We start from the raw sequence: 64,695 nt of genomic DNA on the forward strand, positions 1-64,695 counted from the left end.
TTCCCTCTGCAGCTAGCCTCATTAACAAGGCCCCGGTCCTCCACTGACACTTCCCCCTTGCAAATAATACGAATATCTCAGCACATGTCAATACTATTTTATTCAATTTTATATTGTTATTGTATTCTCATGACATTCCTATACAACTTGTTTTTGCTTTTTAACTATATATTTCCAGATGTATTTATGTCAACTGTATGTGTGTCTATGTCTAGCACCTTACCACCAAAGCAAATTCCTTGTACGTGTGAAACACTACTCCTTTTTTTTTCTGTTTCTGATCCTGAAATGTTGCTTGAGGTTGTCATTTTTCAATAAAAGACATTTAATTGCTTTCCATCTTACACTGACTATTAGTTTTGGTGTGACCTGATGAGCTTAGTAGTCTCTCCTCTCAGAAAAAAGGCTGACAGCGGCAGAAGTCCTCATCCACCTGGCCGAGGGAATGCTCCTTCTTTTCACTGGGCGATCTTCACGCTTCCAATTTTCCTGCCCGGCCTGTTTTTCGATAACAGTGATGATCACTTGACCATACATGTTGAAACACTTTTTGATCAATGTAAAAAAAATATGATTCATGTATGTGGCTGGTTGGCAGGACAGAAGTGATGTGTAAGCAGGTTCTCTCTCCAAAATAGGTTTGGTACTCCTGAGGTCTGTGCTGGATTATGGATGTGTTGCTCATATGTCAAATGCTGACTCTTAATTTTGCAAAAACCTAGATGCCTTGCAATCTTAGGCCCTGAAAACATGTGGTGGAACATTCAGAACATGGTCAGTATCGGCAAGGCAGGTGGAAATGGGTGATGTGCCACTAAGAAGATCTGAAATGGTGCTGACAGATTCGGCCAGTCTCCAGTGGCATGTGGCAATACCTCTTGTAGCCTCCATCTTAAATGACTGCTGGCAGCTTAGGAGTAGATCATTCACAATATAGCCCTCGAGCCCCACGTTCTTCCATCGCTCCCTGGGTTTTTCCACTATTTACATGTAGAATTTAATATCCAGAATGAACTAAAGGGCAAGTAGACACATGGTGTTGCCTTGTTCACAATTACTTTGATAAATACTACCCATATTCAGTGTTAGTGTTGACTGGATGGTTCTAAGGATCCACATAGCGGGGTTGAATGTTCCATCTACAGAAGTAGAGTATATCATTTAAAATACACTGGTTGTTTATGAATTAATTCTGTTGAACTGCTAGCAATTAATTTGCTTTACAGCTGATAGAAGAGAAGGGGTTGAGTAGGCCATTCAAATTCCATGAAATAAGTCAGAAATCAAGTCACTCGTTAGGCGTTTATGAACACAGGATGACAAGAACCCTGGGATGTCAGTGATACTGGAACATATCTAGATAACTGTCAGAGTTAGACACACTGATAAATTCAGAGAAGGTATGCAATGAAGACACAAGCGAGTCAAAGTTATCTTTGGCTGGCCAGGGAGAGACAGTCTGCTGCTAATCAGTGACTTCCTTCTCTCAAAGGAGCTGCTGTCTGAACACACCTTTTTATTAGTTCATAAAACACTCAAGATAAATGTGAAATGTATTCAAACCACTTCCATCAAAGTTGACCAAACTAAATAAATGAAAATGTATTTTAATGATAATTCATAAGGATAAAGAAACTTCTTAACCAAGCAGTGATAATTTGTGTACAAATCTTCCAACAATAACATTCAAAGAAGGGCTGCTAATAGGGGGGGCGGCAGTGAACAGGACACGAAGGTTCAGTAATCCCTTGTTTAAGAACTGAACCTACTGCTCTCAGCGACTCCTTAAATATGATAAATAGGTATGTAACAAGAAAATGTAATCAATCGATTTGAAACAGTAAAGCATGTTTTCCTTTTTTACTGAGAATGAAATGTTTTTGAAAAGACTTTATTTGTCTGAAGAAAGTTCTGTCCTGCAGTCCAAGCTCACTTGATGGCAGTATTGCACCCTTAAACTAGTCTGCCTGCCGCCGATGGACAGAAGAAGAAGAAGAAGAAGAAGAAGACTAAGAACAACAACGATGGTGGCTACTTGAAGGCCCCTTTACTGCAGCTGTCTGTGGGCTGCAGCTCCCGCTTAAAAAGGAGACGAAGACATGCAGCAGCTTTGGCTTCCGGTCCGAGAAAACATGGTGAGTTGCGGGCTGACTGGTCAGCCTTGGCTGGGTTGAGTGGTTGTAGGGGCTGAGAAAAGTGTTGGTTTGCAATGAAAGAAAAAACGTAAATGACATAAAAAGAGGTATTTAGTGTTTTTCCAAAGCCTAAAACACAGAAGTAGAATGAAAGAGTGAAGAAGTGGAGCCACTCTAGCTGTAGCAAGAAGAAGGACATTGCGCATGCGTGGGCGGAACGTTCCGTGACCGTTTTACATGTCAAATATATGTTTTGGCCTTTCATATGTCGGCTGGAATTGGTGGCGTACTGGGTAGAGCCGCTGGGCCGGCAAGCGTGTGCTCCCTGGTTCGATTCCCGTCATTTCCAGTTTTTGTTTTTGTTTTTACTTTGCCGCCATTTTGCTCCCCCCCACTTCAAATCGTCATGTCTAAGCATAGGTCGTCGCTATCACATTCTCAAACTTTCATAACCTTCAGGAAAAATAGCACATTGTCACAGGGTTTAAACAAGAACTGACACTTGTAATACTTTATCTACATCATTTATTATTTCAATTCCCATACATTGCAGCTACATGTAGATGTGTAGCAGTTCCATGTGGCTTTAAAACACGGTTGCCTTTATAAGACTCAAAGCTTGGACTCCTTTAGCTTACACACCGTGTGTCATTTTTTTTCCTGAGAAGGAAAAATGGAGAAATCGCCGGTGCACTTTCTCTGTCATCTCCTTCAAAGGACTGCTGTCCAATCTTTCAGATTGTGTGTTTTTCAGCAAGAAAATAATAGGTAACATGCCAGGACTGTAGTTGACATACCTCTTGAGATCAAACTGGGACACTCGTGGGATGCATCTAGGTGAAATAAACCATAACAATGTCTGCTCTCAAAGCATGCATCACGCTGCCAGTATACAGCCAGTCTTAATGGTCATTTTTATTCTCTGTTTTTATCCCAGGTGCTTGGTAGGAAACCCCAGAGAGAGGAGCTCTGTTGCGTAGCTGCTGAAGCATCCGTACCTCCGGCTGAAGCCACGTTATCTCCTGATCCAGGTACAGATGAGGAAAGTAAAAGGATTGATGTTGTTTGGTGCCAACAACACGCATTGTCTACAGTCCGAACGGCAACCGTAAGAGGATCCTAACAGACCTGCCAACCTCTCAGCCTACGAGCAGCAGAATCCTCTGAGCAGCTGATGTGAGACTTATATTGTGTAGCATCTTCTACCCCCCTACCCACCCCTATTCAACGCTAACTTTACTGTTTTCTTCTTCCTATTATTTATTTATTCTTTACAGAATTTGGCCAGAACTGTACAGCAGCAGCAGCAGCAGAAGAGGCTGGATGTCACAGAGTGTACATAGACCAATCGCATCCTGTTTCTGCTCACATGCTCGCCCTCAGCTGCACTTCACTCCACCCACTACCTTCTCCGTGTCAGAGAAGGAAGTCAATAGACTGTTTCAGTGGCAGGAACCCTGTAAAGCAGCTGAGCCGGACTATGTCTCCCCATCCGCCCTGAAGCGCTGTGCTGATCGGCTGTCTCCGGTGTTCGCAGACATTTTTAACACCTCACTGGAGACATGCAATGTACCTGCCGGCCTGCCTGCTTTAAAGCATCCACCATCATCCCTGTCTCCAAGAAACCAAGGACCACAGGACTAAATGACTTCAGACCCGTCACCCTGCCCTCTGGGGTAATGAAGTCCATCAAGACTAAAACCTCTCGCGACAGAAATACCTTCTTTCCCTCTGCAGCTAGCCTCATTAACAAGGCCCCGGTCCTCCACTGACACTTCCCCCTTGCAAATAATACGAATATCTCAGCACATGTCAATACTATTTTATTCAATTTTATATTGTTATTGTATTCTCATGACATTCCTATACAACTTGTTTTTGCTTTTTAACTATATATTTCCAGATGTATTTATGTCAACTGTATGTGTGTCTTTGTCTAGCACCTTACCACCAAAGCAAATTCCTTGTACGTGTGAAACACTACTCCTTTTTTTTTCTGTTTGTGATCCTGAAATGTTGCTTGAGGTTGTCATTTTTCAATAAAAGACATTTAATTGCTTTCCATCTTACACTGACTATTAGTTTTGGTGTGACCTGATGAGCTGAGTAGTCTCTCCTCTCAGAAAAAAGGCTGACAGCGGCAGAAGTCCCCATCCACCTGGCCGAGGGAATGCTCCTTCTTTTCACTGGGCGATCTTCACGCTTCCAATTTTCCTGCCCGGCCTGTTTTTCGATAACAGTGATGATCACTTGACCATACATGTTGAAACACTTTTTGATCAATGTAAAAAAAATATGATTCATATATGTGGCTGGTTGGCAGGACAGAAGTGATGTGTAAGCAGGTTCTCTCTCCAAAATAGGTTTGGTACTCCTGAGGTCTGTGCTGGATTATGGATGTGTTGCTCATATGTCAAATGCTGACTCTTAATTTTGCAAAAACCTAGATGCCTTGCAATCTTAGGCCCTGAAAACATGTGGTGGAACATTCAGAACATGGTCAGTATCGGCAAGGCAGGTGGAAATGGGTGATGTGCCACTAAGAAGATCTGAAATGGTGCTGACAGATTCGGCCAGTCTCCAGTGGCATGAGGCAATACCTCTTGTAGCCTCCATCTTAAATGACTGCTGGCAGCTTAGGAGTAGATCATTCACAATATAGCCCTCGAGCCCCACGTTCTTCCATCGCTCCCTGGGTTTTTCCACTACTTACATGTAGAATTTAATATCCAGAATGAACTAAAGGGCAAGTAGACACATGGTGTTGCCTTGTTCACAATTACTTTGATAAATACTACCCATATTCAGTGTTAGTGTTGACTGGATGGTTCTAAGGATCCACATAGCGGGGTTGAATGTTCCATCTACAGAAGTAGAGTATATCATTTAAAATACACTGGTTGTTTATGAATTCATTCTGTTGAACTGCTAGCAATTCATTTGCTTTACAGCTGATAGAAGAGAAGGAGTTGAGTAGGCCATTCAAATTCCATGAAATAAGTCAGAAATCAAGTCACTCGTTAGGCGTTTATGAACACAGGATGACAAGAACCCTGGGATGTCAGTGATACTGGAACATATCTAGATAACTGTCAGAGTTAGACACACTGATAAATTCAGAGAAGGTATGCAATGAAGACACAAGCGAGTCAAAGTTATCTTTGGCTGGCCAGGGAGAGACAGTCTGCTGCTAATCAGTGACTTCCTTCTCTCAAAGGAGCTGCTCTCTGAACACACCTTTTTATTAGTTCATAAAACACTCAAGATAAATGTGAAATGTATTCAAACCACTTCCATCAAAGTTGACCAAACTAAATAAATGAAAATGTATTTTAATGATAATTCACAAGGATAAAGAAACTTCTTAACCAAGCAGTGATAATTTGTGTTCAAATCTTCCAACAATAACATTCAAAGAAGGGCTGCTAATAGGGGGGGCGGCAGTGAACAGGACACGAAGGTTCAGTAATCCCTTGTTTAAGAACTGAACCTACTGCTCTCATTGACTCCTTAAATATGATAAATAGGTATGTAACAAGAAAATGTAATCAATCGATTTGAAACAGTAAAGCATGTTTTCCTTTTTTACTGAGAATGAAATGTTTTTAAAAGACTTTATTTGTCTGAAGAAAGTTCTGTCCTGCAGTCCAAGCTCACTTGATGGCAGTATTGCACCCTTAAACTAGTCTACCTGCCGCCGATGGACAGAAGAAGAAGAAGAAGAGGAAGAACAACAATGATGGTGGCTACTTGAAGGCCCCTTTACTGCAGCTGTCTGTGGGCTGCAGTTCCCGCTTAAAAAGGAGACGAAGACATGCAGCAGCTTTGGCTTCCGGTCCGAGAAAACATGGTGAGTTGCGGGCTGACTGGTCAGCCTTGGCTGGGTTGAGTGGTTGTAGGGGCTGAGAAAAGTGTTGGTTTGCAATGAAAGAAAAAAAGTAAATGAAATAAAAAGAGGTATTTAGTGTTTTTCCAAAGCCTAAAACACAGAAGTAGAATGAAAGAGTGAAGAAGTGGAGCCACTCTAGCTGTAGCAAGAAGAAGGACATTGCGCATGTGTGGGTGGAACGTTCCGTGACCGTTTTACATGTCAAATATATGTTTTGGCCTTTCATATGTCGGCTGGAATTGGTGGCGTACTGGGTAGAGCCGCTGGGCCGGCAAGCGTGTGCTCCCTGGTTCGATTCCCGTCATTTCCAGTTTTTGTTTTTGTTTTTACTTTGCCGCCATTTTGCTCCCCCTCACTTCAAATCGTCATGTCTAAGCATAGGTCGTCGCTATCACATTCTCAAACTTTCATAACCTTCAGGAAAAATAGCACATTGTCACAGGGTTTAAACAAGAACTGACACTTGTAATACTTTATCTACATCATTTATTATTTCAATTCCCATACATTGCAGCTACATGTAGATGTGTAGCAGTTCCACATGGCTTTAAAACACGGTTGCCTTCATAAGACTCAAAGCTTGGACTCCTTTAGCTTACACACCGTGTGTCATTTTTTTTCCTGAGAAGGAAAAATGGAGAAATCGCCGGTGCACTTTCTCTGTCATCTCCTTCAAAGGACTGCTGTCCAATCTTTCAGATTGTGTGTTTTTCAGCAAGAAAATAATAGGTAACATGCCAGGACTGTAGTTGACATACCTCTTGAGATCAAACTGGGACACTCGTGGGATGCATCTAGGTGAAATAAACCATAACAATGTCTGCTCTCAAAGCATGCATCACGCTGCCAGTATACAGCCAGTCTTAATGGTCATTTTTATTCTCTGTTTTTATCCCAGGTGCTTGGTAGGAAACCCCAGAGAGAGGAGCTCTGTTGCGTAGCTGCTGAAGCATCCGTACCTCCGGCTGAAGCCACGTTATCTCCTGATCCAGGTACAGATGAGGAAAGTAAAAGGATTGATGTTGTTTGGTGCCAACAACACGCATTGTCTACAGTCCGAACGGCAACCGTAAGAGGATCCTAACAGACCTGCCAACCTCTCAGCCTACGAGCAGCAGAATCCTCTGAGCAGCTGATGTGAGACTTATATTGTGTAGCATCTTCTACCCCCCTACCCACCCCTATTCAACGCTAACTTTACTGTTTTCTTCTTCCTATTATTTATTTATTCTTTACAGAATTTGGCCAGAACTGTACAGCAGCAGCAGCAGCAGAAGAGGCTGGATGTCACAGAGTGTACATAGACCAATCGCATCCTGTTTCTGCTCACATGCTCGCCCTCAGCTGCACTTCACTCCACCCACTACCTTCTCCGTGTCAGAGAAGGAAGTCAATAGACTGTTTCAGTGGCAGGAACCCTGTAAAGCAGCTGAGCCGGACTATGTCTCCCCATCCGCCCTGAAGCGCTGTGCTGATCGGCTGTCTCCGGTGTTCGCAGACATTTTTAACACCTCACTGGAGACATGCAATGTACCTGCCTGCTTTAAAGCATCCACCATCATCCCTGTCTCCAAGAAACCAAGGACCACAGGACTAAATGACTTCAGACCCATCACCCTGCCCTCTGTGGTAATGAAGTCCATCAAGACTAAAACCTCTCGCGACAGAAATACCTTCTTTCCCTCTGCAGCTAGCCTCATTAACAAGGCCCCGGTCCTCCACTGACACTTCCCCCTTGCAAATAATACGAATATCTCAGCACATGTCAATACTATTTTATTCAATTTTATATTGTTATTGTATTCTCATGACATTCCTATACAACTTGTTTTTGCTTTTTAACTATATATTTCCAGATGTATTTATGTCAACTGTATGTGTGTCTATGTCTAGCACCTTACCACCAAAGCAAATTCCTTGTACGTGTGAAACACTACTCCTTTTTTTTTCTGTTTCTGATCCTGAAATGTTGCTTGAGGTTGTCATTTTTCAATAAAAGACATTTAATTGCTTTCCATCTTACACTGACTATTAGTTTTGGTGTGACCTGATGAGCTGAGTAGTTTCTCCTCTCAGAAAAAAGGCTGACAGCGGCAGAAGTCCTCGTCCACCTGGCCGAGGGAATGCTCCTTCTTTTCACTGGGCGATCTTCACGCTTCCAATTTTCCTGCCCGGCCTGTTTTTCGATAACAGTGATGATCACTTGACCATACATGTTGAAACACTTTTTGATCAATGTAAAAAAAATATGATTCATGTACTTGGCTGGTTGGCAGGACAGAAGTGATGTGTAAGCAGGTTCTCTCTCCAAAATAGGTTTGGTACTCCTGAGGTCCGTGCTGGATTATGGATGTGTTGCTCATATGTCAGCTGCTGACTCTTAATTTTGCAAAAACCTAGATGCCTTGCAATCTTAGGCCCTGAAAACATGTGGTGGAACATTCAGAACATGGTCAGTATCGGCAAGGCAGGTGGAAATGGGTGATGTGCCACTAAGAAGATCTGAAATGGTGCTGACAGATTCGGCCAGTCTCCAGTGGCATGTGGCAATACCTCTTGTAGCCTCCATCTTAAATGACTGCTGGCAGCTTAGGAGTAGATCATTCACAATATAGCCCTCGAGCCCCACGTTCTTCCATCGCTCCCTGGGTTTTTCCATTACTTACATGTAGAATTTAATATCCAGAATGAACTAAAGGGCAAGTAGACACATGGTGTTGCCTTGTTCACAATTACTTTGATAAATACTACCCATATTCAGTGTTAGTGTTGACTGGATGGTTCTAAGGATCCACATAGCGGGGTTGAATGTTCCATCTACAGAAGTAGAGTATATCATTTAAAATACACTGGTTGTTTATGAATTCATTCTGTTGAACTGCTAGCAATTCATTTGCTTTACAGCTGATAGAAGAGAAGGGGTTGAGTAGGCCATTCAAATTCCATGAAATAAGTCAGAAATCAAGTCACTCGTTAGGCGTTTATGAACACAGGATGACAAGAACCCTGGGATGTCAGTGATACTGGAACATATCTAGATAACTGTCAGAGTTAGACACACTGATAAATTCAGAGAAGGTATGCAATGAAGACACAAGCGAGTCAAAGTTATCTTTGGCTGGCCAGGGAGAGACAGTCTGCTGCTAATCAGTGACTTCCTTCTCTCAAAGGAGCTGCTCTCTGAACACACCTTTTTATTAGTTCATAAAACACTCAAGATAAATGTGAAATGTATTCAAACCACTTCCATCAAAGTTGACCAAACTAAATAAATGAAAATGTATTTTAATGATAATTCACAAGGATAAAGAAACTTCTTAACCAAGCAGTGATAATTTGTGTTCAAATCTTCCAACAATAACATTCAAAGAAGGGCTGCTAATAGGGGGGGCGGCAGTGAACAGGACACGAAGGTTCAGTAATCCCTTGTTTAAGAACTGAACCTACTGCTCTCAGCGACTCCTTAAATATGATAAATAGGTATGTAACAAGAAAATGTAATCAATCGATTTGAAACAGTAAAGCATGTTTTCCTTTTTTACTGAGAATGAAATGTTTTTAAAAGACTTTATTTGTCTGAAGAAAGTTCTGTCCTGCAGTCCAAGCTCACTTGATGGCAGTATTGCACCCTTAAACTAGTCTGCCTGCCGCCGATGGACAGAAGAAGAAGAAGAAGACGAAGAACAACAACGATGGTGGCTACTTGAAGGCCCCTTTACTGCAGCTGTCTGTGGGCTGCAGTTCCCGCTTAAAAAGGAGACGAAGACATGCAGCAGCTTTGGCTTCCGGTCCGAGAAAACATGGTGAGTTGCGGGCTGACTGGTCAGCCTTGGCTGGGTTGAGTGGTTGTAGGGGCTGAGAAAAGTGTTGGTTTGCAATGAAAGAAAAAAAGTAAATGAAATAAAAAGAGGTATTTAGTGTTTTTCCAAAGCCTAAAACACAGAAGTAGAATGAAAGAGTGAAGAAGTGGAGCCACTCTAGCTGTAGCAAGAAGAAGGACATTGCGCATGCGTGGGTGGAACGTTCCGTGACCGTTTTACATGTCAAATATATGTTTTGGCCTTTCATATGTCGGCTGGAATTGGTGGCGTACTGGGTAGAGCCGCTGGGCCGGCAAGCGTGTGCTCCCTGGTTCGATTCCCGTCATTTCCAGTTTTTGTTTTGTTTACTTTGCCGCCATTTTGCTCCCCCCCACTTCAAATCGTCATGTCTAAGCATAGGTCGTCGCTATCACATTCTCAAACTTTCATAACCTTCAGGAAAAATAGCACATTGTCACAGGGTTTAAACAAGAACTGACACTTGTAATACTTTATCTACATCATTTATTATTTCAATTCCCATACATTGCAGCTACATGTAGATGTGTAGCAGTTCCACGTGGCTTTAAAACACGGTTGCCTTTATAAGACTCAAAGCTTGGACTCCTTTAGCTTACACACCGTGTGTCATTTTTTTTCCTGAGAAGGAAAAATGGAGAAATCGCCGGTGCACTTTCTCTGTCATCTCCTTCAAAGGACTGCTGTCCAATCTTTCAGATTGTGTGTTTTTCAGCAAGAAAATAATAGGTAACATGCCAGGACTGTAGTTGACATGCCTCTTGAGATCAAACTGGGACACTCGTGGGATGCATCTAGGTGAAATAAACCATAACAATGTCTGCTCTCAAAGCATGCATCACGCTGCCAGTATACAGCCAGTCTTAATGGTCATTTTTATTCTCTGTTTTTATCCCAGGTGCTTGGTAGGAAACCCCAGAGAGAGGAGCTCTGTTGCGTAGCTGCTGAAGCATCCGTACCTCCGGCTGAAGCCACGTTATCTCCTGATCCAGGTACAGATGAGGAAAGTAAAAGGATTGATGTTGTTTGGTGCCAACAACACGCATTGTCTACAGTCCGAACGGCAACCGTAAGAGGATCCTAACAGACCTGCCAACCTCTCAGCCTACGAGCAGCAGAATCCTCTGAGCAGCTGATGTGAGACTTATATTGTGTAGCATCTTCTACCCCCCTACCCACCCCTATTCAACGCTAACTTTACTATTTTCTTCTTCCTATTATTTATTTATTCTTTACAGAATTTGGCCAGAACTGTACAGCAGCAGCAGCAGCAGAAGAGGCTGGATGTCACAGAGTGTACATAGACCAATCGCATCCTGTTTCTGCTCACATGCTCGCCCTCAGCTGCACTTCACTCCACCCACTACCTTCTCCGTGTCAGAGAAGGAAGTCAATAGACTGTTTCAGTGGCAGGAACCCTGTAAAGCAGCTGAGCCGGACTATGTCTCCCCATCCGCCCTGAAGCGCTGTGCTGATCGGCTGTCTCCGGTGTTCGCAGACATTTTTAACTCCTCACTGGAGACATGCAATGTACCTGCCTGCTTTAAAGCATCCACCATCATCCCTGTCTCCAAGAAACCAAGGACCACAGGACTAAATGACTTCAGACCCATCACCCTGCCCTCTGTGGTAATGAAGTCCATCAAGACTAAAACCTCTCGCGACAGAAACACCTTCTTTCCCTCTGCAGCTAGCCTCATTAACAAGGCCCCGGTCCTCCACTGACACTTCCCCCTTGCAAATAATACGAATATCTCAGCACATGTCAATACTATTTTATTCAATTTTATATTGTTATTGTATTCTCATGACATTCCTATACAACTTGTTTTTGCTTTTTAACTATATATTTCCAGATGTATTTATGTCAACTGTATGTGTGTCTATGTCTAGCACCTTACCACCAAAGCAAATTCCTTGTACGTGTGAAACACTACTCCTTTTTTTTTTGTTTCTGATCCTGAAATGTTGCTTGAGGTTGTCATTTTTCAATAAAAGACATTTAATTGCTTTCCATCTTACACTGACTATTAGTTTTGGTGTGACCTGATGAGCTGAGTAGTTTCTCCTCTCAGAAAAAAGGCTGACAGCGGCAGAAGTCCTCATCCACCTGGCCGAGGGAATGCTCCTTCTTTTCACTGGGCGATCTTCAAGCTTCCAATTTTCCTGCCCGGCCTGTTTTTCGATAACAGTGATGATCACTTGACCATACATGTTGAAACACTTTTTGATCAATGTAAAAACAAAATATGATTCATGTACTTGGCAGGACAGAAGTGATGTGTAAGCAGGTTCTCTCTCCAAAATAGGTTTGGTACTCCTGAGATCCGTGCTGGATTATGGATGTGTTGCTCATATGTCAGCTGCTGACTCTTAATTTTGCAAAAACCTAGATGCCTTGCAATCTTAGGCCCTGAAAACATGTTGTGGAACATTCAGAACATGGTCAGTATCGGCAAGGCAGGTGGAAATGGGTGATGTGCCACTAAGAAGATCTGAAATGGTGTTGACAGATTCGGCCAGTCTCCAGTGGCATGTGGCAATACCTCTTGTAGCCTCCATCTTAAATGACTGCTGGCAGCTTAGGAGTAGATCATTCACAATATAGCCCTCGAGCCCCACGTTCTTCCATCGCTCCCTGGGTTTTTCCATTACTTACATGTAGAATTTAATATCCAGAATGAACTAAAGGGCAAGTAGACGCATGGTGTTGCCTTGTTCACAATTACTTTGATAAATACTACCCATATTCAGTGTTAGTGTTGACTGGATGGTTCTAAGGATCCACATAGCGGGGTTGAATGTTCCATCTACAGAAGTAGAGTATATCATTTAAAATACATTGGTTGTTTATGAATTCATTCTGTTGAACTGCTAGCAATTCATTTGCTTTACAGCTGATAGAAGAGAAGGGGTTGAGTAGGCCATTCAAATTCCATGAAATAAGTCAGAAATCAAGTCACTCGTTAGGCGTTTATGAACACAGGATGACAAGAACCCTGGGATGTCAGTGATACTGGAACATATCTAGATAACTGTCAGAGTTAGACACACTGATAAATTCAGAGAAGGTATGCAATGAAGACACAAGCGAGTCAAAGTTATCTTTGGCTGGCCAGGGAGAGACAGTCTGCTGCTAATCAGTGACTTCCTTCTCTCAAAGGAGCTGCTCTCTGAACACACCTTTTTATTAGTTCATAAAACACTCAAGATAAATGTGAAATGTATTCAAACCACTTCCATCAAAGTTGACCAAACTAAATAAGTGAAAATGTCTTTTAATGATAATTCATAAGGATAAAGAAACTTCTTAACCAAGCAGTGATAATTTGTGTACAAATCTTCCAACAATAACATTCAAAGAAGGGCTGCTAATAGGGGGGTCGGCAGTGAACAGGACACGAAGGTTCAGTAATCCCTTGTTTAAGAACTGAACCTACTGCTCTCAGCGACTCCTTAAATATGATAAATAGGTATGTAACAAGAAAATGTAATCAATCAATTTGAAACAGTAAAGCATGTTTTCCTTTTTTACTGAGAATGAAATGTTTTTTAAAAGACTTTATTTGTCTGAAGAAAGTTCTGTCCTGCAGTCCAAGCTCACTTGATGGCAGTATTGCACCCTTAAACTGTGTGAAAGCCACAGACAGTGCAGGGAAAACATTAACTTTCTCATGAGAATCTCTTCTAAGATTCTACATACTCTGCTCAAAAAAATAAAGGAAACACTCAAATAAAACATCCTAGATCTGAATGAATGAAATATTCTCATTGAATACTTTGTTCTGTACAACATTGAATATGCTGACAACAAAATCAGACAAAAATCATCAATGGAAATCAAATTTATTAACCAATGAAGGCCTGGATTTGGAGTTACACACAAAATTAAAGTGGAAAAACACACTAGAGGCTGATCCAACTTTGATGTAATGTCCTTAAAACAAATCAAAATGAGGCTCAGTATTGTGTGTGACCTCCATGTGCCTGTATGACCTCCCTACAACGCCTGGGCATGCTCCTGATGAGACGGCGGATGGTCTCCTGAGGGATCTCCTCCCAGACCTGGACTAAAGCATCCGCCAACTCCTGGACAGTCTGCGGTGCAACGTGACGTTGGTGGATGTTAACGAGACATGATGTCCCAGATGTGCTCAATCGGATTCAGGTCTGGGGAACGGGTGGGCCAGTCCATAGCTTCAATGTCTTCATCTTGCAGGAACTGCTGACACACTCCAGCCAGATGAGGTCTAGCATTGTCCCACATTAGGAGGAACCCAGGGCCAACAACACCAGCATATGGTCTCACAAGGGGTCTGAGGATCTCATCTCAGTACCTAATGGCAGTCAGGCCTTGCAGCCCTCCAAAGAAATGCCACCCCACACCATTACTGACCCACTGCCAAACCGGTCATGCTGAAGGATGTTGCAGGCAGCAGATTGCTCTCCACGGTGTCTCCAGACTCTGTCACGTCTGTCACATGTGCTCAGTGTGAACCTGTTTTCATCTGTGAAGAGCACAGGGCACCAATGGCGAATTTGCCAATCCTGGTGTTCTCTAGAAATGCCAAGCGTCCTGCACGTTGTTGGGCTGTGAGCACAACCCCCATTTGTGGACGTCGGGCCTTCATACCATCCTCATGGAGTCAGTTTCTAACCATTTGTGCAGACACATGCACATTTGTGGCCTGCTGGAGGTCATTTTGCAGGGCTCTGGCAGTGCTCCTCCTGTTCCTCCTTGCACAAAGGCGGAGGTAGAGGTCCTGCTGCTGGGTTGTTGCCCTCCTACGACCTCCTCCACGTCTCCTGGTGTACTGGCCTGTCTCCTGGTAGCGCCTCCAGGCTCTGGACACTACGCTGACAGACACAGCAAACCTCCTTGCCACAGCTCGCATTGACGACTGTGGCTCAGTAGGAAGAGTAGTCATCTTGCAATCAGAAGGTAGTGTGTTTGATTCCAGCTTCCTCCTGCCATATGTCGATGTGCCCCTGGGCAAAGCACTTAACCTCAAGTTGCCTACTGATCTGTGTATCGGTGTATGAATGTGTTAGTGAGTGCGATTGGGTGAATGTGGCTCTAGTGTAAAGTGCTTTGAGTGGTCTGTGTGACTGGAAAGGCCCTATATAAGTTCAGTTAATTTACTATTTTACCATTGATGAGCTGCACTACCTGAGCCACTTGTGTGGGTTGTAGAGTCCGTCTCATGCTACCACGAGTGTGAAAGCACCACCAACATTCAAAAGTGACCAAAACATCAGCCAGAAAGCATAGGTACTGAGAAGTGGTCTGTGGTCCCCACCTGCAGAACCACTCCTTTATTGAGTGTGTCTTGCTAATCGCCAAAGATTTCCCCCTGTTGTCTTTTCCATTTGCACAACAGCATGAGAAATCGATTGTCAATCAGTGTTTCTTCCTAAGTGGACAGTTTGATTTCACAGAAGTTTGATTTACTTGGAGTTATATTGTGTTGTTTAAGTGTTCCCTTTATGTTTTTGAGCAGTGTATGTTTGTATGTAGGCGATTTGCATCTACAAAGAAAATACAAACTCTGTGAGCAAGGGTCATGTAAAAGGCATCGTTGTGTGACCTTTCATTTGTGAGGTTTGTCTTAACTGTTGGATATTATCAGAAGTATTGTCATAGTTGATGCATAAAGTCTAATTTCATTCACAACCCTTACTCTACAGATCGAGCCTCAAGGTTGTGTTTTTGACAACTTTCTAAAGTATCTAAAGCATTCCTTCTTGCCCACATACAGTCATATGTAAAAGGGGCTGCCTCCCTTGGTGTAGTGCTGTTTGTGTGGGTGCTCTGGCCACGTCCTGCATTGGTGGTCCTTCTAAGTCCCAGCTGCCGTGGTTGTCTGGAGCCTATGTGGGGTTTTGGTGGCTCTGGGGGATCTCCCTGCTTGGTGCAGGCAGGGTATTGCTGCCAGGGTTTGGTGCTGGCCCTGTTCTGCCTGGGGGACTGGGTCTCAGAGCTTGGCCTGCGCGTCTGAAGATGGCAATGTGACTGGATAGGGGGAGCTACATATCACCCTGTGCATCTGTGGCCCGGGGGCCACTGCTACTGTGCTTCACTGACAACCTTCCTCTGTGTGGGAGGTATGGCTGCCCTGGGGCCTTCCAGAACTAAATCCACCTGTCCTTTGCTGCTCTTAGGTGCTGTGTGTTGCAGGCCTTCTACTGTTTTCCCCACTCAAACTGCTGTGCATCTCCAGGTGACAAACCTGCTCACATACACCTACTCAAAATACAAACACTATTATTTCTACACGTACGTTCACACACCCACACACACACTCACAGACACACACAGACGCATCGAAACACAATCCAGATGTCTAAAGATCATACAAACACAGGTTACTATTACATCAATGTGGCCTTCCTACTTTGATGCTGGATCCAGTCATTATTTAATACAGTCAATCACGCACTTAGGATTCTGCCTTCAGATATCTTTCTTGTAGAGCAAAAGTGCCCTGGCACATGTAGGTACCCAACTTCTCTATTGTATGTCTGAAATGCCAAGACAGGGCACATGATAAAAGAAAAAAAGAAACCATGTTGAATACAAATACATCTGATCCAGACAGATAAATCTGGTCTCTCTCACCTGCAAGGTTCTCTTTCTGAGCTTCCAGACTTTGCTCTCCTCTCAGCAGTGTGTACTTCTGTGGGAGGAGACATCATGTGCGTCTTGAATGGCAGAGATTGACATGCACAACTGCACGTCAACATGTAGCATTATTATCAGATCATAAATAGCTTTTTTACTAACAAAATCAGCCCACCGAGCTGTTTTACTGTTAAAGTTCCTCTTACTAAATAGACTGAACTTGAGTGGTTCTGCTTTTAAAGAAGTTTTAGCTCCATCTTGAGGACTGGTCTGTGTACTGCAGCTGTGCAAAGCTTTGATTAGATAAATTACAAACTCCAGAGGTTAGTTGGTAACAAACTCACTGTACATCCATGTTTTCTTTGATACTTTCATTTCTTTTCAGTTATTTATTGTTCTGGTTCTGTACCTGACCATGACAAAATCTTGCAGTGTTTGACTGAAAGAAGTGAGAATAGGGGACAGGTGCAGGATAAAAGAGAGTGTGTCCTCGTCCATTACATCTACTGCAGCTTAGAATCTAAAAGTCAAAGAAATTCCAGCAAAGACCTGACTCATCCTTCAGTCAAACATCTACTGCATGCCAGGTTTGACATGGAAATGGGAACAAGTGGTAACAAAGTGTCTAAGAATGCAATTTACCTACCTACAGTACAGACCAAAAGTTTGGACACACCTTCTCATTCAAAGAGTTTTCTTTATTTTCATCACTATGAATATTGTAGCTTCACACTGAAGGCATCAAAACTATGAATTAACACATGTGGAATTATATACTGAACAAAAAAGTGTGAAACAACTGAAAATATGTCTTATATACGGGGTTCTTCAAAGTAGCCACCTTTTGCTTTGATTACTGCTCCACACACTCTTGGCCTTCTGTTCATGAGCTTCAAGAGGTAGTCACCTGAAATGGTTTTCCAACAATCTTGAAGGAGTTCCCAGAGATGCTTAGAACTTGTTGGCCCTTTTTCCTTCGCTCTGCGGTCCAGCTCACCCCAAACCATCTCAATTGGGTTCAGGTCCAGTGACTGTGGAGGCCAGGTCATCTGGCGCAGCACCCCATCACTCTCCTTCTTGGTCAAATAGCCCTTACACAGCCTGGAGGTGTGTTTGGGGTCATTGTCCTGTTGAAAAATAAATGATGGTCCAACTAAATGCATACCGGATGGAATAGCATGCCGCTGCAAGATGCTGTGGTAGCCATGCCTTCAATTTTGAATAAATCCCCAACAGTGTCACCAGCAAAGCACACCCACACCATCACACCTCCTCCATGCTTCACGGTGGGAACCAGTGGCATTGACCTGTTCTCTAATCTGAGCTGATGTTAACCTGCGATTTCTGAGGCTGGTGACTCGGATGAACTTATCGTCCGCAGCAGAGGTGACTCTTGGTCTTCCTTTCCTGGGGCAGTTCTCATGTGAGCCAGTTTCTTTGTTGCGCTTGATGGTTTTTGCGACTGCACTTGGGGACACTTTCAAAGTTTTTCCAAATGTTTGGACTGACTGACCTTCATTTCTTAAAGTAATGATGGCCACTTGTTTTTCTTTACTTAGCTGTTTATTTCTTGCCATAATACAAATTCTAACAGTCTATTCAGTAAGACTATCAGCTGTATACTGTATCCACCTCCTGCACAACACAACTGATGGTCCCAACTCCATTTATAAGGCTTGAAATCCCATTTATTAAACCTGACAGGGCACACCTGTGAAGTGAAAACCATTTCAGGTGACTACCTCTTGAAGCTCATCAACAGAATGCCAAGAGTGTGCGGAGCAGTAATCAGAGCAAAAGGTGGCTACTTTGAAGAACCTAGAATATAAGACATATTTTCAGTTGTTTCACACTTTTTTGTTCAGTATATAATTCCACATGTGTTAATTCATAGTTTTGATGCCTTCAGTGTGAAGCTACAATATTCATACTCATGAAAATAAAGAAAACTCTTTGAATTAGAAACTTTTTTACACACCTTCAGAAAGTATAAAAATTTCTGAAACAATAAAAGTTGGCTCCTTGAAAGAAATTTAAAAAAAAATCTGAAATGGCTTAGGACATTTGCACAGTATTGTGATCAAAAGCATCACTTAATTGAAATGTAAAATAATTTCCAAAAGGATACGTTCTAACATTAATCACCATCAACCTTCCTACTGATTTTGAGGCTACGTCACTTTAAAAATCTTTTTCTGACACAGTCTTTAGAGACAGGCCTTTATGAAACTGAATTTATTTTGGCATTTATGGAGTATCTTAAGGTCTTGCTGTTGTATTGGTTTCCAATTGGTACGCTAGTACGGCAATGAAATAATAGCTTTAGTTTCCATATGTAATTTCATCACTGCTCTGCAACATTTGGCTCAATGCCAGGGTTTTCAGAGATGGAAATTAATATATTGATATCTAGGTTAGAAGCTTTATGGTGTGTATATGCTAATTTTATTTAACATGTTGAGAGAATAGCTGTATGGATTAATATTCAGCACAATAGGCTTCCACTAACGTTATGTTCTCTAGGAACCAGGATAGTTATCTGTTTCCAGTGCACTTTTACTGCAGTTACCAGGATAAAAACAGATTACAAGAACAGAGGTTTATCCCAAAAATAGGCCTACGTAAGAAGGCCATACTTTTTCCTTTTCTGAGGGACTTTCGGATGGGGTTTGGTGGAGGGAGAATGCTGAGCATTTTGTAATTGGTTGAAATTTATCTTTACAATTCATCCATATCAATTTGAAAAAGTCGAAAGATCACCTGCCAACTGTTTAAAACAAGTTTAAATCACTAAATCATCATCTGTTTACAGCCATCTGTGGCAAAAGATGGTGTAAATTCTCATGTTACAGTCATGTTACAATATGTTATGTTATGTTATGTTATGTTATGTTATGTTATGTTATGTTATGTTATGTTATGTTATGTTATGTTATGTTATGTTATGTTATGTTATGTTATGTTATGTTATGGGGCACAAATAAAACATGCACAAACCCAATGGATCCTTACGAGACAAAGCTAGGTTGATCATCTCAGGTTTCATTTATTAAGTACCTCTGAATGATAGAGCTCCTCTGTCTTTAAGGGTGATTTTAATTCAGTTTAGTAGGTGGAACATCACAAGACGTTTTCTTCCCTTTTGGAGCTATCTCTCCATTTGCTCTAAAAGCCAGAGTAATAACCCAGGTGGGACTTAAACCCACAATGCCTAGCTCTGAAAGTTGATGCCTTGTCCATTAGGCCACTGGGCCTCCTGACTGCATTTCCCAAATGAACAAAATGCACCCAGAATATATCTGACTGAACAACAGATTGTAAGACTCTTGGTTTTTTGTAGGAGGTGTTGTGCCCTATTTGGCCTCTGACAGAAATTGGGTTTAATTTGCAATTGTCTGGCTAAAGGAATCTCGCTCCTTCATATTTCTGGAAATTATACTGAAGAATGAACAAGACTTGTGGAGGTCCACAGTTCTCCTCCTGATATCTCGATGGATCTCTGTCTCCACATCCACAGATGTGCCTCCATTTAGCCCAAATGTTGTGAATTAACCTGTCAGAAGCTTACAAAGCTGTGACATCATCATCTTTTTCATATTGTTTAAAAGGACTTAAACTTATTTTCAAGAACGCAAGAAAGAAATGTATAAACAAAACAGAGCACTATTCTGACATTTAGCAAATAGAAATAATTTTGGTAATCCTAACTGACTTAAAACAGGAAATATTTAGTCTGATTTAATGTCAGACAGTGAGAAAAAATACTTTTTTTCTAAGTATTTGTATTGTAAACATTTGGTTTCAGCTGTAGTTGGTGAATGCAAAATGGGAATGTGGGTTTTCGGTCCTTACATTAGTCTGAAGAAATGACTCTCCCTGGTGAAGTTTACTTTGTAAAAGCAATCCTGTCATCAGCACCTTTATAATGATCAGATTTGAAGGAATTAAACTATGAGCATGTTTGTGATGGCTTGTGCAGTAAAAGTTTAGTTTACTCTGCTTTCATTTTAAAGACGTTATTTAAGGTTTGAGGGTAGGTCTCTAAAGGTCAACCAGGCTCCTCCACACTACCTTGTCACACAAACGGTAAAATGATTTGTAACGTGTTTGTGCAGCAACAAATTAGTTTGTGCCACCATATGTTTCAATATTTTAAACGTTATTCTATACAAAAAATCCAAAATTGTGAGGTGCCTTTTGTTTATGACCACCAGGAAAAGCTACAACCTTTGGATGACCTCTATGCTATAATGTCTAAAAAAATTATGATTCTGCAAACTTTTGTAGCACAAACAGAGCATAGATCATTGATGCCATTTTTGTTAGAGTTGGGTAATGTTAATTAACCTTGTTGACCTTTTAAAACCTTCTTTTGAAATGTTTAAAATATAGCTACACTAACCTAAATTGTCACAGCACCAACCAACACTGTTGTATTATTTGAAGAATGTTTGTGTGTGTGTGTGTGTGTGTGTGTGTGTGTGTGTGTGTTTGTGTGTGTGTGTGTGTGTGTGTGTGTGTGTGTCCATGCAAACAGAACCCAGTCAGGATTCACACCCAGGACCCTTGTGCTGTGAAGTTAACAACTATGCCACTGTGCAGCCATGAACCATATGAGTAAAGTGAAAATAGGTCGAAACTGGGGTTTTTCAGTAGGATAGTGATTTAAAACATTTACTGAAATCACCACAGAAATGCTTTAACAGACACAAACTCAACCTTCTCCAATGGTCATCTCAGTCCCAGGACCTACAGTAAATCCTGTAGAAACCCCGTGTGCTGAACTGTAGAGGAAAGAGCATCAGAGAGGACCGAGGAGTCCGGATGATGTCAAGAAAATGTGATATATACAGAGATTCAATCTCTGTCTGCTCCAACACTGAAATGTGTTGAGAGAAGACTTAAAGTTTCTGTGACAACGAATTTTCATGATAAATCCATTTACATTTATGGAAAGGAAACATTGATACAATATTTCAAAAAGTAAATTCATGCCACTGAAATGAACAGTTGTTGAGATACATGGTCATAAATTTCAGTAAAAAAGCATTTCCAGACTACTACTTTGCAATTTTGTTGCGCTCTTTTATGACGTCGGAGCCCTTGCACCTAAACTGACTGCTGCTAATATGGCAACAACACAGACAGCAGCGAAGAATCTGATATTTCTATAGCTGTATCTCACTCTCACAGAGAGACGCAGCAGAGTCAAAAGAACTCACTATATTAGTAAACAAACACATATTTATATATACACGTGTAAATATTAACAGTTGTTAACATTAGTAACATTAGATATCTTAGATCAGTTACTGGTTAACTAAGGTATTATAAACCAAGCAATTAAACGTTAAAGGCACCAAACTAAGCAACAAACAGCTTCACTGCACTCAATAAACTCACCCATTGTGGAACAAAACACATGAAAATATCTGGATGTATAAAACGAAAAATGAAGCAGTTTAACTGGTTTAACCTCCACAGAATAAGTTGTTTTGGACTTGGTACCGCATTTATCACTGGATTTTATTGCGCAATCTGCGTATGGTTCTTGGAGCTCCTCCGGGCTTCGCAGCGGACAAGACCGGACTGGACCGGACCGGAGCAGATACAGCGCTCACAGTACACTGCAGCTGCAGTAAATACGGCACTGAGTGAAACAACTGGAGGCGAAGTGAGCAGCATGGAGCAGCAGCAGCAAACACAAGGGATGATTCAAGATCTGGAGATACTACCTGGTGTCTCATTTTGTTTACTTTATATCAGAATCTTTAGAGAAACATTTATTTAAATATGTCGTATTCACGTGTAATTTATCCTAATTAAATGATAATAATAATAAATCCGGATTATTAATAATAATTAATAATTGGATTAATAATAATAAGAAGAAGAAGAATGTACTTTTGCAACAATGAAGTGTTCTTAGCTGCCGAGCCTTGATCCGTTTAGCAACAACAACCTTTTCTTTGGCAATCTTTTCCCATCAGATGCTCTAAACAGAATGGCTATAGCATCTGCTTTAACATTCTTCTTCTTTTGTCAGATATTCCGACCTCCGACATCATTTCTCTTGTGAATTCAGAGGTTTCTTGTTCGAAGCAGTTTGCCTCACAACTGGCTGTGCTTGGTGGGACCAGCCAATCTGTCCGTCGTCAGTTTTCCAGCTCTGATCCAGCCAGCTCTGATCCTCTTTGCTTCAGGAAAGTAGTGCAGACTAACTATCGTTGTAATACTGCCACCACTAGCGATGCACCGTTTCACCATATTAACGCTGTTTTTAATTCAACTTGGCTTCTACCTGAACCATTTATCATTGATGTTCACACAATGAATGACTGGAGACTTCCCCTTAGAGATCATTTCCAGCGACTTTGGACTTGCAAATTTTAATATCGAAATATGCTTATTTTGTGTCCCAATTGTCTTTATCATGTCTTTAATACTAATATCACGTCAATAACAGCCCAATTCCTTCAATATTAAGATGTTTTCTTTCTATTCCTGCATTTGCGGGAAAGGTATTTCACAGGCACTTAATGCTGTCCTATTTTCAAAAGTGGGTTGTACAACCTGTTACAACAGGGTGACCAAAACTTTTACCGGTCAGTGATTTTGTTAAAGACAACTATTTCCACCTTTAATCAATCTGCTCAAATTAAATGCTGGATTTTTTTTTTTTTTAAATGCGAAATTAGGCCACAGTAAAAAAAAAAGATCATCATATTTGAAGACTCTTTACACATCTTTACCTGGAGGAAAAAATAAGGGTTGCTGTCACTATTTACTTCTACTTATAGAGCTTGTACTCAATCATCTCATAAAAGTTGCATAAAGTTGCTATGCAGTGTAATCTTGTGCAAAATATTAAAACAAATCATGTCAAACCTTTAGACAGATTCTTGAGGGCGTAAAGAGCCAGACCGAGGACGGGTAGCCCGATGCAGAATGTCAACCAGCTGATCACACTGGCCACATGCACAGCGCTAGATGTGGTGCTGTTGCCTGTGAAGTTGCCGGTGATGTTGAGGATTTCAGGAGTTGCGCCCACTGCGTTGCTGTTAGCCATAAGAGGCAGCACAGTCTCTGTTTATGTTTTCTGTTGTTCAAGCTTGCACAGAGGTCCTGTGAAGATGTTTCTCAGCTGATATCATGAACAGCAGGAGGTCAGGAAGATCCTCTGAAATGAGGATGTGAAACTTTTTCAAAGAAGGTTTAGTTTAGGGGTATGGCTTTAATGAAGACAATTACAATGTAATTTAAAAGTATTCAGACCCCTTGGACATTTTACCTCATTTTAGATTCCCAATTGGGGGCTGCACGGTGGCGTAGTTGGTAGCACTGTTGCCTTGCAGCAAGAAGGTCCTGGGTTTGATTCCTGGCCGGGGGTCTTTCTGCATGGAGTTTGCATGTTCTCCCTGTGCATGCGTGGGTTCTCACCGGGTACTCCGGCTTCCTCCCACAGTCCAAAGACATGCCTGTTAGGTTAACCGGTCACTATAAATTGCCCTTAGGGGTATGAATGAGTGTGTGTATGGTTGTATGTGTGTTGCCCTGCGATGGACTGGCGACCTGTCCAGGGTGTACCCTGCCTCTCGCCCATAGACTGCTGGAGATAGGCACCAGCTCCCCCGTGACCCACTATGGAATAAGCGGTAGAAAATGACTGACAGATTCCCAATTGAATTTAGGTCTCAACTTTGACTGGGCCACTCTAAAACATAAAAATGCTTCACTAAACCACTCATTTTCAAATATTTAAAAATTACTACCTCATTACACACACAATTTTCAAAGTGCCATACAAATTTCCAGCTGATTTACAATTGTTTATTATGTGATGGGGATATAACAAAGAGCAGAACAAAAACATTTGTATCCTTTTGGTTCTGTATAATTGCTTAATTGATGCAACTAATTAAACGTTCCTTTTACTCAGAAGCTTAGATTTCCAAGTTCCAGGAAAGTTAACAAAGAGATTTCCTTAATCAGGATTTGAAGTGGGAAAGTTAGAAGTTTCTTGTCAGTTACAATCTCAAAATCCAATATGGCTTCCTTGCATAGGCAAGTAAGTGACTGCCATAGTAAAAGAAATATTGACACTTTTGAAGAACGTTCAAGAGAGACGATATTACTTCAGTGTTTGAAACTAAAAATACAAATTTATCCGTATTTATAAACTACTAATAATAGTCACTGAACATACTTGTTCATGAATCGTACTGGTTGTCCAACTTCTAAGAGGAAAACTATTTAGTTGGGAGAGAGAGAAAACTATTTAGTAAGTTCAGAGATGAGATATTAGCTTTGCCAGGCAGGGAAGTTTATTTGTGAATCTGTTGATACTGACTTTTGGGTTATTCATTTGAACTCACTTATTTTTAGGTTTAGCATCATGTTTTATTTTGAACATAAACAACTAATCAAACAGTTTTATTCTGCTCTCAAACTATAGCCTGATTTTATTCATTATCGCATGACAAAAATTGATTTGTTTGACGTGAACATTTTGAGAAAATAGTCTAAATACAAAATTTTTGCCTAACTGAATAAACTTTAACTCTATGCTCTACTGCTACCTTGTGCAATAGACAGGTAGTGAAAGGAAGCTTTACCAGATGTACTTGCTGCAAATTTCCTGCTTAGAATGAGCAATACAATCCAGCTTCTGTAAAACATCAAATTAAATTGGATGAAGACAGGCTGAAACATGTAGGCACATTTAATTAAATTATGCATGTTTTATTATCATTGGAAAATGAAAACATTTACAATATATTAATCACTTAATAAGCCTCTTAATTTAAACAGCTAAAATTTGATGATTTAGTTTTAGGGTGCCATTAAAGAAATCTAATTCCAACTTGTACTAAAAAAGTTCTTCCTCCTCTTACCTGTGAAGAATTAGTCAACTTCCATCTACTTAAAACAACTTGCTGTGACTCCAGACTGTTTGTAGCTGAAGAAAGAAAACCTCATTGGGTGTCAATATTTTGTTAAAATATCTCAGGGTCCTCTTAGGGAGCCAGAGAAGTTTCCAGGTTGGTTACTGACTGCATAAAGTGTCTGCGTGACAGTTTGTATGATTCCTAGGAAGCCAGTTTCTGGTGCAGCTTCCTTATCTCCAGAATTCAGCTAGCTGCTTTGAATGAGGCCTGGTTGTGCTCAACATCCTCTGCTCGTTTATACAGATCATTCTGAGTTGACCATTAGGGAGGAAGTGGTGATTTGCATCCAATATGTTAAAGCAACAGTTATCTTTAACTTTATTCCTGAGTGTTTGTTACCTTCATTTTAAAGGCACAGTACACACATTTTACACTCAACGGTGTAATTATTTCCTCTAATGCAAACAACCTATCCTTTAAAAGGCATGTTTGAGCCTGTCTTAGGCCCTGCAGGAACATTGGCCACATTAGAAACTACAGAAGACTCAGGTGGAGGCCTCCTGTAGACTACCTGACAAACAGACCACAGTTTGTGACAATGAAGGAGTATGTGTCTAACCAGGTAGTCAGCAGCACAGGAGCACCACAGGGAACTGTACTCTCATCATTCATTTTCACTCTATATATAAGGATGAGAGGATGAAACTAAATCAAAAGATAAGTCAGGCAGGAAGGAACTGGAACCTTGAAGGACTGTTGGGAACAGCAGGAGAGGGGGTAAATGAAACACATAACGCTGTTATACCATATCTGAAAAATATAGGGATATATTATAGGACTTTTTTTTTTTTTTTTTTGTGAAATAAAGCAATTCCATTGAACATAGTTCATGCTACATACTCTGATATAGGAGGTGGCAGTATGCACCTTAAAATTGTCGTTGCCCTGAAACCATCAGAAGAAGAACAAATGCAATCAATCGGTTTGAAACAGTAAAGCATGTTTTCCTTTTTATCTGAGAATGAAATGTTTTTTAAAAGACTTTATTTGGCTGAATAAACTTCTGTCCTGCAGTCCAAGCTCACTTGATGGCAGTATTGCACCCTTAAACTAGTCTGCCAGCCGCCGATGGACAGAAGAAGAAAACGAAGAACAACAACGATGGTGGCTACTTGAAGGCCCCTTTACTGCAGCTGTCTGTGGGCTGCAGTTCCCGCTTAAAAAGGAGACGAAGACATGCAGCAGATTTGGCTTCCGGTCCGAGAAAACATGGTGAGTTGCGGGCTGACTGGTCAGCCTTGGCTGGGTTGAGTGGTTGTAGGGGCTGAAAAAAGTGTTGGTTTGCAATGAAAGAAAAAAAGTAAATGAAATAAAAAGAGGTATTTAGTGTTTTTCCAAAGCCTAAAACACAGAAGTAGAATGAAAGAGTGAAGAAGTGGAGCCACTCTAGCTGTAGCAAGAAGAAGGACATTGCGCATGTGTGGGTGGAACGTTCCGTGACCGTTTTACATGTCAAATATATGTTTTGGCCTTTCATATGTCGGCTGGAATTGGTGGCGTACTGGGTAGAGCCGCTGGGCCGGCAAGTGTGTGCTCCCTGGTTTGATTCCCGTCATTTCCAGTTTTTGTTTTTGTTTTTACTTTGCCGCCATTTTGCTCCCCCCCACTTCAAATCGTCATGTCTAAGCATAGGTCGTCGCTATCACATTCTCAAACTTTCATAACCTTCAGGAAAAATAGCACATTGTCACAGGGTTTAAACAAGAACTGACACTTGTAATACTTTATCTACATCATTTATTATTTCAATTCCCATACATTGCAGCTACATGTAGATGTGTAGCAGTTCCACGTGGCTTTAAAACACGGTTGCCTTCATAAGACTCAAAGCTTGGACTCCTTTAGCTTACACACCGTGTGTCATTTTTTTTCCTGAGAAGGAAAAATGGAGAAATCGCCGGTGCACTTTCTCTGTCATCTCCTTCAAAGGACTGCTGTCCAATCTTTCAGATTGTGTGTTTTTCAGCAAGAAAATAATAGGTAACATGCCAGGACTGTAGTTGACATACCTCTTGAGATCAAACTGGGACACTCGTGGGATGCATCTAGGTGAAATAAACCATAACATTGTCTGCTCTCAAAGCATGCATCACGCTGCCAGTATACAGCCAGTCTTAATGGTCATTTTTATTCTCTGTTTTTATCCCAGGTGCTTGGTAGGAAACCCCAGAGAGAGGAGCTCTGTTGCGTAGCTGCTGAAGCATCCGTACCTCCGGCTGAAGCCACGTTATCTCCTGATCCAGGTACAGATGAGGAAAGTAAAAGGATTGATGTTGTTTGGTGCCAACAACACGCATTGTCTACAGTCCAAACGGCAACCGTAAGAGGATCCTAACAGACCTGCCAACCTCTCAGCCTACGAGCAGCAGAATCCTCTGAGCAGCTGATGTGAGACTTATATTGTGTAGCATCTTCTACACCCCTACCCACCCCTATTCAACGCTAACTTTACTGTTTTCTTCTTCCTATTATTTATTTATTCTTTACAGAATTTGGCCAGAACTGTACAGCAGCAGCAGCAGCAAAAGAGGCTGGATGTCACAGAGTGTACATAGACCAATCGCATCCTGTTTCTGCTCACATGCTCGCCCTCAGCTGCACTTCACTCCACCCACTACCTTCTCCGTGTCAGAGAAGGAAGTCAATAGACTGTTTCAGTGGCAGGAACCCTGTAAAGCAGCTGAGCCGGACTATGTCTCCCCATCCGCCCTGAAGCGCTGTGCTGATCGGCTGTCTCCGGTGTTCGCAGACATTTTTAACACCTCACTGGAGACATGCAATGTACCTGCCTGCTTTAAAGCATCCACCATCATCCCTGTCTCCAAGAAACCAAGGACCACAGGACTAAATGACTTCAGACCCGTCACCCTGCCCTCTGGGGTAATGAAGTCCATCAAGACTAAAACCTCTCGCGACAGAAATACCTTCTTTCCCTCTGCAGCTAGCCTCATTAACAAGGCCCCGGTCCTCCACTGACACTTCCCCCTTGCAAATAATACGAATATCTCAGCACATGTCAATACTATTTTATTCAATTTTATATTGTTATTGTATTCTCATGACATTCCTATACAACTTGTTTTTGCTTTTTAACTATATATTTCCAGATGTATTTATGTCAACTGTACAGGTCCTTCTCAAAATATTAGCATATTGTGATAAAGTTCATTATTTTCCATAATGTAATGATGAAAATGTAACATTCATATATTTTAAATTCATTGCACACTAACTGAAATATTTCAGGTCTTTTATTGTCTTAATACGGATGATTTTGGCATACAGCTCATGAGAACCCAAAATTCCTATCTCACAAAATTAGCATATCATTAAAAGGGTCTCTAAACGAGCTATGAACCTCATCATCTGAATCAACGAGTTAACTCTAAACACCTGCAAAAGATTCCTGAGGCCTTTAAAACTCCCAGCCTGGTTCATCACTCAAAACCCCAATCATGGGTAAGACTGCCGACCTGACTGCTGTCCAGAAGGCCACTATTGACACCCTCAAGCAAGAGGGTAAGACACAGAAAGAAATTTCTGAACGAATAGGCTGTTCCCAGAGTGCTGTATCAAGGTACCTCAGTGGGAAGTCTGTGGGAAGGAAAAAGTGTGGCAGAAAACCCTGCACAACGAGAAGAGGTGACCGGACCCTGAGGAAGATTGTGGAGAAGGGCCGATTCCAGACCTTGGGGACCTGCGGAAGCAGTGGACTGAGTCTGGAGTAGAAACATCCAGAGCCACCGTGCACAGGCATGTGCAGGAAATGGGCTACAGGCGCCGCATTCCCCAGGTCAAGCCACTTTTGAACCAGAAACAGCGGCAGAAGCACCTGACATGGGCTACGGAGAAGCAGTACTGGACTGTTGCTCAGTGGTCCAAATTACTTTTTTCGGATGAAAGCAAATTCTGCATGTCATTCGGAAATCAAGGTGCCAGAGTCTGGAGGAAGACTGCGGAGAAGGAAATGCCAAAATGCCAGAAGTCCAGTGTCAAGTACCCATAGTCAGTGATGGTCTGGGGTACCGTGTCAGCTGCTGGTGTTGGTCCACTGGGTTTTATCAAGGGCAGGGTCAATGCAGCTAGCTATCAGGAGATTTTGGAGCACTTCATGCTTCCATCTGCTGAAAAGCTTTATGGAGATGAAGATTTCATTTTTCAGCACGACCTGGCACCTGCTCACAGTGCCAAAACCACTGGTAAATTGTTTACTGACCATGGTATCACTGTGCTCAATTGGCCTGCCAACTCTCCTGACCTGAACCCCATAGAGAATCTGTGGGATATTGTGAAGAGAACGTTGAGAGACTCAAGACCCAACACTCTGGATGAGCTAAAGGCCGCTATCGAAGCATCCTGGGCCTCCATCAGACCTCAGCAGTGCCACAGGCTGATTGCCTCCATGCCACGCCGCATTGAAGCAGTCATTTCTGCAAACGGATTCCCGACCAAGTATTGAGTGCATAACTGTACATGATTATTTGAAGGTTGACGTTTTTTGTATTAAAAACCCTTTTTTTTTATTGGTCGGATGAAATATGCTAATTTTGTGAGATAGGAATTTTGGGTTTTCATGAACTGTATGCCAAAATCATCCGTATTAAGACAATAAAAGACCTGAAATATTTCAGTTAGTGTGCAATGAATCTAAAATATATGAATGTTAAATTTTCATCATTACATTATGGAAAATAATTAACTTTATCATAATATGCTAATATTTTGAGAAGGACCTGTATGTGTGTCTATGTCTAGCACCTTACCACCAAAGCAAATTCCTTGTACGTGTGAAACACTACTCCTTTTTTTTTCTGTTTCTGATCCTGAAATGTTGCTTGAGGTTGTCATTTTTCAATAAAAGACATTTAATTGCTTTCCATCTTACACTGACTATTAGTTTTGGTGTGACCTGATGAGCTTAGTGGTCTCTCCTCTCAGAAAAAAGGCTGACAGCGGCAGAAGTCCTCATCCACCTGGCCGAGGGAATGCTCCTTCTTTTCACTGGGCGATCTTCACGCTTCCAATTTTCCTGCCCGGCCTGTTTTTCGATAACAGTGATGATCACTTGACCATACATGTTGAAACACTTTCTGATCAATGTAAAAAAAATATGATTCATGTACTTGGCTGGTTGGCAGGACAGAAGTGATGTGTAAGCAGGTTCTCTCTCCAAAATAGGTTTGGTACTCCTGAGATCCGTGCTGGATTATGGATGTGTTGCTCATATGTCAGCTGCTGACTCTTAATTTTGCAAAAACCTAGATGCCTTGCAATCTTAGGCCCTGAAAACATGTGGTGGAACATTCAGAACATGGTCAGTATCGGCAAGGCAGGTGGAAATGGGTGATGTGCCACTAAGAAGATCTGAAATGGTGCTGACAGATTCAGCCAGTCTCCAGTGGCATGTGGCAATACCTCTTGTAGCCTCCATCTTAAATGACTGCTGGCAGCTTAGGAGTAGATCATTCACAATATAGCCCTCGAGCCCCACGTTCTTCCATCGCTCCCTGGGTTTTTCCATTACTTACATGTAGAATTTAATATCCAGAATGAACTAAAGGGCAAGTGGACGCATGGTGTTGCCTTGTTCACAATTACTTTGATAAATACTACCCATATTCAGTGTTAGTGTTGACTGGATGGTTCTAAGGATCCACATAGCGGGGTTGAATGTTCCATCTACAGAAGTAGAGTATATCATTTAAAATACACTGGTTGTTTATGAATTCATTCTGTTGAACTGCTAGCAATTCATTTGCTTTACAGCTGATAGAAGAGAAGGGGTTGAGTAGGCCATTCAAATTCCATGAAATAAGTCAGAAATCAAGTCACTCGTTAGGCGTTTATGAACACAGGATGACAAGAACCCTGGGACATCCCTGGGATGTTCTTTTGTCAGATATTCCGACCTCCGACATCATTTCTCTTGTGAATTCAGAGGTTTCTTGTTCGAAGCAGTTTGCCTCACAACTGGCTGTGCTTGGTGGGACCAGCCAATCTGTCCGTCGTCAGTTTTCCAGCTCTGATCCAGCCAGCTCTGATCCTCTTTGCTTCAGGAAAGTAGTGCAGACTAACTATCGTTGTAATACTGCCACCACTAGCGATGCACCGTTTCACCATATTAACGCTGTTTTTAATTCAACTTGGCTTCTACCTGAACCATTTATCATTGATGTTCACACAATGAATGACTGGAGACTTCCCCTTAGAGATCATTTCCAGCGACTTTGGACTTGCAAATTTTAATATCGAAATATGCTTATTTTGTGTCCCAATTGTCTTTATCATGTCTTTAATACTAATATCACGTCAATAACAGCCCAATTCCTTCAATATTAAGATGTTTTCTTTCTATTCCTGCATTTGCGGGAAAGGTATTTCACAGGCACTTAATGCTGTCCTATTTTCAAAAGTGGGTTGTACAACCTGTTACAACAGGGTGACCAAAACTTTTACCGGTCAGTGATTTTGTTAAAGACAACTATTTCCACCTTTAATCAATCTGCTCAAATTAAATGCTGGATTTTATTTTTTTTTTTATGCGAAATTAGGCCACAGTAAAAAAAAAGATCATCATATTTGAAGACTCTTTACACATCTTTACCTGGAGGAACAAATAAGGGTTGCTGTCACTATTTACTTCTACTTATAGAGCTTGTACTCAATCATCTCATAAAAGTTGCATAAAGTTGCTATGCAGTGTAATCTTGTGCAAAATATTAAAACAAATCATGTCAAACCTTTAGACAGATTCTTGAGGGCGTAAAGAGCCAGACCGAGGACGGGTAGCCCGATGCAGAATGTCAACCATCTGATCACACTGGCCACATGCACAGCGCTAGATGTGGTGCTGTTGCCTGTGAAGTTGCCGGTGATGTTGAGGATTTCAGGAGTTGCGCCCACTGCGTTGCTGTTAGCCATAAGAGGCAGCACAGTCTCTGTTTATGTTTTCTGTTGTTCAAGCTTGCACAGAGGTCCTGTGAAGATGTTTCTCAGCTGATATCATGAACAGCAGGAGGTCAGGAAGATCCTCTGAAATGAGGATGTGAAACTTTTTCAAAGAAGGTTTAGTTTAGGGGTATGGCTTTAATGAAGACAATTACAATGTAATTTAAAAGTATTCAGACCCCTTGGACATTTTACCTCATTTTAGATTCCCAATTGGGGGCTTCACGGTGGCGCAGTTGGTAGCACTGTTGCCTTGCAGCAAGAAGGTCCTGGGTTCAATTCCTGGCCGGGGGTCTTTCTGCATGGAGTTTGCATGTTCTCCCTGTGCATGCGTGGGTTCTCACCGGGTACTCCGGCTTCCTCCCACAGTCCAAAGACATGCCTGTTAGGTTAACTGGTCACTATAAATTGCCCTTAGGGGTATGAATGAGTGTGTGTATGGTTGTATGTGTGTTGCCCTGCGATGGACTGGCGACCTGTCCAGGGTGTACCCTGCCTCTCGCCCATAGACTGCTGGAGATAGGCACCAGCTCCCCCGTGACCCACTATGGAATAAGTGGTAGAAAATGACTGACAGATTCCCAATTGAATTTAGGTCTCAACTTTGACTGGGCCACTCTAAAACATAAAAATGCTTCACTAAACCACTCATTTTCAAATATTTAAAAATTACTACCTCATTACACACACAATTTTCAAAGTGCCATACAAATTTCCAGCTGATTTACAATTGTTTATTATGTGATGGGGATATAACAAAGAGCAGAACAAAAACATTTGTATCCTTTTGGTTCTGTATAATTGCTTAATTGATGCAACTAATTAAACGTTCCTTTTACTCAGAAGCTTAGATTTCCAAGTTCCAGGAAAGTTAACAAAGAGATTTCCTTAATCAGGATTTGAAGTGGGAAAGTTAGAAGTTTCTTGTCAGTTACAATCTCAAAATCCAATATGGCTTCCTTGCATAGGCAAGTAAGTGACTGCCATAGTAAAAGAAATATTGACACTTTTCAAGAACGTTCAAGAGAGACGATATTACTTCAGTGTTTGAAACTAAAAATACAAATTTATCCGTATTTATAAACTACTAATAATAGTCACTGAACATACTTGTTCATGAATCGTACTGGTTGTCCAACTTCTAAGAGGAAAACTATTTAGTTGGGAGAGAGAGAAAACTATTTAGTAAGTTCAGAGATGAGATATTAGCTTTGCCAGGCAGGGAAGTTTATTTGTGAATCTGTTGATACTGACTTTTGGGTTATTCATTTGAACTCACTTATTTTTAGGTTTAGTATCATGTTTTATTTTGAACATAAACAACTAATCAAACAGTTTTATTCTGCTCTCAAACTATAGCCTGATTTTATTCATTATCGCATGACAAAAATTGATTTGTTTGACGTGAACATTTTGAGAAAATAGTCTAAATACAAAATTTTTGCCTAACTGAATAAACTTTAACTCTATGCTCTACTGCTACCTTGTGCAATAGACAGGTAGTGAAAGGAAGCTTTACCAGATGTACTTGCTGCAAATTTCCTGCTTACAATGAGCAATACAATCCAGCTTCTGTAAAACATCAAATTAAATTGGATGAAGACAGGCTGAAACATGTAGGCACATTTAATTAAATTATGCATGTTTTATTATCATTGGAAAATGAAAACATTTACAATATATTAATCACTTAATAAGCCTCTTAATTTAAACAGCTAAAATTTGATGATTTAGTTTTAGGGTGCCATTAAAGAAATCTAATTCCAACTTGTACTAAAAAAGTTCTTCCTCCTCTTACCTGTGAAGAATTAGTCAACTTCCATCTACTTAAAACAACTTGCTGTGACTCCAGACTGTTTGTAGCTGAAGAAAGAAAACCTCATTGGGTGTCAATATTTTGTTAAAATATCTCAGGGTCCTCTTAGGGAGCCAGAGAAGTTTCCAGGTTGGTTACTGACTGCATAAAGTGTCTGCGTGACAGTTTGTATGATTCCTAGGAAGCCAGTTTCTGGTGCAGCTTCCTTATCTCCAGAATTCAGCTAGCTGCTTTGAATGAGGCCTAGTTGTGCTCAACATCCTCTGCTCGTTTATACAGATCATTCTGAGTTGACCATTAGGGAGGAAGTGGTGATTTGCATCCAATATGTTAAAGCAACAGTTATCTTTAACTTTATTCCTGAGTGTTTGTTACCTTCATTTTAAAGGCACAGTACACACATTTTACACTCAACGGTGTAATTATTTCCTCTAATGCAAACAACCTATCCTTTAAAAGGCATGTTTGAGCCTGTCTTAGGCCCTGCAGGAACATTGGCAACATTAGAAACTACAGAAGACTCAGGTGGAGGCCTCCTGTAGACTACCTGACAAACAGACCACAGTTTGTGACAATGAAGGAGTATGTGTCTAACCAGGTAGTCAGCAGCACAGGAGCACCACAGGGAACTGTACTCTCATCATTCATTTTCACTCTATATATAAGGATGAGAGGATGAAACTAAATCAAAAGATAAGTCAGGCAGGAAGGAACTGGAACCTTGAAGGACTGTTGGGAACAGCAGGAGAGGGGGTAAATGAAACACATAACGCTGTTATACCATATCTGAAAAATATAGGGATATATTATAGGACTTTTTTTTTTTTTTTTTTGTGAAATAAAGCAATTCCATTGAACATAGTTCATGCTACATACTCTGATATAGGAGGTGGCAGTATGCACCTTAAAATTGTCGTTGCCCTGAAACCATCAGAAGAAGAACAAATGCAATCAATCGGTTTGAAACAGTAAAGCATGTTTTCCTTTTTATCTGAGAATGAAATGTTTTTTAAAAGACTTTATTTGGCTGAATAAACTTCTGTCCTGCAGTCCAAGCTCACTTGATGGCAGTATTGCACCCTTAAACTAGTCTGCCAGCCGCCGATGGACAGAAGAAGAAGACGAAGAACACCAACGATGGTGGCTACTTGAAGGCCCCTTTACTGCAGCTGTCTGTGGGCATTGATGGAAAAGAAAAAGGATACGAAATGTAGTTTAGATTCAAGTATAATACAAGAATATATAAACAATTACTATCATTATGTCCAGATTTACACAGACGCATCAAAAACAGATGAAAAAATAGGAGTAGCATTTGTAATACCAGAATTTAAAAAAAAAGTAGGAAAAAGAATTACAGATGGATTGTCAGTATATTCAGGAGAATTATTAGCAAAATTGTTAGCAGTGCAGTGGGTGGAGGATATAAAACCATTAAAAACAATCATTTGTTCAGACTCAAGTTCAGCATTATTAAGTTTAAAACATAATCATTCAGAGGGTAGACCAGACATTTTGTTGGAAATAAAACATACTTTATTTAGAATACAAAGAATGGGATTAATATTAGTGTTTTTATGGGTACCAGCACATGTAGGAGTTGGAGGGAATGGGAAGGCGGACAGGATGGCAAAGAAGGCAACACAAAAGAACATTAGCTTTATAATAAATATTAGTAGGTCAGAGGCAAGAAATATAATTAAACAGAGAATCAGGAAAGAGTGGCAAAAAAGGTGGGATGAAGAAAAGAAAGGAAGATGGTTTTACAGAATCAACAAGATAGTAGGAGAAGTAAGAACAGGAAGAAGGAGCAGAAAAGAGGAAAGATTCATTACAAGATTAAGAATAGGACATACAGGACTTAATTCTACATTGTTCAAGATAAAGAAACATAATACAGGAAAATGTGATCATTGTGGAGAGGAGGAAACAATAGAACATGTAATATTGAAGTGTCAGAAGTGTGAACAAGAAAGAACAATTTTAAGGAGAGAATTTGTAGGTATTAAAGAAAATTTTATTTTGAGAGATACTTTGCAAAGAAGTTTAGGTAGCAAGCATATTCAAATTATAATTAGATTTTTCAAAAGCACTAAATGAATAAATAGAATTTGATTGTTGTAATAGTAAATAAGATTTAAAACCATGAAGAACCACACTCCATACCAGTCGGTGGCGGTAATGCACATCATAACGTTATTTGCCAACTGGCAAAAAATAACACAGAAGAAGAAGAAGCTGTCTGTGGGCTGCAGCTCCCGTTCAAAAAGGAGACGAAGACACGCAGCAGCTTTGGCTTCCGGTCCGAGAAAACATGGTGAGTTGCTGCCTGACCGGCTTTAACTCCCACATTCACACCGTTTTAAACGCATACATGTGTTTTCCATCTAAACTCGGTTAGTCAAACAGGCTTCAGGTAACTTTGTTATAATCTGAGAGTAAATGTTGTTTTGACGATGGGATGAAGCTACACGTAGGGCTTAAATTAAACAGGAGTTAGGTGGTTATGCAGCTTTGCTTTAGGCCGGTTTATTTCGGCATGGACCCAGCACAACTACCCGTCTGTAGGGGGTCTAACCTGTAAGGAATAACTTATTACTTATAGATGAGTTTTCTCACTCACACCATGATGATAAAGGCTCGCAAAATGATCTTATGTGAAACTTTGAGAAAAGGCGGGAAGTTCACGGCTAATTATTGTGTTTCATAGGACGCACTGTTAGCTAAATTCACTGGAAAATAGAAATGGGCCAGTTTTATTCCCGTACTTTTGTAAATGTGATGTTATTTATAGGCTAAAGCTTAGTGGTGAGCTGACCTACTATGTAATGGGAGTAACATTTCCAGAAGCCAGTAATATACCCACAAATGCCAGAAAACAGCCGAGGCGTGAGTTCAGGATTCAGCCATGTTAAAAGCCCGATTCGCCAAGTTCGGACGGGTTCCCCTTCGATAGCTTGACGCTAGCGCGGAGAGCTTTATTAAGCAGTACTGAAAGCCTTGGGTCGGTGGTTCGACCCCGGCTCAACGCCAGTCACAGAAACCTTGGCTTTTCGGTTTCAAATTCAGTCCGACAAGCCAACGTTAGAACCGAGCTGGAGTCGCTGGGCACGCCAGCTCCGTTGTAGAGCTGAAGCTGATACTCGTGGGACTCGCTGGTTCAACTCCGCCTCGGAGGGGACAATGTTTTTTCCCTCAATTCAAACCGTCATTTTCTTTTAATAGTAGCACCTAAAATGTACCTAATATAGCTCAAGATATTTTCTTATCAATATTCTCAATTATTATTTTTAACAGCTTTAGACCTTTGGGTATATAAGCACCAACAGCTGAAAATCTCTTTTTCTTGTACATAGTTGTTAATTATCAAAAGCGTAGATAACCTGTTTTATTTTAAGTAACATTTGAAATACCAACTTTTGAAATTCCAACTTTACAGGACATTTCTTTCATTTACGTTGACTGTAATTTTTCCTGAGGACAAATCGCCGGTGTACTTTCTCTGTCATCTCGTTCAAAGGACTGCTGTCCAATCTTCAGCAGGGCCGAGCTCAATTTGTGGCAGTGACAGGCAGAACTGGCAGTTCCGGTGGCAGCTACAGCCTGCCGGTATTGAGGGACGATCCTGACAAAAATAAAAGCAGAAATTTATATATTTTGTTTTTCCTTTTCCTTAAACATGCGTTTGTTCTTTTTACATTATCTCCTCTCTCTTTTTCCTTTACTGTATGCATTTCTGCTTCATTATGCCGAAATTTTGCTTCCCCCCCCACTTCAAATCGTCATGTCTAAGCATAGGTCGTCGCTATCACATTCTCAAACTTTCATAACCTTCAGGAAAAATAGCACATTGTCACAGGGTTTAAACAAGAACGGACCCTTGTAATACTTTATCTACATCATTTATTATTTCAATTCCCATACATTGCAGCTACATGTAGATGTGTAGCAGTTCCACGTGGCTTTAAAACACGGTTGCCTTTATAAGACTCAAAGCTTGGACTCCTTTAGCTTACACACCGTGTGTCATTTTTTTTCCTGAGAAGGAAAAATGGAGAAATCGCCGGTGCACTTTCTCTGTCATCTCCTTCAAAGGACTGCTGTCCAATCTTTCAGATTGTGTGTTTTTCAGCAAGAAAATAATAGGTAACATGCCAGGACTGTAGTTGACATACCTCTTGAGATCAAACTGGGACACTCGTGGGATGCATCTAGGTGAAATAAACCATAACAATGTCTGCTCTCAAAGCATGCATCACGCTGCCAGTATACAGCCAGTCTTAATGGTCATTTTTATTCTCTGTTTTTATCCCAGGTGCTTGGTAGGAAACCCCAGAGAGAGGAGCTCTGTTGCGTAGCTGCTGAAGCATCCGTACCTCCGGCTGAAGCCACGTTATCTCCTGATCCAGGTACAGATGAGGAAAGTAAAAGGATTGATGTTGTTTGGTGCCAACAACACGCATTGTCTACAGTCCGAACGGCAACCGTAAGAGGATCCTAACAGACCTGCCAACCTCTCAGCCTACGAGCAGCAGAATCCTCTGAGCAGCTGATGTGAGACTTATATTGTGTAGCATCTTCTACCCCCCTACCCACCCCTATTCAACGCTAACTTTACTGTTTTCTTCTTCCTATTATTTATTTATTCTTTACAGAATTTGGCCAGAACTGTACAGCAGCAGCAGAAGAGGCTGGATGTCACAGAGTGTACATAGACCAATCGCATCCTGTTTCTGCTCACATGCTCGCCCTCAGCTGCACTTCACTCCACCCACTACCTTCTCCGTGTCAGAGAAGGAAGTCAATAGACTGTTTCAGTGGCAGGAACCCTGTAAAGCAGCTGAGCCGGACTATGTCTCCCCATCCGCCCTGAAGCGCTGTGCTGATCGGCTGTCTCCGGTGTTCGCAGACATTTTTAACACCTCACTGGAGACATGCAATGTACCTGCCTGCTTTAAAGCATCCACCATCATCCCTGTCTCCAAGAAACCAAGGACCACAGGACTAAATGACTTCAGACCCATCACCCTGCCCTCTGTGGTAATGAAGTCCATCAAGACGAAAACCTCTCGCGACAGAAATACCTTCTTTCCCTCTGCAGCTAGCCTCATTAACAAGGCCCCGGTCCTCCACTGACACTTCCCCCTTGCAAATAATACGAATATCTCAGCACATGTCAATACTATTTTATTCAATTTTATATTGTTATTGTATTCTCATGACATTCCTATACAACTTGTTTTTGCTTTTTAACTATATATTTCCAGATGTATTTATGTCAACTGTATGTGTGTCTTATGTCTAGCACCTTACCACCAAAGCAAATTCCTTGTACGTGTGAAACACTACTCCTTTTTTTTTCTGTTTGTGATCCTGAAATGTTGCTTGAGGTTGTCATTTTTCAATAAAAGACATTTAATTGCTTTCCATCTTACACTGACTATTAGTTTTGGTGTGACCTGATGAGCTGAGTAGTTTCTCCTCTCAGAAAAAAGGCTGACAGCGGCAGAAGTCCTCATCCACCTGGCCGAGGGAATGCTCCTTCTTTCCACTGGGCGATCTTCACGCTTCCAATTTTCCTGCCCGGCCTGTTTTTCGATAACAGTGATGATCACTTGACCATACATGTTGAAACACTTTTTGATCAATGTAAAAAAAATATGATTCATGTACTTGGCTGGTTGGCAGGACAGAAGTGATGTGTAAGCAGGTTCTCTCTCCAAAATAGGTTTGGTACTCCTGAGATCCGTGCTGGATTATGGATGTGTTGCTCATATGTCAGCTGCTGACTCTTAATTTTGCAAAAACCTAGATGCCTTGCAATCTTAGGCCCTGAAAACATGTGGTGGAACATTCAGAACATGGTCAGTATCGGCAAGGCAGGTGGAAATAGGTGATGTGCCACTAAGAAGATCTGAAATGGTGCTGACAGATTCGGCCAGTCTCCAGTGGCATGTGGCAATACCTCTTGTAGCCTCCATCTTAAATGACTGCTGGCAGCTTAGGAGTAGATCATTCACAATATAGCCCTCGAGCCCCACGTTCTTCCATCGCTCCCTGGGTTTTTCCATCACTTACATGTAGAATTTAATATCCAGAATGAACTAAAGGGCAAGTAGACACATGGTGTTGCCTTGTTAACAATTACTTTGATAAATACTACCCATATTCAGAGTTAGTGTTGACTGGATGGTTCTAAGGATCCACATAGCGGGTTTGAATGTTCCATCTACAGAAGTAGAGTATATCATTTAAAATACACTGGTTGTTTATGAATTCATTCTGTTGAACTGCTAGCAATTCATTTGCTTTACAGCTGATAGAAGAGAAGGAGTTGAGTAGGCCATTCAAATTCCATGAAATAAGTCAGAAATCAAGTCACTCGTTAGGCGTTTATGAACACAGGATGACAAGAACCCTGGGATGTCAGTGATACTGGAACATATCTAGATAACTGTCAGAGTTAGACACACTGATAAATTCAGAGAAGGTATGCAATGAAGACACAAGCGAGTCAAAGTTATCTTTGGCTGGCCAGGGAGAGACAGTCTGCTGCTAATTAGTGACTTCCTTCTCTCAAAGGAGCTGCTCTCTGAACACACCTTTTTATTAGTTCATAAAACACTCAAGATAAATGTGAAATGTATTCAAACCACTTCCATCAAAGTTGACCAAACTAAATAAATGAAAATTTATTTTAATGATAATTCACAAGGATAAAGAAACTTCTTAACCAAGCAGTGATAATTTGTGTTCAAATCTTCCAACAATAACATTCAAAGAAGGGCTGCTAATAGGGGGTGCGGCAGTGAACAGGACACGAAGGTTCAGTAATCCCTTGTTTAAGAACTGAACCTACTGCTCTCAGCGACTCCTTAAATATGATAAATAGGTATGTAACAAGAAAATGTAATCAATCGATTTGAAACAGTAAAGCATGTTTTCCTTTTTTACTGAGAATGAAATGTTTTTAAAAGACTTTATTTGTCTGAAGAAAGTTCTGTCCTGCAGTCCAAGCTCACTTGATGGCAGTATTGCACCCTTAAACTAGTCTGCCTGCCACCGATGGACAGAAGAAGAAGATGAAGAACAACAACGATGGTGGCTACTTGAAGGCCCCTTTACTGCAGCTGTCTGTGGGCTGCAGTTCCCGCTTAAAAAGGAGACGAAGACATGCAGCAGCTTTGGCTTCCGGTCCGAGAAAACATGGTGAGTTGCGGGCTGACTGGTCAGCCTTGGCTGGGTTGAGTGGTTGTAGGGGCTGAGAAAAGTGTTGGTTTGCAATGAAAGAAAAAAAGTAAATGAAATAAAAAGAGGTATTTAGTGTTTTTCCAAAGCCTAAAACACAGAAGTAGAATGAAAGAGTGAAGAAGTGGAGCCACTCTAGCTGTAGCAAGAAGAAGGACATTGCGCATGTGCGGGTGGAACGTTCCGTGACCGTTTTACATGTCAAATATATGTTTTGGCCTTTCATATGTCGGCTGGAATTGGTGGCGTACTGGGTAGAGCCGCTGGGCCGGCAAGCGTGTGCTCCCTGGTTCGATTCCCGTCATTTCCAGTTTTTGTTTTTACTTTGCCGCCATTTTGCTCCCCCCCACTTCAAATCGTCATGTCTAAGCATAGGTCGTCGCTATCACATTCTCAAACTTTCATAACCTTCAGGAAAAATAGCACATTGTCACAGGGTTTAAACAAGAACTGACACTTGTAATACTTTATCTACATCATTTATTATTTCAATTCCCATACATTGCAGCTACATGTAGATGTGTAGCAGTTCCATGTGGCTTTAAAACACGGTTGCCTTTATAAGACTCAAAGCTTGGACTCCTTTAGCTTACACACCGTGTGTCATTTTTTTTCCTGAGAAGGAAAAATGGAGAAATCGCCGGTGCACTTTCTCTGTCATCTCCTTCAAAGGACTGCTGTCCAATCTTTCAGATTGTGTGTTTTTCAGCAAGAAAATAATAGGTAACATGCCAGGACTGTAGTTGACATACCTCTTGAGATCAAACTGGGACACTCGTGGGATGCATCTAGGTGAAATAAACCATAACATTGTCTGCTCTCAAAGCATGCATCACGCTGCCAGTACAGGTCCTTCTCAAAATATTAGCATATTGTGATAAAGTTCATTATTTTCCATAATGTAATGATGAAAATTTAACATTCATATATTTTAGATTCATTGCACACTAACTGAAATATTTCAGGTCTTTTATTGTCTTAATACGGATGATTTTGGCATACAGCTCATGAAAACCCAAAATTCCTATCTCACAAAATTAGCATATCATTAAAAGGGTCTCTAAACGAGCTATGAACCTAATCATCTGAATCAACGAGTTAACTCTAAACACCTGCAAAAGATTCCTGAGGCCTTTAAAACTCCCAGCCTGGTTCATCACTCAAAACCCCAATCATGGGTAAGACTGCCGACCTGACTGCTGTCCAGAAGGCCACTATTGACACCCTCAAGCAAGAGGGTAAGACACAGAAAGACATTTCTGTACGAATAGGCTGTTCCCAGAGTGCTGTATCAAGGCACCTCAGTGGGAAGTCTGTGGGAAGGAAAAAGTGTGGCAGAAAACGCTGCACATCGAGAAGAGGTGACCGGACCCTGAGGAAGATTGTGGAGAAGGGCCGATTCCAGACCTTGGGGGACCTGCGGAAGCAGTGGACTGAGTTTGGAGTAGAAACATCCAGAGCCACCGTGCACAGGCGTGTGCAGGAAATGGGCTACAGGTGCCGCATTCCCCAGACCTGGGCTACAGAGAAGCAGCACTGGACTGTTGCTCAGTGGTCCAAAGTACTTTTTTCGGATGAAAGCAAATTCTGCATGTCATTCGGAAATCAAGGTGCCAGAGTCTGGAGGAAGACTGGGGAGAAGGAAATGCCAAAATGCCAGAAGTCCAGTGTCAAGTACCCACAGTCAGTGATGGTTTGGGTGCCGTGTCAGCTGCTGGTGTTGGTCCACTGTGTTTTATCAAGGGCAGGGTCAATGCAGCTAGCTATCAGGAGATTTTGGAGCACTTCATGCTTCCATCTGCTGAAAAGCTTTATGGAGATGAAGATTTCATTTTTCAGCACGACCTGGCACCTGCTCACAGTGCCAAAACCACTGGTAAATGGTTTACTGACCATGGTATCACTGTGCTCAATTGGCCTGCCAACTCTCCTGACCTGAACCCCATAGAGAATCTGTGGGATATTGTGAAGAGAACGTTGAGAGACTCAAGACCCAACACTCTGGATGAGCTAAAGGCCGCTATCGAAGCATCCTGGGCCTCCATAAGACCTCAGCAGTGCCACAGGCTGATTGCCTCCATGCCACGCCGCATTGAAGCAGTCATTTCTGCCAAAGGATTCCCGACCAAGTATTGAGTGCATAACTGTACATGATTATTTGAAGGTTGACGTTTTTTGTATTAAAAACACTTTTCTTTTATTGGTCGGATGAAATATGCTAATTTTGTGAGATAGGAATTTTGGGTTTTTATGAGCTGTATGCCAAAATCATCCGTATTAAGACAATAAAAGACCTGAAATATTTCAGTTAGTGTGCAATGAATCTAAAATATATGAATGTTAAATTTTCATCATGACATTATGGAAAATAATGAACTTTATCACAATATGCTAATATTTTGAGAAGGACCTGTATACAGCCGGTCTTAATGGTCTTCTTCTTCTGTGTTGTTTTTTGGCAGTTGGCAAATAACTTGAAGATGTGCATTACCGCCACCGACTGGTATGGAGTGTGGTTCTTCATGGTTTTAAATCTTATTTACTATTACAACAATCAAATTTTATTTATTAATTTAGTGCTTTTGAAAAATCTAATTATAATTTGAATATGCTTGCTACCTAAACTTCTTTGCAAAGTATCTCTCAATATAAAATTTTCTTTAATACCTACAAATTCTCTCCTTAAAATTGTTCTTTCTTGTTCATATTTCTGACACTTCAATATTACATGTTCTATTGTTTCCTCCTCTCCACAATAATCACATTTTCCTGTATTATGTTTCTTTATCTTGAACAATGTAGAATTAAGTCCTGTATGTCCTATTCTTAATCTTGTAATGAATCTTTCCTCTTTTCTGCTCCTTCTTCCTGTTCTTACTTCTCCTACTATCTTGTTGATTCTGTAAAACCATCTTCCTTTCTTTTCTTCATCCCACCTTTTTTGCCACTCTTTCCTGATTCTCTGTTTAATTATATTTCTTGCCTCTGACCTACTAATATTTATTATAAAGCTAATGTTGTTTTGTGTTGCCTTCTTTGCCATCCTGTCCGCCTTCTCATTCCCTCCAACTCCTACATGTGCTGGTACCCATAAAAACACTAATATTAATCCCATTCTTTGTATTCTAAATAAAGTAAGTTTTATTTCCAACAAAATGTCTGGTTTACCCTCTGAATGATTATGTTTTAAACTTAATAATGCTGAACTTGAGTCTGAACAAATGATTGTTTTTAATGGTTTTATATCCTCCACCCACTGCACTGCTAACAATATGGCTAATAATTCTCCTGAATATACTGATAATCCATCTGTAATTCTTTTTCCTACTTTTATTTTAAATTCTGGTATTACAAATGCTACTCCTATTTTTTTATCTGTTTTTGATGCGTCTGTGTAAATCTGGACATAATGATAGTAATTGTTTATATATTCCTGTATTATACTTGAATCTAATCTACATTTTGGATCCTTTTTCTTTTCCATCAATGCCATATCCACCACTGCTTCTGGTAACAGCCACGGTGGCACTACTGGCAAAGGCAACATTGAACTTATTTCTTTTTCATATATCTGAAATTCTTCTGCTATATTATTGATAATCCAACCAAAACTCTTAACTTGTTTTTTTTCATTTTCCCAGCATGGTTTTAAAATATCACGTGTGGGATGATCCGGATTATTGCCTTGTAAATTTATCCAGTAATTTAATGCTAACTGTTTCCTTCTTAAATCTAATGGCATCTCTCCCATCTCTACCTGAAGTGCTGCTATTGGACTGGTTCTGATTGCTCCTGTACAAATTCTTAAAGCTTGATGTTGTATATTGTCTAATTTTATAAGATGAGTGTTTGCTGCTGATCCATAAATTATACTTCCATAATCAATATTTGATCTAATTAATCCTGTATAAATTCTTTTTAATGATGTTCGATCTGCTCCCCAATCAATACCAGCCATACATCTCATAATGTTTAATATTTTTTTGCATTTATCTATGATTTTTTCTATATGTACTTTCCATATAATTTTTTCATCAAACCATATACCTAAAAATTTTATATTTTTTACTTGTTCTAAAACTTGATTGTATAATTTTAGTTTTATATTTTCTCTTTTCCTTTTCTGTGTAAACACCATTACTTTTGTTTTTTCCACTGAGAATTTAAATCCCCATTGATTTGCCCATTGTTCTATTCTAATAATCTCATCCTGTATTTTCTTTTCAATAAATTTGATATTACGACCCCTTTTCCATATAGCTCCATCATCTGCAAATAGTGAACAACCGACGTCCTTACCAATATTTTTAAATACATAATTTATCATTATAGAAAACAATAACGGACTTATAATACTTCCTTGAGGAGTACCATTATCTATTATATATTTATCTGACAATTCTTGACCAATTCTTACTTGTATTCTTCTATTTGATAAAAAATCTTTAATCCAGTTATACATTTTTCCAGTAATACCCATTTTATGTAATTTAATTAATAATCCTTCAACCCACATCATGTCATAAGCTTTTTCTATATCAAAAAATACAGCTACTACATTTTCTTTGTTTATTTGTGCTCTCCTAATTTCATATTCTAAACATAATGCAGAGTCATTTGTGCTTCTCCCTTTTCTAAACCCATTTTGATTTCTAGATGTATATCCATTAATATTTAAATAATATGTTAATCTATTATTAATCATTTTTTCCATTATTTTACAAATATTTGATGTTAATGCGATTGGTCTATAATTTTCTGGTTTTGTGTTATCTTTTCCTGGTTTAGCTATTGGAATAATTATTGCTTCCTTCCAGCTCTGTGGCAGCTCTCCCTCCTCCCAGACTTTATTGTATAATTCTAATATTTTGTCTTTTGCTTTGTCATTAAGATGTTCTATCATCGTATAGTACATTTGATCTTTTCCAGGTGATGTATTTTTTGTTTTCCTGGTTACAAAGTTCAACTCTCCTTGTGTAAATGGTTCATTTATTAATTTATTTGTATCTACATTATTTTGCATTAAGTCTTTATATTTCATCTTTGTGATTTCCCTACCTTTCTTTCCCTCTTCACTAATATTATTTGAACTATGAATTTTACTAAATGTTTTAGCTAATATTTCTGCTTTTTCTTTATCTTCCGTTATAGTTATATTATCTATTTTTAATATAGGATATCCATATTCTTTTCTAATACCCTTCATTCTTTTAATCGTTTTCCAAATTTGATCAATTTTTGTTTCTCTCCCTACGGTATTACAAAAGTTTCTCCAATATTCTCTTTTTGTATGTTTAATGATCTTTCTTACCTTTGCCTGCTTTCTTTTGTACTCAATTAGATTCTGATAAATTGGGTTACTTTTTAACATTTTAAATGCTTTATTTCTTAATTTTATTACTTCACTACAATCTTTTGTCCACCATGGAGTCTTAATGGTCATTTTTATTCTCTGTTTTTATCCCAGGTGCTTGGTAGGAAACCCCAGAGAGAGGAGCTCTGTTGCGTAGCTGCTGAAGCATCCGTACCTCCGGCTGAAGCCACGTTATCTCCTGATCCAGGTACAGATGAGGAAAGTAAAAGGATTGATGTTGTTTGGTGCCAACAACACGCATTGTCTACAGTCCGAACGGCAACCGTAAGAGGATCCTAACAGACCTGCCAACCTCTCAGCCTACGAGCAGCAGAATCCTCTGAGCAGCTGATGTGAGACTTATATTGTGTAGCATCTTCTACCCCCCTACCCACCCCTATTCAACGCTAACTTTACTGTTTTCTTCTTCCTATTATTTATTTATTCTTTACAGAATTTGGCCAGAACTGTACAGCAGCAGCAGAAGAGGCTGGATGTCACAGAGTGTACATAGACCAATCGCATCCTGTTTCTGCTCACATGCTCGCCCTCAGCTGCACTTCACTCCACCCACTACCTTCTCCGTGTCAGAGAAGGAAGTCAATAGACTGTTTCAGTGGCAGGAACCCTGTAAAGCAGCTGAGCCGGACTATGTCTCCCCATCCGCCCTGAAGCGCTGTGCTGATCGGCTGTCTCCGGTGTTCGCAGACATTTTTAACACCTCACTGGAGACATGCAATGTACCTGCCTGCTTTAAAGCATCCACCATCATCCCTGTCTCCAAGAAACCAAGGACCACAGGACTAAATGACTTCAGACCCATCACCCTGCCCTCTGGGGTAATGAAGTCCATCAAGACTAAAACCTCTCGCGACAGAAACACCTTCTTTCCCTCTGCAGCTAGCCTCATTAACAAGGCCCCGGTCCTCCACTGACACTTCCCCCTTGCAAATAATACGAATATCTCAGCACATGTCAATACTATTTTATTCAATTTTATATTGTTATTGTATTCTCATGACATTCCTATACAACTTGTTTTTGCTTTTTAACTATATATTTCCAGATGTATTTATGTCAACTGTATGTGTGTCTATGTCTAGCACCTTACCACCAAAGCAAATTCCTTGTACGTGTGAAACACTACTCCTTTTTTTTTCTGTTTCTGATCCTGAAATGTTGCTTGAGGTTGTCATTTTTCAATAAAAGACATTTAATTGCTTTCCATCTTACACTGACTATTAGTTTTGGTGTGACCTGATGAGCTGATTAGTCTCTCCTCTCAGAAAAAAGGCTGACAGCGGCAGAAGTCCCCGTTCACCTGGCCGAGGGAATGCTCCTTCTTTTCACTGGGCGATCTTCACGCTTCCAATTTTCCTGCCCGGCCTGTTTTTCGATAACAGTGATGATCACTTGACCATACATGTTGAAACACTTTCTGATCAATGTAAAAAAAATATGATTCATGTACTTGGCTGGTTGGCAGGACAGAAGTGATGTGTAAGCAGGTTCTCTCTCCAAAATAGGTTTGGTACTCCTGAGATCCGTGATGGATTATGGATGTGTTGCTCATATGTCAGCTGCTGACTCTTAATTTTGCAAAAACCTAGATGCCTTGCAATCTTAGGCCCTAAAAACATGTGGTGGAACATTCAGAACATGGTCAGTATCGGCAAGGCAGGTGGAAATGGGTGATGTGCCACTAAGAAGATCTGAAATGGTGCTGACAGATTCGGCCAGTCTCCAGTGGCATTTGGCAATACCTCTTGTAGCCTCCATCTTAAATGACTGCTGGCAGCTTAGGAGTAGATCATTCACAATATAGCCCTCGAGCCCCACGTTCTTCCATCGCTCCCTGGGTTTTTCCATTACTTACATGTAGAATTTAATATCCAGAATGAACTAAAGGGCAAGTAGACACATGGTATTGCCTTGTTCACAATTACTTTGATAAATACTACCCATATTCAGTGTTAGTGTTGACTGGATGGTTCTAAGGATCCACATAGCGGGGTTGAATGTTCCATCTACAGAAGTAGAGTATATCATTTAAAATACACTGGTTGTTTATGAATTCATTCTGTTGAACTGCTAGCAATTCATTTGCTTTACAGCTGATAGAAGAGAAGGAGTTGAGTAGGCCATTCAAATTCCATGAAATAAGTCAGAAATCAAGTCACTCGTTAGGCGTTTATGAACACAGGATGACAAGAACCCTGGGATGTCAGTGATACTGGAACATATCTAGTTAACTGTCAGAGTTAGACACACTGATAAACTCAGAGAAGGTATGCAATGAAGACACAAGCGAGTCAAAGTTATCTTTGGCTGGCCAGGGAGAGACAGTCTGCTGCTAATCAGTGACTTCCTTCTCTCAAAGGAGCTGCTCTCTGAACACACCTTTTTATTAGTTCATAAAACACTCAAGATAAATGTGAAATGTATTCAAACCACTTCCATCAAAGTTGACCAAACTAAATAAATGAAAATGTATTTTAATGATAATTCACAAGGATAAAGAAACTTCTTAACCAAGCAGTGATAATTTGTGTTCAAATCTTCCAACAATAACATTCAAAGAAGGGCTGCTAATAGGGGGGCGGCAGTGAACAGGACACGAAGGTTCAGTAATCCCTTGTTTAAGAACTGAACCTACTGCTCTCATTGACTCCTTAAATATGATAAATAGGTATGTAACAAGAAAATGTAATCAATCGATTTGAAACAGTAAAGCATGTTTTCCTTTTTTACTGAGAATGAAATGTTTTTTAAAAGACTTTATTTGTCTGAAGAAAGTTCTGTCCTGCAGTCCAAGCTCACTTGATGGCAGTATTGCACCCTTAAACTAGTCTGCCTGCCGCCGATGGACAGAAGAAGAAGACGAAGAACAACAACGATGGTGGCTACTTGAAGGCCCCTTTACTGCAGCTGTCTGTGGGCTGCAGTTCCCGCTTAAAAAGGAGACGAAGACATGCAGCAGCTTTGGCTTCCGGTCCGAGAAAACATGGTGAGTTGCGGGCTGACTGGTCAGCCTTGGCTGGGTTGAGTGGTTGTAGGGGCTGAGAAAAGTGTTGGTTTGCAATGAAAGAAAAAAAGTAAATGAAATAAAAAGAGGTATTTAGTGTTTTTCCAAAGCCTAAAACACAGAAGTAGAATGAAAGAGTGAAGAAGTGGAGCCACTCTAGCTGTAGCAAGAAGAAGGACATTGCGCATGCGTGGGTGGAACGTTCCGTGACCGTTTTACATGTCAAATATATGTTTTGGCCTTTCATATGTCGGCTGGAATTGGTGGCGTACTGGGTAGAGCCGCTGGGCCGGCAAGCGTGTGCTCCCTGGTTCGATTCCCGTCATTTCCAGTTTTTGTTTTTACTTTGCCGCCATTTTGCTCCCCCCCACTTCAAATCGTCATGTCTAAGCATAGGTCGTCGCTATCACATTCTCAAACTTTCATAACCTTCAGGAAAAATAGCACATTGTCACAGGGTTTAAACAAGAACTGACACTTGTAATACTTTATCTACATCATTTATTATTTCAATTCCCATACATTGCAGCTACATGTAGATGTGTAGCAGTTCCATGTGGCTTTAAAACACGGTTGCCTTCATAAGACTCAAAGCTTGGACTCCTTTAGCTTACACACCGTGTGTCATTTTTTTTCCTGAGAAGGAAAAATGGAGAAATCGCCGGTGCACTTTCTCTGTCATCTCCTTCAAAGGACTGCTGTCCAATCTTTCAGATTGTGTGTTTTTCATCAAGAAAATAATAGGTAACATGCCAGGACTGTAGTTGACATGCCTCTTGAGATCAAACTGGGACACTCGTGGGATGCATCTAGGTGAAATAAACCATAACATTGTCTGCTCTCAAAGCATGCATCACGCTGCCAGTATACAGCCAGTCTTAATGGTCATTTTTATTCTCTGTTTTTATCCCAGGTGCTTGGTAGGAAACCCCAGAGAGAGGAGCTCTGTTGCGTAGCTGCTGAAGCATCCGTACCTCCGGCTGAAGCCACGTTATCTCCTGATCCAGGTACAGATGAGGAAAGTAAAAGGATTGATGTTGTTTGGTGCCAACAACACGCATTGTCTACAGTCCGAACGGCAACCGTAAGAGGATCCTAACAGACCTGCCAACCTCTCAGCCTACGAGCAGCAGAATCCTCTGAGCAGCTGATGTGAGACTTATATTGTGTAGCATCTTCTACCCCCCTACCCACCCCTATTCAACGCTAACTTTACTGTTTTCTTCTTCCTATTATTTATTTATTCTTTACAGAATTTGGCCAGAACTGTACAGCAGCAGCAGCAGAAGAGGCTGGATGTCACAGAGTGTACATAGACCAATCGCATCCTGTTTCTGCTCACATGCTCGCCCTCAGCTGCACTTCACTCCACCCACTACCTTCTCCGTGTCAGAGAAGGAAGTCAATAGACTGTTTCAGAGGCAGGAACCCTGTAAAGCAGCTGAGCCGGACTATGTCTCCCCATCCGCCCTGAAGCGCTGTGCTGATCGGCTGTCTCCGGTGTTCGCAGACATTTTTAACACCTCACTGGAGACATGCAATGTACCTGCCTGCTTTAAAGCATCCACCATCATCCCTGTCTCCAAGAAACCAAGGACCACAGGACTAAATGACTTCAGACCCATCACCCTGCACTCTGTGGTAATGAAGTCCATCAAGACTAAAACCTCTCGCGACAGAAATACCTTCTTTCCCTCTGCAGCTAGCCTCATTAACAAGGCCCCGGTCCTCCACTGACACTTCCCCCTTGCAAATAATACGAATATCTCAGCACATGTCAATACTATTTTATTCAATTTTATATTGTTATTGTATTCTCATGACATTCCTATACAACTTGTTTTTGCTTTTTAACTATATATTTCCAGATGTATTTATGTCAACTGTATGTGTGTCTATGTCTAGCACCTTACCACCAAAGCAAATTCCTTGTACGTGTGAAACACTACTCCTTTTTTTTTTCTGTTTCTGATCCGGAAATGTTGCTTGAGGTTGTCATTTTTCAATAAAAGACATTTAATTGCTTTCCATCTTACACTGACTATTAGTTTTGGTGTGACCTGATGAGCTTAGTAGTCTCTCCTCTCAGAAAAAAGGCTGACAGCGGCAGAAGTCCCCGTTCACCTGGCCGAGGGAATGCTCCTTCTTTTCACTGGGCGATCTTCACGCTTCCAATTTTCCTGCCCGGCCTGTTTTTCGATAAAAGTGATGATCACTTGACCATACATGTTGAAACACTTTCTGATCAATGTAAAAAAATGAGATTCATGTACTTGGCTGGTTGGCAGGACAGAAGTGATGTGTAAGCAGGTTCTCTCTCCAAAATAGGTTTGGTACTCCTGAGGTCCATGCTGGATTATGGATGTGTTGCTCATATGTCAGCTGCTGACTCTTAATTTTGCAAAAACCTAGATGCCTTGCAATCTTAGGCCCTGAAAACATGTGGTGGAACATTCAGAACATGGTCAGTATCGGCAAGGCAGGTGGAAATGGGTGATGTGCCACTAAGAAGATCTGAAATGGTGCTGACAGATTCGGCCAGTCTCCAGTGGCATGTGGCAATACCTCTTGTAGCCTCCATCTTAAATGACTGCTGGCAGCTTAGGAGTAGATCATTCACAATATAGCCCTCGAGCCCCACGTTCTTCCATCGCTCCCTGGGTTTTTTCATTACTTACATGTAGAATTTAATATCCAGAATGAACTAAAGGGCAAGTAGACGCATGGTGTTGCCTTGTTCACAATTACTTTGATAAATACTACCCATATTCAGTGTTAGTGTTGACTGGATGGTTCTAAGGATCCACATAGCGGGGTTGAATGTTCCATCTACAGAAGTAGAGTATATCATTTAAAATACACTGGTTGTTTATGAATTCATTCTGTTGAACTGCTAGCAATTAATTTGCTTTACAGCTGATAGAAGAGAAGGAGTTGAGTAGGCCATTCAAATTCCATGAAATAAGTCAGAAATCAAGTCACTCGTTAGGCGTTTATGAACACAGGATGACAAGAACCCTGGGATGTCAGTGATACTGGAACATATCTAGATAACTGTCAGAGTTAGACACACTGATAAATTCAGAGAAGGTATGCAATGAAGACACAAACGAGTCCAAGTTATCTTTGGCTGGCCAGGGAGAGACAGTCTGCTGCTAATCAGTGACTTCCTTCTCTCAAAGGAGCTGCTCTCTGAACACACCTTTTTATTAGTTCATAAAACACTCAAGATAAATGTGAAATGTATTCAAACCACTTCCATCAAAGTTGACCAAACTAAATAAATGAAAATGTCTTTTAATGATAATTCATAAGGATAAAGAAACTTCTTAACCAAGCAGTGATAATTTGTGTTCAAATCTTCCAACAATAACATTCAAAGAAGGGCTGCTAATAGGGGGGGCGGCAGTGAACAGGACACGAAGGTTCAGTAATTCCTTGTTTAAGAACTGAACCTACTGCTCTCAGCGACTCCTTAAATATGATAAATAGGTATGTAACAAGAAAATGTAATCAATCGATTTGAAACAGTAAAGCATGTTTTCCTTTTTTACTGAGAATGAAATGTTTTTGAAAAGACTTTATTTGTCTGAAGAAAGTTCTGTCCTGCAGTCCAAGCTCACTTGATGGCAGTATTGCACCCTTAAACTAGTCTGCCTGCCACCGATGGACAGAAGAAGAAGAAGAAGACGAAGAACAACAACGATGGTGGCTACTTGAAGGCCCCTTTACTGCAGCTGTCTGTGGGCTGCAGTTCCCGCTTAAAAAGGAGACGAAGACATGCAGCAGCTTTGGCTTCCGGTCCGAGAAAACATGGTGAGTTGCGGGCTGACTGGTCAGCCTTGGCTGGGTTGAGTGGTTGTAGGGGCTGAGAAAAGTGTTGGTTTGCAATGAAAGAAAAAAAGTAAATGAAATAAAAAGAGGTATTTAGTGTTTTTCCAAAGCCTAAAACACAGAAGTAGAATGAAAGAGTGAAGAAGTGGAGCCACTCTAGCTGTAGCAAGAAGAAGGACATTGCGCATGTGTGGGCGGAACGTTCCGTGACCGTTTTACATGTCAAATATATGTTTTGGCCTTTCATATGTCGGCTGGAATTGGTGGCGTACTGGGTAGAGCCGCTGGGCCGGCAAGCGTGTGCTCCCTGGTTCGATTCCCGTCATTTCCAGTTTTTGTTTTTGTTTTTACTTTGCCGCCATTTTGCTCCCCCCCACTTCAAATCGTCATGTCTAAGCATAGGTCGTCGCTATCACATTCTCAAACTTTCATAACCTTCAGGAAAAATAGCACATTGTCACAGGGTTTAAACAAGAACTGACACTTGTAATACTTTATCTACATCATTTATTATTTCAATTCCCATACATTGCAGCTACATGTAGATGTGTAGCAGTTCCACGTGGCTTTAAAACACGGTTGCTTTTATAAGACTCAAAGCTTGGACTCCTTTAGCTTACACACCGTGTGTCATTTTTTTTCCTGAGAAGGAAAAATGGAGAAATCGCCGGTGCACTTTCTCTGTCATCTCCTTTAAAGGACTGCTGTCTAATCTTTCAGATTGTGTGTTTTTCAGCAAGAAAATAATAGGTAACATGCCAGGACTGTAGTTGACATACCTCTTGAGATCAAACCGGGACACTCGTGGGATGCATCTAGGTGAAATAAACCATAACATTGTCTGCTCTCAAAGCATGCATCACGCTGCCAGTATACAGCCAGTCTTAATGGTCATTTTTATTCTCTGTTTTTATCCCAGGTGCTTGGTAGGAAACCCCAGAGAGAGGAGCTCTGTTGCGTAGCTGCTGAAGCATCCGTACCTCCGGCTGAAGCCACGTTATCTCCTGATCCAGGTACAGATGAGGAAAGTAAAAGGATTGATGTTGTTTGGTGCCAACAACACGCATTGTCTACAGCCCGAACGGCAACCGTAAGAGGATCCTAACAGACCTGCCAACCTCTCAGCCTACGAGCAGCAGAATCCTCTGAGCAGCTGATGTGAGACTTATATTGTGTAGCATCTTCTACCCCCCTACCCACCCCTATTCAACGCTAACTTTACTGTTTTCTTCTTCCTATTATTTATTTATTCTTTACAGAATTTGGCCAGAACTGTACAGCAGCAGCAGCAGCAGAAGAGGCTGGATGTCACAAAGTGTACATAGACCAATCGCATCCTGTTTCTGCTCACATGCTCGCCCTCAGCTGCACTTCACTCCACCCACTACCTTCTCCGTGTCAGAGAAGGAAGTCAATAGACTGTTTCAGTGGCAGGAACCCTGTAAAGCAGCTGAGCCGGACTATGTCTCCCCATCCGCCATGAAGCGCTGTGCTGATCGGCTGTCTCCGGTGTTCGCAGACATTTTTAACTCCTCACTGGAGACATGCAATGTACCTGCCGGCCGGCCTGCCTGCTTTAAAGCATCCACCATCATCCCTGTCTCCAAGAAACCAAGGACCACAGGACTAAATGACTTCAGACCCATCACCCTGCCCTCTGTGGTAATGAAGTCCATCAAGACTAAAACCTCTCGCGACAGAAACACCTTCTTTCCCTCTGCAGCTAGCCTCATTAACAAGGCCCCGGTCCTCCACTGACACTTCCCCCTTGCAAATAATACGAATATCTCAGCACATGTCAATACTATTTTATTCAATTTTATATTGTTATTGTATTCTCATGACATTCCTATACAACTTGTTTTTGCTTTTTAACTATATATTTCCAGATGTATTTATGTCAACTGTATGTGTGTCTATGTCTAGCACCTTACCACCAAAGCAAATTCCTTGTACGTGTGAAACACTACTCCTTTTTTTTTCTGTTTCTGATCCTGAAATGTTGCTTGAGGTTGTCATTTTTCAATAAAAGACATTTAATTGCTTTCCATCTTACACTGACTATTAGTTTTGGTGTGACCTGATGAGCTTAGTAGTCTCTCCTCTCAGAAAAAAGGCTGACAGCGGCAGAAGTCCCCGTTCACCTGGCCGAGGGAATGCTCCTTCTTTTCACTGGGCGATCTTCACGCTTCCAATTTTCCTGCCTGGCCTGTTTTTCGATAACAGTGATGATCACTTGACCATACATGTTGAAACACTTTTTGATCAATGTAAAAAATATATGATTCATGTACTTGGCTGGTTGGCAGGACAGAAGTGATGTGTAAGCAGGTTCTCTCTCCAAAATAGGTTTGGTACTCCTGAGATCCGTGCTGGATTATGGATGTGTTGCTCATATGTCAGCTGCTGACTCTTAATTTTGCAAAAACCTAGATGCCTTGCAATCTTAGGCCCTGAAAACATGTGGAACATTCAGAACATGGTCAGTATCGGCAAGGCAGGTGGAAATGGGTGATGTGCCACTAAGAAGATCTGAAATGGTGCTGACAGATTCGGCCAGTCTCCAGTGGCATGTGGCAATACCTCTTGTAGCCCCCATCTTAAATGACTGCTGGCAGCTTAGGAGTAGATCATTCACAATATAGCCCTCGAGCCCCACGTTCTTCCATCGCTCCCTGGGTTTTTCCACTACTTACATGTAGAATTTAATATCCAGAATGAACTAAAGGGCAAGTAGACACATGGTGTTGCCTTGTTCACAATTACTTTGATAAATACTACCCATATTCAGTGTTAGTGTTGACTGGATGGTTCTAAGGATCCACATAGCGGGGTTGAATGTTCCATCTACAGAAGTAGAGTATATCATTTAAAATACACTGGTTGTTTATGAATTCATTCTGTTGAACTGCTAGCAATTCATTTGCTTTACAGCTGATAGAAGAGAAGGGGTTGAGTAGGCCATTCAAATTCCATGAAATAAGTCAGAAATCAAGTCACTCGTTAGGCGTTTATGAACACAGGATGACAAGAACCCTGGGATGTCAGTGATACTGGAACATATCTAGATAACTGTCAGAGTTAGACACACTGATAAATTTAGAGAAGGTATGCAATGAAGACACAAGCGAGTCAAAGTTATCTTTGGCTGGCCAGGGAGAGACAGTCTGCTGCTAATCAGTGACTTCCTTCTCTCAAAGGAGCTGCTCTCTGAACACACCTTTTTATTAGTTCATAAAACACTCAAGATAAATGTGAAATGTATTCAAACCACTTCCATCAAAGTTGACCAAACTAAATAAATGAAAATGTATTTTAATGATAATTCATAAGGATAAAGAAACTTCTTAACCAAGCAGTGATAATTTGTGTACAAATCTTCCAACAATAACATTCAAAGAAGGGCTGCTAATAGGGGGGGCGGCAGTGAACAGGACACGAAGGTTCAGTAATCCCTTGTTTAAGAACTGAACCTACTGCTCTCAGCGACTCCAACAGCCACATCAGCCTACTTAAGGCTTGATGCAGGCCAACATATAATTTTGAAGTGGAAAGAAAATGATGCATTGTTTTAAAAATGACAAACATTCTCAAAAGTGTGGTGTTAAAAATCCAGTACAACTAATTTCTCTCAGGAGTCCCTCGATCAGTAGATGCATTCCACCTGTGTGTAACCTAACCTCACTATAAATGCAGCTTGATGAATGTTTGGTAAGAAGGATGTCATTGTTAAATGAAAGGCATAAGATGTTCTGTTTACAGTTTGTCACAAACCATGTCAAATACACAGAATGTGGAAGAAGGTGCTCCGGTCAGATGAAACCAGAATGGAAACTTTTAGCCTACACGCCAAACACGGTGTGTGGCAGAAATTTGAAAATGCCCTGAAATCACCATCCCCATGGTGAAACATGGTGGCAGCATCATGATGTGGGGATCCTTTCCTCTGTCCTGGCAACATCTATTTATTTTCACAAATGTTCTCCTTCCACTCTGACTGAGAATGTATTCTAGTGCTGTGAATGTTTGCATGGAAGTGAAAATATAAACTTCCTAAATTCGAAAGTAACTTGTTTTTTTAAAAGTAATTAAACTTTTTTTGCTTATTTCTTATTGCCTACTGCACAAACCTGGTGGAACTTTAGTTTTGTCTTATGTTTACATTTCAGACTAATAGACCTTCTAAAGACTGAAACAATTAAGAACTGATATTTTATTCAGCTCTTTCAGTTCTTTTTCCAGTTGTTTGCAGACCCTTCCTCCTCTCCTCTGCTGGATTATGTGTCCATGCTACAGTAGTTTGCAGCCGATCCTAACCCCAGACAGGGTTTTATCAGAGCACTCAGCCTGGTGTTGGGACAACATCTGCAGCAGCCTTCACAGAGCTTCCTCGTAAAGGTTAGTATATAAAAAAGAAAAGTGAATAAAATAGTGCGTTATCTTTGTCTCAAACATTATTTATTCTTATTATTCAAGACACCTTCATGAGGACTACTAAATCGAGGCACATCACGTCACCCGGTACGGCGGAGCCGGGGTCCCACCCTGGAGCCAGGGCTGGGGTCGGGACTCGTCGGAGAGCGCCTGGTGGCTGGGTCACGAGATCCTGAGAGACGCGAGGCCATCCCCCAGTGGGCCCACCACCTGCAGGGGGAACCGTGAGGGACCATTGCAAAGAGGATTGGGTGGCGGACGAAGGTGGAGACTTCGGCGGCTTGATCCCCGGATGCTTAGGGTGGCTCTAGGGACGTGGAATGTCACCTCGCTGGGGGGGAAGGAGCCTGAGCTTGTGCGGGAGGTCGAGAGATACCGACTAGAAATAGTTGGGCTCACCTCCACGCACAGCATGGGCTCTGGAACCCATCTCCTTGAGAGGGGTTGGACTCTCTTCTACTCTGGAGTGGCCCACGGGGAGAGTTGGCGGGCTGGGTTTGCTTGTTGCCCCCCAGCTCAGCCGTCACGTGTTGGGGTTTACCCCGGTGGATGAGAGGGTTGCATCCCTGCGCCTTCGGTTTGGGGACAGGTCTCTGACTGTTGTTTTGGCCTACGGGCCGAACGGTAGTGCGGAGTACCCGGCCTTCTTGGCGTCCCTGTCGGGGGTGCTGGATAGTGCCCGGGGACTTCAACGCCCACTTGGGAAATGACAGTGACACGTGGAGAGGCGTGATCGGGAGGAATGGCCTCCCCGATCTGAATCCGAGTGGCGTTTTGTTATTGGACTTCTGTGCTAGTCACGGATTGTCCATAACGAACACCATGTTCAAACATAAGGGTGTCCATCAGTGCACTTGGCACCAGGACACCCTAGGCAGGAGGTCGATGATCGACTTTGTTGTCGTATCATCAGACCTTCGGCCGCATGTTTTGGACACTCGGGTGAAGAGAGGGGCTGAGCTGTCCACTGATCACCACCTGGTGGTGAGTTGGATCCGCTGGAAGAGGAGAAAGCCGGACAGACTTGGCGGGCCCAAGCACATAGTGAGGGTCTGCTGGGAATATCTGGCGGAGCCCTTGGCCAAGGATGTATTCAACTCTCATCTCCGGGAGAGCTTTGACCAGATTCCGAGGGATGTTGGAGACATAGAGTCTGAGTGGACCATGTTCTCCACATTTATTGTCGATGCTGCTGCCCGTAGCTGTGGCCGTAAGGTCTGCGTTGACTGACGTGGCGGCAATCCCCCAACCCGGTGGTGGACACCGGCAGTAAGGCACGCTGTCAAGCTGAAGGAGTCCTATCGGCTGTGGTTGGCTTGTGGAACTCCTGAGGTGGCTGACGGGTACTATGGGGCCAAGCGTGCCGCGCCCGGGCGGTGGCAGAGGCACGCACAACTAGGGCCTGGGAGGAGTTCATGGAGGCCATGGAGAAAGACTACCGGTTGGCCCCGAAGCAATTCTGGCAAACCGTCCGGCGCCTCAGAAGGGGGAAGCAGTGCTTCGCCAACACTGTTTACAGTGGGGGTGGGGAGCTGCTGACCTCGACTGGGGACATTATCGGGCAGGGGAAGGAGTACTTCGAGGATCTCCTCAATCCTGCCATCACGCATTCCCTGGTGGAAACACAGGCTGGGGACTCGGGGTTGGACTCTTTCATCAGCCAGGCTGAAGTCACCAAGGTGGTTGCAAGGCTTCGGGGTGGATGAGATCCGCCCTGAGTACCTCAAGTCTTTGGATGTTGTGGGGCTGTCATGGTTGACACGCCTCTTCAACATTGCGTGGCTCTGGACTGGCAGACTGGGGTGGTGGTCCCCCAGATGGTGTGTTCCAACTACAGGGGGATCACACTCCTCAGCCTCCCTGGTAAGGCCTACGTCAGGGTACTGGAGAGGAGAGTCCGACCGATAGTCGAACCTCGGCTTCAGGAGGAGCAGTGTGGTTTTTGTCCCGGCCGTGGAAGACTGGACCAGCTCTAGACCCTCTACAGGGTACTTGAGGGTTCATGGGAGTTTGCCCAACTGGTCCACATGTGTTTTGTGGACCTGTAGAAAGCATTCAACTGTGTCCCTCATGGAGCCCTGTGGGGGGTGCTGCAGGAGTATGGAGTCGGGGCCCTTTTATTAGGGGCCATTCGGTCCCTGTACGAGCGGAGCAGGAGTTTGGTCCGCATTGCTGGCACTAAGTCGGACCTGTTCCCGGTGTATGTTGGACTCCGGCAGGGCTGCCCTTTGTCACTGGTCCTATTCATAATTTTTATGGACAGGATTTCTTGGCAGCTGAGTGAAGCGGCTGGGATGAAGATCAGCTCCTCCAAGTCAGACCGGAAAAGGGTGGTTTGTCCTCTTCAGTTCCTGCCTCAATTGGAGGATTCAAGTATCTCTGGGTCTTGTTCGCGAGTGAGGGAAGAATGGAGCGGGAGATCGACATACAGATCGGTGCGGCTGCCACAGTAATGGGGGCACTGTGCCGGTCCGTTGTGGTGAAGAGAGAACTGAGCCGAAAAGCGAAGCTCTCGATTTACCGGTCTTTCTACGTTTCTACCCTCACCTATGGCCATGAACTTTGGGTCATGACCGAAAGAACGAGATCCCGGATACAAGCAGCTGAATGAGCTTCCTCCGTAGGGTGGCCGGGCACTCCCTTAGAGATAGGGTGAGGAGCTCGGCCATCCGGGAGGGGCTCAGAATAGAGCTGCTGCTCCTCCACATCGAGAGGAGCCTGTTGAGGTGGCTCGGACATCTATACCGGATGCCTCCTGGACGCCTTCCTCGGGAGGTGTTCCAGGCACGTCCCACCAGCAGGAGGCCCAGGGGACGGCCCAGGACACGCTGGAGGGACTATGTCTCTCGGCTGGCCTAGGAACGCCTTGGGCTCCCCCCGGAGGAGCTGGAGGAGGTGTCTGGGGAGAGGGACATCTGGGCATCTCTGCTGAGTCTGCTGCCCCCGCGACCCGGTCCTGGATAAGCGGAAGACGATGAGTACATTATTTTTACTGTGTGCCAAAATAATTTTAAATCATAATAATAATAATAATAATTTTAAACTGACATTTATGTTGTGTTATATAGTCTCTGCCTAGCATATAGAAGAAACCACAGAGCTCGCAACCTTGCAGGTTTATGGAAGATTACAAAGAAGAGAAAGCTCTTTTAGTCTTGTGATGTTTTTAAGAATGCGGAAGTTTTGATTTCTGCTCTCCCTAATGTCGTCTGCCACAAAGTCACCAAAAAGGTCCAGAACAACACTATGTATACTTGCACTGATCTCACGTTATATTCCACTGTAAAATCAGTTGTGTAAAAATTTTTTACATTTAAAAACATTCTTTATTATTGAGAGCAAAGTGTACCGGAGTCAAATTCCTTGTTTGTCTGTAAATACCTGGCCATAAAGCTGATTCTGACCAAGATGGACGGCAGGACCACCCTTCCTCCAGGCTGCTTGAGTCAGGAAGAACACAAACAGGTATTTCCTTTTGGAATTAAAAAGTACATTTACCAAAGTACTTATATTTAAGTCTAAAAAAATGTATTTCATCACAACAGAAATTTTTACCACAGTTAATTTTACATTAATTTAAATGTATTTTATTGGAGTTACCCAGAGAGCAATGGTAGACCTCATTCAGCATATCCAGTTTGATTTAGACTGCATGTAACCCAAGCTCTTCAGACCCGTTTCAGAACAAACTAGCAGGTAAAACATGCAGAAATCACAGTTCTGTAAAAAGTCCAGACACACCAGAGAGCAACAGTTGGGATTTTATCACTGACTATAAATATTGTGGTTATACCATGAATGCTGGCCTCAGCAGAAATTTCATGACTTCGGTGTCCCACGAGCCAAGATAAAGAGTACAATTTCAGGGATACTCCAAGTATCTTTCCATGTCCTGCAAAATGTTCAACCTGTAGGCTTGAGTCTTTGGACAGGAATGTATTTACACTCACTGGCCACTTTATTAGGTACACCTTGCTAGTACCGGGTTGGACCCCCTTTTGCCTTCAGAACTGCCTTAATCCTTCGTGGCATAGATTCATCAAGGTACTGGAAACATTCCTCAGAGTTTGGTCCATATTCACATGATAGCATCTCACAGATGCTGTCGGCTGAACATCCATGACGCGAATCTCCCGTTCCACCACATCCCAAAGGTGCTCTATTGGATTGAGATCTGGTGACTGTGGAGGCCATTTGAGTCCAGTGAACTCATTGTAATGTTCAAGAAACCAGTCCGAGATGATTCGTGCTTTATGACATGCTGGAAGTAACCATCAGAAGATGGGTACACTGTGGTCATAAAGGGATGGACATGGTCAGCAACAATACTCAGGTAGGCTGTGGCGTTGACACGATGCTCAGTTGGTACTAAGGGGCCCAAAGTGTGCCAAGAAAATATCCCCCCCACATTATACCACCAGCCTGAACCGTTGATACAAGGCAGGATGGATCCATGCTTTCATGTTGTTGACGCCAAATTCTGACCCTACCATCCGAATGTCGCAGCACAAATCGAGACTCATCAGACCAGGCAACGTTTTTCCAGTTTTCTATTGTCCAAATTTGGTGAGCCTGTACGAATTATAGCCTGTAGCTGACAGGAGTGGCACCTGGTGTGGTCTTCTGCTGCTGTAGCCCATCCGCATCAAGGTTCGACATGTTGTACGTTCAGAGATGCTCTTCTGCATGCCTTGGTTGTAACGAGTGGTTATTTGAGTTACTGTTGCCTTTCTATCAGATGGAACCAATCTGACCATTCTCCTCTGGCATCAACAAGGTATTTGTGCCCACAGAACTGCTGCTCACTGGATATTTTCTCTTTTTCGGACCATTCTCTGTAAACCTTAGAGATGGTAGTGCGTGAAAATCCCAGTAGATCAGCAGTTTCTGAAATACTCGGACCAGCCTGTCTGGTACCAACAACCTTGCCACTTTCAGAGTCACTTAAATCACCTTTCTTCCTCATTCTGATATTCGGTTTGAACTGCAGCAGATCGTCTTGACCATGTCTACATGCCTAAATGCATTGAGTTGCTGCCATGTGATTGGCTGATTAGAAATTTGCGTTAACGAGCAGTTGGACAGGTGTTCCTAATAAAGTGGCCGGTGAGTGTAGGTTCCTATTAAGATCCTATTTAGGCGATTGTTACTGATTCATTTTGTGGCTTTTAGAGGTAATTCTTTCAAGTTTTCAATCTAAAAATGCTCACTTGTGATTGTTTATTATCTTTATTGTTGACGGTTTCTCTCCTACTAATGCTTTTTATCTTTTAGAATCTTGAGAACGTGTACAGTGAGCTGGGGTATACGTTGGATGAATCAGTCCCATTCTCTACTCTTTCCAAGCCCAAATGCTGATGGAGACTTCAACACACGTCCAGCTTGTTGTAAGCTTCTGCAAATATTTCTGTATTTTCATTTATCCTCTTATTCCGAACCATCTTACCCCACCTTTAGTTACATGGTTCAGCAGCATTTGCATTAATCCTGCCGCCACCTGCCTTGTGAATTTGGTTTCTTATTTTATGACAAATGATCAATATTAACATGTTAACTGTCTCTGTTTCTCTCTTTGTCAGAACGTCCTGAATGCTGCTGGTCCATCAGGATGAAAAGGACGCTTAACGGTGTTTGTTTAGTCTTTAAATTGTTACATTGTTACAGCATTAAGTAAAAATGCTTGACTTCTTTATTATAATAATAATAATACATTTTATTTGTATAGCACTTTCTAAAAGCTCAAAGACTTTTAATCAAGCAAAATTACAAAAAGAGCAGTTAAGAACATCATGGAAATCAAGAAAGAATAAAACACAATAAATTCAAAGCACTGGACATTAATAAAACGCAACCATAAAACAGGACATTAATCATACATTAAAAGCTGTTCTGAATAGGTGAGTTGAGATTTGATTTGAATGTGGATAGATCTGTACAATCACGGATGTGTTTGGGGAGAAAGTTCCAGATGGTGGGAGCAGCTGTGGAGGAGGCTCTGTCACCCCAGGTCCGGTGACAGAGCCTCCTGGTGGACACAGGAGGTTCATATCAGAGAAGTGGAGGCTGCGGGAAGGAGAGTGAGGGTGGAGCAGGTTGGTGAGGTAGTATGGGGCTCGGTTATGGAGGGCTTTGTGGGTGAGAAGGAGGACTTTAAAATGAATGCCCTGAGGGACGGAGCCAATGGAGCTTCTGAAGAACTGGGGTGATGTGGTCATGGGAGCGGGTGTGGGTGAGCAGGCGAGCAGCAGTTTTGTATGTGCTGGAGCTTATTGAGGACTTTAGATGATGAACCATAAAAAAATACTGTTACAGTAATTGAGTCTGGAGATAATGAAGGCATGGATGAGAATTTCACCAGCCGAGAAGGGGAGTGATGGGCGGAGATGTGCAATATCGTCTATTTATAGTTTCCTTCCCTGGAGCTGGACTTATTAGGTAGAAAATAATATTTTTTTGTAGGCTTTTTCATATGTTTATTTAAAATGTGTAAACTTTTTCATTGATTTTTAGTCCTGGCGTTTTTTTAGCCATTTCAGATGAATTTATCTAGCGATTAAGCTACTTTAATCTGATCAGTCATTCCAGCATAAACAGTCTCCTAAAC

General features: G+C 41.7%; 8 long non-coding RNA genes across 9 annotated transcripts; all 8 read left to right on the top strand.

Moving 5' to 3' along the window:
• Positions 1 to 1,994: 1,994 nt before the first annotated feature.
• Positions 1,995 to 3,713, top strand: LOC124859681. Its single transcript, XR_007036170.1, has 3 exons — positions 1,995 to 2,135; positions 3,073 to 3,311; positions 3,413 to 3,713. It is a non-coding gene; the product is annotated as an uncharacterized LOC124859681 (long non-coding RNA).
• Positions 3,714 to 5,859: 2,146 nt separating this feature from the next.
• On the top strand, positions 5,860 to 7,991 carry LOC124859682. The gene is made up of 3 exons (XR_007036171.1): positions 5,860 to 5,985; positions 6,923 to 7,161; positions 7,263 to 7,991. It is a non-coding gene; the product is annotated as an uncharacterized LOC124859682 (long non-coding RNA).
• A 1,498-nt stretch (positions 7,992 to 9,489) lies between these two features.
• Positions 9,490 to 11,806, top strand: LOC124859680. 2 transcript variants are annotated; one of them, XR_007036168.1, is made up of 4 exons: positions 9,490 to 9,504; positions 9,611 to 9,827; positions 10,762 to 11,000; positions 11,102 to 11,806. It is a non-coding gene; the product is annotated as an uncharacterized LOC124859680 (long non-coding RNA). The 2 variants fall into 2 exon arrangements; XR_007036169.1 differs by having other exon boundaries at positions 9,624 to 9,827.
• A 14,772-nt stretch (positions 11,807 to 26,578) lies between these two features.
• LOC124859462 lies at positions 26,579 to 28,614 on the top strand. Its single transcript, XR_007036107.1, has 3 exons — positions 26,579 to 26,645; positions 27,583 to 27,821; positions 27,923 to 28,614. It is a non-coding gene; the product is annotated as an uncharacterized LOC124859462 (long non-coding RNA).
• A 7,765-nt stretch (positions 28,615 to 36,379) lies between these two features.
• Positions 36,380 to 39,621, top strand: LOC124859358. Its single transcript, XR_007036072.1, has 3 exons — positions 36,380 to 36,514; positions 38,513 to 38,751; positions 38,853 to 39,621. It is a non-coding gene; the product is annotated as an uncharacterized LOC124859358 (long non-coding RNA).
• A 1,650-nt stretch (positions 39,622 to 41,271) lies between these two features.
• LOC124859427 lies at positions 41,272 to 47,956 on the top strand. Its single transcript, XR_007036094.1, has 3 exons — positions 41,272 to 41,406; positions 46,913 to 47,151; positions 47,253 to 47,956. It is a non-coding gene; the product is annotated as an uncharacterized LOC124859427 (long non-coding RNA).
• Positions 47,957 to 49,648: 1,692 nt separating this feature from the next.
• LOC124859348 lies at positions 49,649 to 51,778 on the top strand. Its single transcript, XR_007036069.1, has 3 exons — positions 49,649 to 49,805; positions 50,737 to 50,975; positions 51,077 to 51,778. It is a non-coding gene; the product is annotated as an uncharacterized LOC124859348 (long non-coding RNA).
• A 1,567-nt stretch (positions 51,779 to 53,345) lies between these two features.
• Positions 53,346 to 55,156, top strand: LOC124859349. Its single transcript, XR_007036070.1, has 3 exons — positions 53,346 to 53,639; positions 54,577 to 54,815; positions 54,917 to 55,156. It is a non-coding gene; the product is annotated as an uncharacterized LOC124859349 (long non-coding RNA).
• The last annotated feature ends 9,539 nt before the right edge of the window (positions 55,157 to 64,695 follow it).

This window comes from Girardinichthys multiradiatus, chromosome 22, assembly GCF_021462225.1.
Source record: "Girardinichthys multiradiatus isolate DD_20200921_A chromosome 22, DD_fGirMul_XY1, whole genome shotgun sequence".
In the NCBI taxonomy this organism is placed as follows: Eukaryota; Metazoa; Chordata; class Actinopteri; order Cyprinodontiformes; family Goodeidae; genus Girardinichthys; species Girardinichthys multiradiatus.